Source organism: Vicia villosa, linkage group LG3 (genome assembly GCF_029867415.1).
Source record: "Vicia villosa cultivar HV-30 ecotype Madison, WI linkage group LG3, Vvil1.0, whole genome shotgun sequence".
In the NCBI taxonomy this organism is placed as follows: Eukaryota; Viridiplantae; Streptophyta; class Magnoliopsida; order Fabales; family Fabaceae; genus Vicia; species Vicia villosa.
Genome location: NC_081182.1, coordinates 17,973,881 through 18,033,986, shown reverse-complemented (window position 1 = coordinate 18,033,986; position 60,106 = coordinate 17,973,881). Strand labels below are relative to the sequence as shown.

Sequence of the window (60,106 nt, the reverse complement as noted above, 5' to 3'; positions counted from 1 at the left end):
TCTGGTCTGGGCCGAGCAGACCCAATAAGCACAATTCAGGGCCCAAGCCCAATTGAGCACATGCTCTCCTTTGACCGTTAGAGCTTCATCTCCACATGTTCCACAAAGAGCACGTGGTCACCCAGAAGCGGGAGATCCAATCAACCTCCTATCCAAACCCTACGGGTGGTTCAACTAGGACGTGAGTCACTTGCTGACTCTACCCTACAACGTGGCATCCTAGCAGTTTCCTTCGTTTTAGACCTCCAACGATCCTACCCAAAAAAGAGAAATCTTGACACCGCGCTAGGGGTTATAAATACCCTCTTTCACTAGAGGATCAGGTAACTCATTCATTCCAACCTAAATCTGTGTACTTGCTCTCCATACTCAAATTCTCACTTTGACATTGAAGTACCTTGCAGGTACACCCTCTATTCATTCGAAGCTCAACAGTTGCAGATCATTGACGATCCAGTATGATCTGGTACGATCAATAGTATTTGATGCGTCCAAAGTATTTTGAGATTTTTCAAAAGTGTCTGAGTTGTACAAAGAGTGCAATGAAAAGTTGACATATATTAACTTAAGCAAGTCCATAAATCTTAATAATCTTTTAAACCTCGTACATTAGATTGAAAAGCATATTACCTTCTAGCAACGCCTCATTGAATAGCTTTTGTAGTGACTCAAATGGCATAGTACAAAGAGTGCAATGAAAAGTTGCCATATACTAACTTAAGCAAGTCCATAAACCTTAATAATCTTTTGAACCTCGTACATTAAATTAAAAAGCATATTACCTTCTAGCAACGCTTCATTGAGTAGCTTTAGTAGTGACTCAAATGGCATATTGCTCCCCATAAAGTTGTTTTAGAAATTATGTATAATAAAATATAGATGTGTGCTATTCCTACACTACTTTTGCCATATACCGTATCTACAATGAAAAGTTGCCATTTATTAACTTAAGCAAGTCCATAAACCTTAATAATCTTTTGAACCTCTTACATTAAATTAAAAAGCATATTACCTTCTAGCAATGCTTCATTGAATAGCTTTAGTAGTGACTCAAATGGCATAATGCTCCCCATAAAATTGTTTTAGAAATTATGTATAATAAAAGATAGACGTGTGCTATTCCTACACTACTTTTGCTATATACCGTATCTACACCGTACATCATAACAAAACAAAATGATGATGACTCAAAAACTAAAGTTAGATAAATTAATAAAAAAAATAAAACTAATATATTTTAACTATACTTAGACAGTATATATGTAAAAACTAGTGTAAACATAGCTTTTCTCTATAAAAAAAAAAATAACTTTGAGAAATTTTACTAAGCTTCTTTCAAGAATCCATAAAATATTTTAGCATATGCATTTGACTCTTCATAATCACTAGTTATATGATGATGATGATCACACATTTCTCTGAATACATGTCATGAAGCATTGCATATGTTTGAGCATATCACTCGTTTCAAGATTGACATTAAAGTCATTCCCTTCCTCTCTAAAATCCCTATCATCATCATTAGACGAAAGTCGTTCCCTTCCTCTTTAAAATCTATCTAATTTTCTTCCATAAAACTCCCTTTTCAATAATTTGGTTGAAATCCCCGCCGTAAATGTTGTTTCACACACCTGCTTTGGTCTTGTTTTGACATTATTGCACTTATGAAAAGGGCATCTAATTATTACTGTAAGCTTGGGTCCAGAAAATGCAAATTGTCACCTCTAATGTTAAGATGTGACTCAATATTTTTATTATTAGATTTGTTAATTTTATCCCTATAATCCAATAGTTTAGTTATAGATTTCTCTCTAATCATCTCATTCAACTATAACATGTCTCGTATTTGTGTCAAAAAGTTGTGGATAAACTATATAACAAAGTCCCTCATGTCAGAACTAAGAGGAATATAATAACGAGACCAAGAATAAAATTTGAAATTATTTCTCTTCCCTTTGTCATCCTTACTTACATTATTTCTTACATAGTGATTACAAATTATTTGACTTACAAACAGAATAATAAAGCATTTAAAAAAACAAAAAGCAAAATTTCTAATTCCTATTTATTTACACATTCTAACGGTTAAAATTGAAAAAATAGCATCTTAAATTCCCTGCACCTTGAAAATATGGCAAACCGACTCCACTGCCTCCGTTGAAGAAAGCCTCCAAATTATTTTGAAGAAAAGATATGAAATGTTTCACAAGCTGCAACAGAGAATACTATGATTTATTTAGTATCTAGTCATATTTGTATAAATCAGAACAGATATAGATCCAACCATTCCTACTAACATAAGAGATCAACTCAACCAGTAGTCCTACAGACATAAGAGATCAACTCACCTGAACTATCGAGAAGGAGTTCATTATTTTAGAAGCGAGGGAAGGACGTGGAAAACATAGATAACAAGCCCCAGGAGCAAACTGTGATTTCTCTATTAACATCCACAGTTAGGTTGGTTAGTTGTAGAAACTCACGATAAATCAAAGGATCCCTGGCCTTCACTGATTGCATAGAGTAGCTTTTTGTACATAATTTCCTGTTTTATATTGGACATCAAAGATTAGTACTAGAGGTCACAATAGCAGAGAAAACCCTTGGAAATGAATCATAATTTAATCAACAATGGTGAGCTGCGACTATGTTATTTGGACACTATCTTTTTTTTACACATTCCGTTCCGAAACTTTTTTATGCCAAACAAGGAACCGAACAAGGAAATGTGTGAAGATATGTTTGCAAAAATCATTTCTTTTCAGGACAATTACAATACCTTGGTAGAATAAGGAGGAAGCTTCAGGTAATTAGCACATGTCATAACACTGGGCAAGTCATCATCGGCTGATTCTGAATGCACATTCCCATTAGATGAAGTATTTACTGCAGTTGACGACAGCTGCGCCCAGTGTAAAAAAATGTCATGAATAGAGGTGACAACAAATATTAACGTGGATAATGATATGCAAAAAGAAAAATAAATTATATGAAGTACAAAATTAAGTCGAGAATAAGCTATAATATAGATACCAGAGTTGTCAAAAACATGTCTATATACCTTCCTCACAATTGTTAGTTTCGGATTTAGAACTGCCAGCCCACCAGGTGGCAGCCTGGGCGCACCAGTAACAAACTGACAGAAGGCCCTCTGTTGTTCTGGAGTGAACTCTCCCATAATTGTAAGTAACTGAAAATAGCATCCAATATGAAATGTGAATCAAATACAACTGGCCAAAATTCCCACTAATATACAGCAGTACTTAAAAATAGGAAAATAATCATACATTAACAATGGCAGGGCTTTTAGCAGTGTATCCATGGTCGAACTTTATATGATCAGTAAGTGTCTCTGCCTGCAGAAAATTTTCAACAGAAAACTTACAAGCTTGATGGGAAGTTCTAGGATTCTAATTATTGTTAAAGCCATAATGAAACTTGGAAAATACTCACCTCCCACAACTCTCGGCGGCCGCAAAGCAAATTATCCAGTTCTTGGGGATTAAAAATTTGTAAAGATGAAATGTCAAAAACCTGCATTGAACAGCACACATGTGCAAGTGAAAGACCTTTAGTAATAAACCAAATGTCTCATCCTGAGGAAACTCATTTCACAAATAATATCTTCAAGATGTCAATATTAGATATCCAATAACTGAAAACTGCAAATTCATTTTGTGGCAGAAAAATAGGGTTCGTATCTTGGTGGTAGGGAGCAAACATAAGTAAGAAAACACCAAATCTATATTTAATAATCTCCCTATTGAAATATTCAAGTATGAGATGTTGGTCAAATAAGTACTCACCACTCTAAGATATCACCAAAAATGATCTCTAATGATACAAATTAGTAAAAACACACCTCTTAAAAATCATAATGACATTATATCAACTAATCCATGATCCAATAAAACTCAGAAGCTATAATTCAAAAGTTTAGAAGCAGAAGGATGTGTGCTCCATGTTACCAAATTAAAATTGTTAGGAAAGGAAAAAGGGCAATGGTAGCATAATAAACTATGGCGGTGCATATACGAGATATTTTCCACTAGAAAAGGGGAGGGAAGGAGAGCCTTATTTAAGAAAAACAACACACTACATGTGCACGCTGTTTAAGCTATACTGATACTAGCATACAACCTGGTTAAACCCTGCTCTGAATGCTTCCATTTGTCGTGTGATTCCATTCTTGACAGTTGCGTCAACCACCAAGGATACATACTCCTCCAAATTGTTGATATCAACCTGAGAATTTTACAAGTTAAAAGAGATTTAAATATCACAAACCAAAATTTATAGACTTTCTGAGGATTTAACTGCATACTATGTCATCTCCTGGTTTCAATATGTATTCTGGATAACCAGGAAGCGTAAAGTCCAAACAGAGATCTTCAATTTGGGTGCCACGAAAAACAAAGTCAGTGTCAGCATCATTAGAGTTATCACAAATGGATTTCATATGATGCTTGCGTCGAACAATTGCATTCAACTCTTGCAAAGTCTTCCCAAGCTCCGCATCAATGAAAACAATGTCATGCAAATCAAGATCCTAAAACAGAATGAAGGTTAGATATTTACATAGAATAAAAGTCCTTAAAGTTTACAATGCCTATGAAATTGGTCAGGACAAAATATTCAACAATAACATACTTGACCAAGAATAAGCTTATAAAATGCCACCGACAATGGAAGATCCAATAGGCGACCATCTTGAAGAGCTTTAGCCATCACACGGCCTAGCAGCCGAAAATATTCAACCACTTTTGTAAACTGGCTATCCACTGATGCATCAGCATTTGTAGGCCATGGCCGAGGAAACAACCCCATAGGAGCTTGCACTAGTTCCCCATCTCCAGGGACATTAGGCCCATAGCCTTCACAGCTTTTCATTTTCTTTTCATCTCCATCAACCTCCATTTGATGTTTCTCTGAAGAATAAGACCTCCACATTTGCAGTCTAACTTTTTGCAAGTCGTGACTTAGAATTGTATAAAACTCAAGGGTGGGTCCCAGACCAGTGCCAACTTCACCAAAATATTCCACTTCAAGCACAGCTTTTTGGCTAGAATACATCTCCATAACTTTTGCAGCAGAATCCAAAATCCGATTTCGAGATACACGGACCTTTTGGCGTTGCAATCTCCCTACCCTCGTCGCTCTTTCAGTTGTTGATCCTAGACCCTCAGCACCTTGTTGCTGCTGAAGTCGATTGAGTGCACGAGATAACCCAAACGCAGTTGAATAAAAGTACTGCTGTCGAGTCTCAAAAGGAAACAAGAAAGGGCAAGCTTTAGTCAACTGGTTACACCATGAGGGGAGACTGCCACTGCACAGTACAAGCGCATCCTGTATTTGCCTGGCCAATTTTGGAGTAATCTTGCTACTTACAAATTCCTCTGGGGACACCCTAGCACCGGCGGTAACACCTAGCTCGTCAAAATCAAAGATTTTTCCCTCAGCAAATTGATCATTAACCATTTGGGCCCTTAAACGAGGCGCAAGCTGGTTCAAACCTTCCAACACACGCAGTAGTGCCAGAATATTGTAGGTAGGATTAGATTTCTCTAGATCACAGGGCAATTCTCCCTGCAATATACTGTCGAGAACTGACGTCTGATGCAACTTAGCTTCTGAACTGAAATTAGAGGAAGACCCAGATTTGGCAGCCTTCGAAGTATTTGAACTTGATCCTCCAGTAGGATCTCTGTTTGTCTGGTTTTCAGCCCTCTGATAAGTGATGGTGCAAGTTTCACCCCACGGTCCACTTCCATCACTGGATATCAAATCACTTCTAGCAAACCTATCATCGTCGTCTTCATCTAGCACAAGCTGTCTTTGAACTGCCTGATATACAGTCAGATTTCTATTGAGCTGCTTCCCACCAGCAGTAAAAATCAATTTCGGAGGCTCATTTGAACTTCCAAACAGTCGTCCATGTCTATCTCTGCCACCCCTGAAACCTCTTGTATTAGCATATCCAAGTCCTGCCATGGCAGCGGCAAACGATGTTGCACCCCTTGAGCTAGATGAATGGCCACTCTTAAAATCAGCAGAGTCAGACTCCCTGGCTGTACCAGCTTTGCTGCTAGAACCTAAAGCTACATTAGTCAAGCTATCATTTGTTGCCGCGGCCAGGGTACTCTCCGCGGGGTCTCCCAATTTCACATCATGTACTTTGTCAGGAGAGCAAACAGGAAGAGAATCATCCCTCAGAACCTGTAAAAAAAAAAATATTAAAGCTAAGGTTACTTTATGAGGTGGTTATTGAAATATAAAATAAGAACAATAGTGGCAATTTGTGTTTGATGATTTCCAATTGCTAACAAAGATGCAGATTAGCTAAATCATAGTACCCAATTATTAACTATATGGTAATTATTTTATGTGAAAAATATAACCAAATAATAGTAACAGCAATTGAATTTGATAAAATTAGAAAATGGGGATGAATGCACTGACCTGAATGAGATGTCTCAATATTGGTACAAGTATGACTATTAAAATCCACATTTATCTTTGACAAAGTTTATAAAAAACGAAATACTCCCTAAGTTCCCGAACTATTGATGATTCGATTTTTGTTTTTGTTGTTACTTTGTTAGAAGACATCAGAATTCAAAGTATCTTATATCATCTTATTAGAGTAATATAACTGGCTATTTGTAAGTCACTAAGGCTAGGTAACCTGCTACTGCAGGTTACAGGATTGCTACTAAAAATGCAATCCTCTTTGTAACTATCTTTCAATCAATGAAAACTGAATTCAGTTACAACTGAATCATGAGCAATGCTTAACTGAGTTTCTAACATAGTATCAGTTTCTAACATAGTATCAGAGCCTATCGATCGGACCATGGGCCACGCACCAAGTCCAAAAGAGTGTTGGGCGTGAGGGAGTGTATTAGGAAGATCCTAAAGTCCCACATTGGTTGGAGATAGAGCATTGAAAGAGTATATATAAAAGGACACACCTCACCTTACCAACCGGTTTTGTAAGGATGAGTTAGGTCAAACTCTAATATGGTATTAGAGTATGATGCCTTAATGAAGAATCAGACTTGGACTCTTGTTCCTCTTCCAGCCCACAGAAAGGCTATTGACTGCAAGTGGGTATTTCGCATCAAGGAAAATCATGATGGTACTATTAACAAGTTTAAGGCTAGGTTGGTTGCTAAGGGTTTCCATCAAAGACGTGGTCTTGGTTTTCAGGAAACCTTCTCCCCTGTTGTGAAGCCTATCACCATCGGACTTATCCTCACTATTGCTCTAACTCATAAGTGGACTATTCAGCAGGTTGAAGTAAACAATGTCTTCCTCAATGGATCCTTAATTGAGGAAGTGTACATGGAGCAACCCCAAGGCTTTATTAGTTCCAACCCCTCTCATGTTTGTAAACTGAACAAAGCTCTTTATGGGCTTAAGCAAGTTCCCAGGCAATGGTTTGAGAAGCTGCAAACTGCCCAACTATACCTTAAATTTCAGGCCAGCAAGTGTGATCCTTCACTTTTCACCTACTCTTGTAACAATCATACTATCTACATCCTAGTGTATAGTGATGATATGGGAGCTCCAAGACCTTGGTTCTTGATATCATTCACAAACTAGATCAAGCCTTTTCTCTAAAACACTTCGGAGATCTAGATTACTTTCTTGGCATTGAGGTTAAATTTGCCTCCAATGGCAGTCTACTACTGAACCAATCCAAATAAATAGGAGATCTGTTGCAGAAAACTAACATGCTTGAATGTTCAGTTGTCGCCACTCCTATGCAGTCCACTTACAAGCTCACAAAAACTGGCTACATTCCTCTGCCTGATCCTTTCCTCTATAGATTTGTTGTTGGGGCATTGCAGTATGCCACTATCACTAGGCCTGACATTGCCTATGTTGTTAACAAGGTGTGCCAGTACATATCCATGCCTCTTGAAGCTCATTGGGTTGCAGTTAAGAGAATACTCAGATACCTAAAAGGGACTCTTCATCATGGCTTGCATCTCTCTCCCTTGTCTTCTCTCAATCCTCCATCTCTGCAGGTATATTGTGATGCTGACTGGGCCTCTGATGTGCACCCATCTTTTTTGGAGGAAACCTCATCTCTTGATGGTCTAAGAAGCAGACTGTGGTAGCCAGATCCAACACTAAAGTTGAATACAGAAGCTTGGCTCAGGCTACTGCAGACCTATTGTGGGTTCAGACTATTCTCAAGGAACTTTTTGTCTCCACCAAACCTCCTGTCACTCTTTGTGACAATCAATCAGCTATCCTCCTTGCTCATAAGCCTATTATGCACTCTAAAACCAAGCACATGGAGATTGATCTGTTCTTTGTCAGTGAGAAAGTCCTCTCCAAGCAGCTGGAAATTCTGCATATTCCTGGATATTATCTTAGAATATCTTGTGAATAAGGATTTGTTATTAGAATAAGGGTTGGTTCCTAGAATAAGGGAAACAAATCATAAAATGATTTGTTTTGATTAAATGTAATTATTTAGTGTAATTACCTGTATAGCCCTGTAATCTCTATATATACAAGAAATAATAATGAGAAAGGTATTAAGCCAAGAATTCTTGACATGGTATCAGGTGTTCGATCCAACCTGTGAACCCTAATTATCTTGGCTGAACAGCGACACCCCACTGGGTCGCTCTCGAAATCGTGTGCTTCTCTTTCGTGTTCGTTTCGAAACCTCTTACGCGTTTGTTTCAAATCCTCTTACGTTTGCGAAACCTCTTTCGTGTTCGTTTTGAAACCGTTTTCTGGTAATCAAAACCTCGTGGTTGCTTGCTATTCTGAGTTCTTGGTCGTCATCTCGTGATTTCGTCTTTATGATTTTGTGTTTATCGAAATCAATTCTTGTTCGGTAATTGCTGATTGTTGTTCGGCAATTGCTTTTCGGCACTGATTGCTTCTCGGCGATTCTTGTTCGGTGAAATTTGTTATCCTGCGAGCTGACAATCTTGTTCGGTGGTTTGTTTTAGGGCTTCGTATCAGGTTGCATACATCAGTCCTGTTGCAAGTTATTATTAAAAAAATAATAATAATAATATATTGAGAAGAGTTACTGTACGGTGGTTTCATAGCTTATTTGGTGCATAGTAATTTTTTTCTATTCTTCAGAGGAAAAGAGCTACGGTAATGGCCATGGAAGCTGAAAAGAATTTTTGTGTCCGTTTTACCGGTAAGAATTATTCTGCATGGGAATTTCAATTCAAAATGTATGTTAAAGGAAAGGGATTATGGAGTCACCTAGATGATGTTTCTAAGGCACCGACGGAGAAAACGGCTTTAGATACTTGGGAAACTAAAGATGCTCAAATTATCACTTGGATTCTCAATAGTATTGATCCTCAGATGATCAATAATTTGCGCTCCTTTTCAACTGCTCAAGAAATGTGGAATTATTTAAAGCGCATTTACAACCAGGACAATTCGGCAAAACGTTTTCAGTTGGAGCTAGACATAGCCAACTACAAACAAGGTGATTTGTCTATTCAAGAATACTATTCTGGTTTTCTAAATCTCTGGACAGAACACTCTGCTATTATACATGCTAAGGTTCCCAAGACCTCCCTCGCGGCTGTTCAAGAAGTTTACAACACCAGTGGGCGAGATCAATTTCTAATGAAACTTCGTCCAGAATTTGAGGTTGTTAGAGGTGCTTTACTAAATAGGAATCCCGTTCCTTCTTTGGATACTTGTGTTGGTGAACTTCTCAGGGAAGAACAACGTCTGCTTACTCAAGGAACTATGACTCATGATGCTGTCAGTTCCGAACCTGTGTCAATTGCATATGCTGCTCAGAGTAGAGGAAAGGGTCGTGATATGCGACAAGTCCAATGTTTTTCTTGCAAACAATTTGGACATATTGCTCGCAATTGCAGTAAGAAGTTTTGCAACTATTGCAAACAACAAGGTCATATCATCTCTGATTGTCCAACGCGTCCTCCCCGACCAGCACAACGACCAGCCCAGGCATTTCATGCCACTACCAACTCTGCCGTTGGTTCTCTCAATGCTGGTGCATCTAATGGTGGTGTTCTACAACCTGAAATAGTTCAACAAATGGTACTTTCTGCTCTTTCTGCCTTGGGAATTCAGGGTAAGTCTTCTAATGTTTCTCAGCCATGGTTTCTTGATTCTGGTGCATCCAATCACATGACTGGTTCCTCTGAATACTTGCACAATTTACATTCTTATAATGGTAATCGGCAAATTCAAATTGCTGATGGTAATAAACTTTCTATCACTGAAGTTGGTGACATAAACTCGAAATTTCGTGATGTGCTTGTATCACCCGGACTTGCTTCCAACTTATTGTCAGTCGGTCAATTGGTGGATAACAATTGTAATGTTAACTTCTCTCGTGTTGGTTGTGTTGTGCAGGAGCAGGTGTCGGGGAAGGTGATCGCGAAGGGGCCTAAAGTGGGCAGATTGTTTCCGCTCCAGTTTAGTTCTAGTCATTTATCTTTTGCTTGTAATAATGTTTTGAACTCGTATGAGGATTGCCATAGAAAATTGGGCCATCCGAATTCTGTTGTTTTGTCTCATTTATTTAAAACTGGTTTGTTGGGAAATAAAAATATTTGTACGACTTCTATTTCATGCTCTGTTTGCAAATTGGCTAAAAGTAAAACACTTCCTTTTCCGTCAGGTGCTCATCGTGCCTCCACATGTTTTGAGATGATTCATAGTGATGTGTGGGGAATGTCTCCTGCCGCATCTCATGCTCACTATAAATATTTTGTCACATTTATTGATGATTACAGTCGTTTTACTTGGATATATTTTCTTAGATCTAAGTCTGAAGTGTTTTCTATGTTTAAGAAATTTTTGACATATGTTGAAACTCAATTTCAAGGACGTGTTAAAATTTTTCGATCTGACTCTGGAGGTGAGTATATGTCTCATGCGTTTCAGGAGTACCTTCAACAAAAAGGAATAGTGTCTCAAAGATCTTGTCCAAATACTCCCCAACAAAATGGGATGGCAGAGCGAAAGAATCGTCATTTGCTAGATGTGACGCGTACCTTACTTCTTCAAGCTTCTGTGCCATCCCGATTTTGGGTAGAGGCTCTTTCCACTGCCGTATTCTTGATCAATCGTCTTCCTTCTACGGTTATTGCTTTTGATTCTCCCTTCTTTCGTCTTTTTAAAACTCAGCCTGATTATAATGATTTACATACTTTTGGCTGTGTGTGTTTTGTTCACTTACCTCCGTTTGAACGAAATAAACTTGGAGCCCAGTCTGTTCAATGTGCATTTATGGGGTATAGCAACTCTCATAAGGGTTTTGTGTGTTATGATGTCTCTAATCACCGCTTTCGAGTTTCTAGGAATGTTACATTTTTTGATAATCAATATCTGTTTTCTTCTCTTTCTCCTGCCACAGATGATTTTGCTATTCTTCCTAACTTTTCTATTATGCCTCAATCTATAAAACGTTACAAACCAGGAATTACATATGTCAGACAACGCAGAAAACAGGTTCCCACGGCCCCTCCCGACACTGATCCGCCACCTGATCCTGAACCGGTCGACCGACGACGGTCTGGTCGAATATCTAAAGCACCAGATAGATATTCACCAGACAGGTATGATTCCTCACATACTTCTCTGACTGCCTCATTATCTAGCATATCTATTCCTACTTGTTATGCACAGGCTATTAAAGATGTGCGTTGGATAAAAGCAATGAATGAGGAACTTCAGGCTCTTCAAGAGAATTTTACATGGGATATTGTCTCTTGTCCCCCTGATATCAAACCCATAGGCTGCAAATGGGTGTATTCTGTGAAACTGAATTCCGATGGATCTCTGAATCGTTTCAAGGCTCGATTGGTTGCCTTAGGAAACAAGCAGGAATATGGAATTGATTATGATGAGACATTTGCACCGGTTGCTAAAATGACTTCTGTTCGTACGGTACTCTCTATAGCTGCTTCAAACGGGTGGTCTCTTCATCAAATGGATGTGAAAAATGCTTTTCTTCATGGTGACCTGACGGAAGATATTTATATGACTCCTCCTCAAGGTTTATTCTCGTCAACTAAGTGCGTGTGCAAGCTCAAACGCTCATTATACGGTTTGAAACAAGCGCCTCGAGCATGGTATGAAAAATTCCGCTCCACTCTACTTGGGTTCTCCTTTACTCAGAGTCAGTATGATTCCTCTCTATTTATTCATAGAACATCTACAGGAATTGTCCTACTTCTTCTGTATGTTGATGATATGATTATTACTGGTTCTGATAATGCTTCCATTCAAAGCCTTAAAGAGCAGTTACAAGCATCGTTTCATATGAAAGATCTTGGTAATTTGCATTATTTTCTTGGTTTGGAGGTTCATTCTACATCTAAGGGCATCTTCCTCCATCAACACAAATATGCCACAGATTTAATTTCTATGGCTGGTCTCCAATCGGCTAATCCAGTGGATACTCCTCTTGAGGTTAATGTTAAATATCATCGTGATGATGGTGATCTCTTGCCTGATCCTTTATTGTATCGTCAACTTGTGGGTAGCCTGAATTACTTGACTATTACCCGCCCTGACATATCTTTTGCTGTTCAACAAGTAAGTCAATTCATGCACTCTCCTCGCCATCTTCACTTGGTAGCAGTTCGTCGCATAATTCGCTACTTGAAGGGAAGCTCTCACCGTGGTTTATTCTTTCCCATTGGAATTGCTCCAAAATTGAGTGCTTATAGTGATGCTGATTGGGCAGGGTGTCCTGATACTCGGCGATCTGTCACTGGCTGGTGCATGTTTCTTGGCTCTTCGTTGATCTCATGGAAGAGTAAGAAACAAGCGAGAGTCTCTAAATCTTCTACTGAATCTGAGTATCGTGCCATGTCTGCTGCTTGTTCTGAAATAATTTGGCTACGTGGTCTTCTGAATGAACTTGGATTTCCTCAAATAGAGCCAACCTCACTTTATGCTGACAATACAAGTGCCATCCAGATTGTTGCAAATCCTGTTTTTCACGAACGCACCAAACATATCAAAGTTGATTGTCATTCAATCCGTGACGCGTATGATGACCGACTAATATCACTTCCTCATGTCAGTACTCAGTTGCAAATTGCAGATATTCTTACCAAGGCTGTTCCGCGTCCACGTCATCAGTTTCTTGTTAGCAAATTGATGCTCATTGACCAGCCGCATCAATTTGAGGGGGGATGTGAATAAGGATTTGTTATTAGAATAAGGGTTGGTTCCTAGAATAAGGGAAACAAATCATAAAATGATTTGTTTTGATTAAATGTAATTATTTAGTGTAATTACCTGTATAGCCCTGTAATCTCTATATATACAAGAAATAATAATGAGAAAGGTATTAAGCCAAGAATTCTTGACATATCTGAGATAATCCACATGATTGGTTTATCCACATGATTAGTTTACTATCTTAAAATCAGAGAAAATTAATTTCCATATTATGCCAGTTACTAACTCTCAGAATGTGTGGCTTAGGCCTAACTCATCCCTACAAAACCGACTTGTAGGGTGAGGATTGCCCCCACTTATGAACACAACACAGGCCATATCTCTAAACAATGTGGGACTAAATCCACCCCTTCAAAGCTAACACAATGAAGGTGTTAGGGGCTACAATGAAGGCAAGCCAAAGAGCCGCAATTAAGGCGACTAGGGGCGGACCGCAATTAAGGTGGAAAGTCCAACGCTAACTATTACTATCGAGATTTTATCCCCCGTTTCATTAGTAATTGGAGTTTTGAATTATTATGCAATAGGTCTTTCTGTATCATAATCATCAACGATAATCATATTTTGAAGTCCGGTTGTCATCTTCCCGATGCGTCAGCCTCCCTCCTCTGTCATGTTCAAATTCTTTCCTTCAACATGTCATATCTTACATTTTCCTATTTAGCTACTGTATACTTCTGCAGAGTGTCCTGCATTTTCTGGTTCCGGCTGCAGAAGGAAAAAGTTCCAAACAAGTTTTCTGCAATAACCCGTCATTTAAAATTCCTAACCCCAATCTACTACTTATTGAAAATTTCAGGACAAGCCAATACCAAACACGCTCACATGTGGGCCGGAGTACCAATTTCCTGGCCTCCTTCCTCAAGTGTCACCTCTTTCTCCTCTACTTGAACATGCTCTCATTTGACTCCATTGTGACTCCGATATACGTCTTCCTCTTGTTACAGGCGCTGTTTGGTGCTCGTTTCTCTCTGTTTTCACCACTCAACCACGGTAATTAAAATCCATATTTGAATCGTAAAATCCCGCGATTTAACGATTATGCTTGCCCTCAGCAATTAAGAGTATACGCATAATTCTATTTTGATGTAATCAGGTGGAATCTCCCCCTATTAATCGTTGAATCATAAATCTACTATCTTTGAAATGTTATGTGATTATACTTATGAATGGATTTAATTTAGAAGTATTTGAAGTGTGATATATACATATACCTATGTACATATACATGTGTGTGTGTGTATACACACATCATTCATATTGAAAAATATATTTATAGCAAACTTAAGGCCTAGTAACCTTTAGTTTTGAGGGGAGTGTAAGAAGATATGTCAGCATCTTAGAATGTCTTAGATTCTCTCATATAAGTAGTTTTCTACATTAGAGTTCCTTCAAATATTAGTTTTACATATTCTAAAGTCTTCTGGTCTAACAATTGAATGAACTGTGTGTGCAGTATTTAAGCCACAAATATTTAACCAAGAGGACTAAAGTCTTCATGCCTAAGGCTATTGGTTTAGTGCATTAATAATGGGTAGCCCAATAATAAACCTAGGATAGGCTCCATTGGATTTAAAGTGGATTTTGATATGTTAAAACCCTTTTAAATATGGCAAACTATGAAGTAAACAGATTTGGTATATCAAAAGCCACAGTAAATCCGACAAAAGAAATAAACAAGTCGGAAAAGCATAGATGGTATTTACATAAATCTAATAGTTTAAGTGAGATACTCTCAGAAAGAATTTGGGTTGGGCCTAACTCATCCCTACAAAACCGCCTTGAAGGATGAGGATTGCCCCCACTTATAAACACAACACACGCCATATCTCTAAGCAATGTGGGACTAAATCCGCCCCTTCAAAGCCAACACAATGAAGGTGTTAGGGGCTGCAATGAAGGCAAGCCAAAGTGCCGCAATTAAGCCAACTAGGGGCGTACCGCAATTAAGGCGGAAAGTTCAACACACCCCCTCGCGCTTGGGCCTCAATGAACCCGAAGTGTGGACGATACGGGAAGCCCAACAATGGATCTAGGATAGGCTCTGATATACCATCTCAAGAAATGAGGTTACGCCTAACTCATCCCTACAAAACCGGCTTGTAGGGATGAGTTAGGCCCAACCCAAATTTTGAGATTGTATCAGATACTAATATAATAAAAATACTGATAGTAGGCTAAGATCTTAGCAGATGAAGAAGAAGAAGAAGAAACTTACCTCTTCATGGTCATCCTCATCATCATCTGAAATATCATCTTCAGAAATATCATCATCTTCAATCTCAACGGGAGATATATCCAATTCTTCATCCTAGCTCACAAAAGCATCCAAAAATAATGTCAAGGATCCACATAGAATAGAAAGGACTCAAACAGTCCAAGCCACTACTAATAATGAGATATAACAGGTACCTCATCAATTCAAAGCATCACTTTAATACATGCATGTAAAAGCTATCAACAATTAAAAGCATCTACTAAACTTGAGCATAAATTTTTCAACATAAACAGAATAAAGTAAATTATCAAAATGCAACTTAACAAAAATTCTCAAAATGTAGTGATTATATAATTTATAAGTAAATTATCAGCTAAGGGATGCATAAGTTAGGTAATTATAAGTCATATTGCAGGATCAAACAACAACTTCAGGAAAGAACATAATATTTATGGAAACTCTACTGCAGAAATCCTACTTAATGTGGTCATGCAAGATGAAATATAGCATCTTTTATTTGAAAGTTAAAACAAATAGTTTAGTAACTGTTCATTGAGGGTGCAAAATTTTCACTATAAATCCAATTTTATTTCAGCATGGTGCCAGGTCAAAATATTACTTCCTAAAATATATGCACAGATATATGAGATACAAGCAAACAGATGTGCAAAATTTATTTACGTCGATGCATAGTAAATAAATTCAAAAAAACAACTTGTTAATAGCTCCAAGATATTCCATTCAACATAAACAAAAACCAACTTGTTAATAGCTCCAAGATATTCCATTCAACATAAACAAAAACCAGCTCTCTGAAAAGCTGGCAAATGTTTTTTAAATATAATGTGCCATCTGACCCAAGAATAATTTGAGTTTAAAATGTAGGTTTTGAACATGTCTACTCAAACATGTATTGAAATTCACTTTCATAACAAAAAAGGGGGTGACAAGGATCAAACAGATGGCCAGTAGGCTATAGAAGCTCTAAATCCATATCAAGAACAAATCTCAGAAAAGCTTAAAATAATAGGTGAAGAAGACTTGTGAATGCTTTCTACATAAAACAAGAGGAGAAAAGGAGCATGAGCTGAGCATAAGCATAACATAATTCAACAAGAATTAAATGAACTTAATGCCACAAACTAATGCAGACTAGAACAATTTAATTATCATGAATCATTTCAAATATTAGCAGCACACCTCAGATGTTGACTCAGCATTTGTTGGTTTCATGAAAGCATCTTTGCTGAGATCTGCTCTTCTCCGTGCAGCATTCCTTGTTTGGGGTCCTCTAGCTTCTTCCGGTGCAGGCTTTAATACAGCTTTGCCCTTGACCTTAGATGAGCTTGTGCTTTTATTTTGAGATAGTTCTTTTCTAGGAGTATCTCCTATACTAACAGAAGTTCTAGATCTAGTAGAATGACGATGGACAATGGAGGGAGTTCGAGTGGAAGGAGATGAAGCACCTGCTCTTGTAGGAGTCGTTCTAGATGCCAAATTCCCAGCAGGTGCGGTAGACTTTTGAGCAGGTTCACCACGCTGGACACGGGGCCACAGAAACTCCTCGATGGCTGCTAAACTTGCTAAGGGATCAATCAATACAATGCTTGATGAATAATCCTTAAGTGACTTTTCACCCTGGGCTCGACAGAGACGCAACTTGTAGGGCTGAGACGACAGAGATATGGGACTCAGAAGAACAGAAAAATGCTCCAAGGAAGACAAAGCATTTTGAAGCTTCTGAACCAAGATAGTCATAGGAGCAGTAACCCTATTGTCAGTGTTAGTAGGTAGTGCAACAGCAACAAATGACTTAAACCTCATAAGTGCTAGTTGCCGAAGCTTGAGCATATTGGTTTCTGAGATTCGATGTTTAGAAGAATACCCACAAGAGAAGTAATTAAGCAAAGCTTCAACAACACCACTTCCAATAAATTCAAAAGTAGACACACCATCTCCTTTGCCAAGCTCCTTTAGCATGTCAGAAATCACCCCAATCAAATAATCTTCCAAATTAGCAGACTTTTTGTCCTGACCAAATCCAGAAGCTTTAGCTTTTCCCTTTACCTTAGTTCTTTGGTCATCAACACCAGTATTCAACTTGATGCAAAGATTTTTCAGGTGCAAAAGATCGTCACTAACACCCACTTCAACAGTCCCCGGAACAGAAGGAAAGTACCTGTCTTTAAAATTTTTAGCAGCTGAGCTAACTGATGAGCGAATGCTGGAGTTAACTGTTGGAGGTTCCACAGAACATGGTGGCACACTCACTTTTACTGGAACTGGACTCTTCAAATCGTCCAGGAGATTTTCATCGGGATTTAAGTTACCACTGCGTAGGTGATAGTGCTTACGGTGAAATGACGCTCCAGGTATGGAATCACCATCCTTCTCCCTGGAAGATGCTTGTGTAGTAGTGATATTGATTGACTCTCCAGCCACAATAAGTTGGTCAACTGCATGGACCACACCTTCTCTGACAAACATCTTAGATAATGTTTCAGGAAGCTTTTCCATCAGGATTTCTGCAATTTGCAAGGCATGAACCAAAATATGTGGATCTTTCCATGCTAGAACACCAGCTAAGAAACTGTATCATCAAAGCGACAATGCATAAGTTGTCTACAGAGAATATAGTGATTGCAATCCAATTAACATTCTAATACCTTGATATATTTGTCACACTCAACAAAGACTGGATCATCTCAGCTGTGCTGAAATACATCAATTTTACAATGACAGACAGACATTTGTTGCGAACAGAACCATTGACGCTGGAACCGTATATCTATTTGAAAAGCAAGTCAACATTACTGATCAGTCACCAACAAGGAGAAATCTTAAAAACAAAAGAGAAATATAAAAGCACATTTTTCTTTTTTTTTAAATGATCAATAACCTACAAAGGGAAAGTCAAATATTTTAACAAAAAACCAAATTCAAACATTGAACCTGCATCAAAACTGGGAGGAGATCCATCTCAAATTGCTGAAGCAGCTCAGGCTGATCATTTAGTATTTTCTCTCGAGCTGATATTTCATGAACAATTCCAGTTGGGTCTTGTGTCCCAGAACTGCTGGCAGGAGACCTTTTCACAACAGGCCCTTTCAAGAGCATGTTTGATATGACTGGAAGAGACATAGCTCCTTGAGGCAACGGAGGCAGAAGTTCATTTGCCAGGTTCACAATCTCAAATATCTATTTAATAGAAAAGAGGATTAGAATAACATCATTTCTCCGAAGAAGAGAATTAATTTTCTTCAAGATTAAATAGCGTGTTCAATTTCAGGATCAATTTAATGAGCCATAAAGAGAAAAGAGTAAATTTAATCGACCAAAAGGAACACCAAAGTACTCTATACCTGATCTGCTGGCCTATTCAATGCAGGTGAAACAGAGGCATTAGATGAAACTCCAGAACCAGATAGTATATCTTTAAGAGTGCCACTAATTCCAAGGAGAAACAAAGTTTTAGCTCCAAGAGAGGACCCACTTGCACATGTGGAAAGAAGTCGGATCAAGCCCTACACATGCCATTGAAATCAAGGGTACAACCCACCACAAGTAAAAACATTATATTTAATACTTCATAGCAAAGACTACACTTACAGTATATGTTGACGTGCTGAGAGAAGCCTGTCCACCACCAGAACTACTAGTAGAAATTAGGGAGGCAGCTTGTGCTACCAGTCCATGATTGCACAATTTATCTAATTTGTCCGGGGATGAAGAAAATGCCTCAGTTATTCGAGTCAAACATATGGAGGCGTGCTCAAGAACCTACAAATTTTAAAATTGAATATTGTGAACTAATGAAGTGTAGAACGTAGCGCAGTAGAGTAGAATTAGACTATCCAGACTCATCTATATTCTTCTGTCTAGTTGTCAGATAGACTTAAAACGATCCATAACAGATTAGTGGATTCTATAATCCCTAACTTCGCCTCTATATACATGAGGTGTGGTTCTTAATATGAATTGGATCATTCCTGATATGAATTGAGAACCCAAATTGACTAAAGACATGACCAAAGTAGTCTTTATAAGGCTTGGGTAATCCTCACCTCTTTAGCTAGCTTCAAGCCTTCTGCAGTTGAGTTAGTGGCTAGTGCCCAATCAATTCAGAGACAGTATCAAAGCATCTCATAGTTTTGCTATCGAGCCATTCGACTTTTTCTATGCTCAATGGTATTTAAAATCCCGATCTGAATCGTAAAATCCCTCAATTAAACGAATATGCTTGCCCTCAGCGATTAAGAGCATACACATAGTCCTATTTTGATGTAATCAGGTGGAATCTCCCCTAATAATTGCTGAATCATATAATCTCTTATCTTTAAAACATTTCAGCAATTATACTTATGAATGGATTTCAATTTATACAAGTATTTGAAGTGAGAAATTGAAATCCCAGTGACTAAAGATAAGACTAAAGTAGACTTTGCAAGGCTTGAGTAATCCTCACCTATTGAGCGACCTTCTACAGTTGAGCTACTGCCAAATCAATTCAGAGGTAGTATCAAGGCATATCATAGTTATGTTACGAGGCCATTTGATTTTTTTTCTATGGTCAAGATGTCCAGTGCATGGTAGTTAAAATCCCTATTTGAATCGTAAAATCCCACGATTTAATGTTTATGCTTGCCCTCCGAGATCAAGAGTATTCGCCTAATCCTATTTTGATGTAAGCTAGTATTTGTATTGAGTTAGATCAATCCAAAATTCTACGGAAAAACATTCATCAACTTTAGAAGGTCTTAACCAAATTATCATAGGAAACACATTCATCAACTTACACCTTTAGAAGGTCCTAACCAAATCATCATAGGAAACGGCTAGAGTGAGCCTATTCATTCCTTGATTTCGATGTATTTCTGTTCAACACTTGATCCTAATATCAGCTGAGTATATTAAGAGCATCTCCAATAGAAAGAACTTATTTCGATTGTTTGAGCTATTTGTGTGGGACCAAATTGCCACATTGCATTTAAGCAGCATCTAAGCAATCTAAACCAATTTTACTCCAATGGTAATTTTAATAAACAATATATATGACCCAATCAATTTATATTTGGCCCCACAAATTATCAAGATTAATATGATTTAATGATAAGCAAGACACTTTTTGAATTGCTTCATGAAGCAACTTACACAAATATTTAAGCAACAGGAACGCCACGTGTATCTACTCCAATAGTAAAAATGCTAAGTTCCGGAACTTATTAATCCTAGTGTGCATTAAGCAAGCTCCATTGGAGATGCTCTAAATAACTCCAAGTTCCTAACATCACTTGCCCCCTCTTCTTCCACATGGGAATTTGATTGGCTGGTAGTTGACCTTTGGAGTTAAGGAAAACACTAGTGGCATAATAAGTAAATACAAAGCTTACCTAGTAGCCAGGGATTCCACCAATATATAAGTCATCCCCCTAGATCTAAAGACGTTGATATTCACTTGTCTGCGAGCGTAATAAGGACGACAGCTATTGTCTAAATCAGGCACTATGGGATTGATTTGAGCATCTTGGTTCAACTCAACTTTGTTAGAATTAGGTTTTCAGGAGTAAATGTGTTCTCTTTCTTTACACTCAAGCTATTGTTGTTGCCTCTGTCCTTGCTTTTATAGTTATCATTGTTATCACAGGATTGAGCTCCTCTCATTCAGAAGCTAAGCACTCCAATTAATTCAATTTTTGCTTGGGAATTTTGAGATTCTTGACTACTTTCTAGGATTGAGTTCATGTCTCTCGGATGGATCACGATCACGGACACTCAATAAATGCATCTGCTATCTTCGAGCTATAACAAATTTTATAGGGGAAATATCCTATATCTTCTCGTGTGGCTGGGGGCTGAAAATTATTCAAAAGAGGTAGTAAATTACCTATATGATCCTACTATGAAGGACAGTGGACACCTGACATGACAATTCAATATACATAGGACACCGACACCAATTCATATACATTTATTTATTTCTTATGATTCTGACGCAGTCGGAAGCCGCCCAAAGGAATAGCAAGCGCTAAACCTTGAATGAAAACAGGGTTGCAAGCGCAAACCCTATAGATAAGCTCTGGAGTCCACCAGGAATAAAGAAAACTTTGGATTCTATTATAATAAAAGAGATAATCCTTATGGCCATGCCAAAGGTCTTTAAATACAGAAAACAAATAAACCCTATTGGGCCTTATGGGCCTTTAATCCAAAACAAAATTAAATAAAACAAATAAAATAGAAATTGCTTAAATATTAAAACTAAAATTGCTTAAATATTAAAATGCTTTCTGACGTGCGATTTCTTCTTTGATACGCACAATCCTCCTACATCAGTCTCCTTCACTTCTGAAGAACTCGACCCCGAGTTCTCTTCTTGATAAAAAACTTCATCTGGCAGCTTGCTATAATTGTAAGTACCAACTGAAAACCTCTCCTTACGCCGAAACGCCATCACATCTTCTCCCACATTGAAAACTTTAACTTCCACGTGTTTATCTCGCATAGGAGGCAAATCGTTTGCCAGCTCATCTGTGGTCAACTCCTTGAAATCCTTTAGGATCCCTAGCAGTTCTTCTGGGATTGTTTCCTCCTTTACAGCATTCATCAACCCTTTGATCACCACTGGACAGAAATATTCAGTTTCTTTTACAGCCTCATCAAGCTCCTTTTCACTATGCGTCATCATCAAGAATCTAGGATTCTTTCCTCCTGGATTCTTATCAAAGTGCAAAACAGGAGCCATAGCAATTTTATGTGTGCCCCATGTAAACATCATCACGTTATCCCGTCCTCGATAAGTGATATCATTATCAAACTGCCAAGGCCTACCAAGTAAAATATGACAAACATCCATATCAAGAACATCACAAAGTACCTCTTCTCTATAATGTTTTCCGATGGAGATAGGAACTCTGCAGGTTAGTGTTACTCGAACTTGGAAGCCCTTACTTACCCAACCGAGGTTGTATGGCTTCTCATGTGGTTTTGTGGACAACTTCAAATAATCTACCAATTTTTTCGACACCAGATTCTCCATGCTGCCACTATCCACAATTAGATTACACACTATGTTCTTGATAGAACAATGTGTCTTGAACAAATTCTTGCACTGCCCTTCGTCTTTGGATGCTAGTAACATTTGCTGCAACACAAAATTTACCCTCTCATCAGATTCTTCCACCGCAAACTCCACATTGGCATACTCATCGTTCTTAATTGTAGGATCTTTTCTTTCTTCATCTTCCTCCCTTTCTTCCACAACAGCAGCGACTCTCCTTGTTGGACAAACATTCGATTTGTGGCCTCTTCCGTTACAACGATAACATGTGTCTATAGCGGGTCTAGCATATGGATTATTCGGCCTCTGAATTGGTGCTTTACCCTGCTGCACACTGCTAGAGCTGCTAGCCCCCTTATTCCCAAGGTTGGAATCCCAGGGTGTTGCATTCTTTTCCTTGTCATCTGCTGATTCACAGTTACTTTGGGGTGAGTACCTTTCAATAGACGAGAAATTTCGAGGGAATTTCTCCATCAATTCTGCCTTCAAAGCCAAACTGGATGCTTCAGCTACGGTCCATACAGTCTGGAAACCCATCTTCTCCTGCAAGGATCCCTTTAGGACACTGATGTATCGAGCCACTTTTTGGCTTTCTGATTCTCCCAATTCATTGCGCTCGGAAAACCGCAGGAACTGAGCTGTGTATTCAGTCACGGTTCTCTTGCCCTGAACACACTCGATGTACATCTTATAAAGAATCTGCTCATAATCCTCCGGTAAAAACCGCTCCAGCATCAATTGTTTCATTCTTCTCCAAGTTCTGACTGGCCTCTTCCTTTGTCTCTGCCTTTGAACAACAAGTTTATCCCACCAGACAGCTGCAGTACTTTTAAGTCTGATCGCAACCATCTTGACTTGTTTGTTCTCAGGGACACCCATAACGTCGAAGAACCTGTCGACGTCGATCTGCCAATCAAGAAACTCCTCCACTCCCATAGTTCCGTAGAACAATGGAATATCAGCCTTCACTCGATAGTCATGGTTGTTCTGTAGATTCCTACGATTAACCTCTTCATCGTAAGTTTCTTCCTCATCAGAACTCGAATCTTCGACACAGTTTCCACCCGCAGAACCCTAATCGGTTCCTCTCTCCTGTCTCTTCGCCGATTCCCATTGTTGTTGGCGTTGTTCGCCTGATTTGCTAAATTCGCCATCTGTTCAGTCAAAGCAGTTAGAGCCGCGGTAAAAGCCGTGGTAATTCCCTCAAGATCTGCTTTGGTCACCGGTTGATCCGCCATAGTTGTCAAGCTATGAAAAGAACAGGAGAAAACCTGCTCTGATACCAACTGACGCAGTCGGAAGCCGCCCAAAGGAATAGCAAGCGCTAAACCTTGAATGAAAACAGGATTGCAAGCGCAAACCCTATAGATAAGCTCTGGAGTCCACCAGGAATAAAGAAAACTTTGGATTCTATTATAATAAAAGAGATAATCCTTATGGCCATGCCAAAGGTCTTTAAATACAGAAAATAAATAAACCCTATTGGGCCTTATGGGCCTTTAATCCAAAACAAAATTAAATAAAACAAATAAAATAGAAATTGCTTAAATATTAAAACTAAAATTGCTTAAATATTAAAATGCTTTCTGACGTGCGATTTCTTCTTTGATACGCACAGGGAGACACGCCAAATCTCAGAGGTCTCTGTGCTTCATAGATGTTTAGGTGTCTGTTGGGGTTTGACTACTACAAAATGCCATCAAACTGGACCTGAAATCAACTACTTGGTAAACAAAGTGTGCTAGTTTATGTAGAAACTTGAGTCTGATTAGACAGCTGTCAAATGAAACATGATTCCAGTGGCTATCATAAAATCACCAATCATAATCATATTTTTGAAGTCTTAAATCCTTTCATTCCATCTTTTTATCTAAAACCCCTTAGTTTCACAAAAACCAAGTACAGTGAATTAGAATTAGAATTACACTATCCAGATTCATCTAGACTCTACTATGTTTAACTGTGAGTTAGACTTTTCCCTAAATTTACTATCATTTAAACTTAAATGATAATAATTCTTTTTAATAGGAAAATTCTATTCTAACCCCTAACTCTTATCCTAAAAGTACTGAAATTCAAAGTTAAAAATTATGTTATACTAATAACTTATTTAAAGTAAATTAAACAATAAACCCTAATCATCATAATTAATCCTAATCAGCAAAATTAGAGGTCCATATCATCACTTTCCCTCTCGGCATTGAGCTTCTCCTCAAGCTCAAATTCAGGATATGTCTCGCGAAACTGATCCCAAGGTTCCCATGTTTCATTTTCTGGAGTATATCCTTCCGACCGGATTAACAATTCTCTAATTCCTCTATTTATTCTACTGCAAAGAGCTGCTTTGGGGATAGGTAAGGCCTTGGCATCGAACACTTGGGATAAATTGGCTTTTTAGTTGAAAATAGCAGAACCATTGCTGAAGTTTCTATTAATATTATAACCCCTTGCCGTAAGCATTCCTTGTGAGCACTTCACTTTGCGTTTGAATGCTCGAGCCATATGCATAGCAACTCCGAGATTTTCTGATTGTTGAAGTTCAATGTCTATTCTTAATTTATCGGTCAATCCAGCAATAAATAAGTTCACTTGTTGTCTAGGCTTAAGATCATGGGTTCTGGCAAGCAAGGATTGAGTTTACATTGATAATCTTCCACAGATCTAGTTTGCTTGAGGATGGCGAGTTCTCCCAATGGATTATTGCTCAAAGGAGGTCCGAATTGTATATGGCAAGCGTTCCCACACCATTTTGGGTTCTTCTTCCATTTGATCGAATCATAGATGTACTTCTCCTATTAAATGAAACCCTGCAAATCCCACCATGTCTCCTTCAGAAATTCTTTGATATAGAAAAAAACCAGTCACTGCGCCTCAGCCACCCCAATGGATCCTCTTGAATTCACAAGTATTTTTTATAATAATTATTGATAATCTTAATGCCTTTAAATAGGCATACAATAGAAGAAAAGTCCTAATTAAATTAGGTTAGTAACTACTTTTCCCTAAATTTACTATCATTTAAATTTAAATGATAATAATCCTTTTTAATAGGAAAACTCTGTTCTAACTCCTAAATCTTATGCTAAAAGTATTGAAATTCAAAGTTAAAAACTTAGTTATGCTAACTTATTAAAAGTAAATTAAATAATAAATCCTAATCATCATAATGAATCCTAATCATCATAATTAATCCTATTCAGCAAAATTAGATGTCCATATCACTATCCCCCTTTCTGTTGTAGATTTTCCCTCTACCATGTCATCTTAACATGAACACAGGATTAGATGATTGACAACATCATTTAAATCAATCACGTTTCACAAACTAAATTTCCTTAGAAACAAAAAAGTATCAAGGATATTTAGTGTCCATTTATGACAAGTATGATAACAAAATTGACCTTACCTTGGCATCATGATACTGAAGGAGGTTTGTCAAAAGAGGAACAGCTTCCATCACAAAGTCAGCCGCATCAGAAGGAAGCTTCTTGCACATATTAGCAGCAGTCGACAATGCCACCCTCTGAGGCATATAATAATTATGTCAGTGTAGATTTACTGAATAAGGTTAGTAGGTGCAAAATGGATTGTGGCAGCTGAAAATAATAACCATCCTCTAGATATAGGGATTTCATTGATGAGCTACCTGAACTCCCGTAGAGAAGAAGTCCAAATAAGAAAGTACAGCCATCAGAGCACCAGCTCGAAGACAAGCAGTCGGGTGTTCCTGAGAAATCTTCTTTAATGCTTGAAGAGACTGTAAATATCAATAATCACGTGGATTAGAGTCTAAGACCAAGCAAGCAGAAAAAACCATAAGGTCTGCCAAGTAATTAACTTTCAAGGAAGATTAATCATTATCAAACTCATTTACTAGCAAAACAAATGCACACTCGTTGACAACAAAAACCAACACAATAAAATAAAAAACAATTTAAGAACAAAAGTTGATTGATTGGGAAACAAACAACCTGCTCGGCCAAGTCCATATACTCTATAGTAAGCAATCTGGCACAGAAGATTGGCACCGCACCATAATGCAGAACAGCGGTACAAGACGAGGGAAGCACATCGCAGAGATGAGTTAATGCCCTGGCAGCTAGAAGCATGACATCAGGATTGCTCTCGTGGTTAAGCAACCCAACGAGCACAGGAACAAAGGAATCAACAGAGAATGAACTGAGTGAATCCTCAGAAGCAATAGAAAGCATTTCACATAGCTGCGTCAATGCCTCAACCTGAGGACCTTCTTCCCCATCAGCACGCAAACTAGTCAAAATCTTCTTAAACCTTCCATCCTGATACGCCGAAGATCCAGAACCACTCATCGGAATCAGATCATCAAATCCAATACCGAGTTTCCTAAGAAGCCCCTGAAGAGCACTACTAGCAGAGTTCAAATTCTCATGCATAATTCCATCATCACCATCACCATCACTCTCAACATCATCATCGTCGCCACCACCTCCACCTCCGTTAACAATATTTAAACCAACCAATCTCCGGTCCCGATCCCTAACCCTAACATCATGTTCTTTCTCTTTACCTTTATCAGAACTATTATCTCTATTGGAATTATTCCTACCGCGGCGATCACGGCGCGAACCGGAGGAGGATTCGTTAACAGGATGAGGCTCCATGGAAGAATCAGAATTATTGATGGATGAACGAGAGCGAGAACGAGTGTTAGCGGAAACAGAAGTAGCGGCGTGAGAGATCGAAGAGAGACGAGTGCGTTTGGTTGAAGCTGAACGAGTGGTGCGAGCAGTCGTTGTGGATGATGATGATGAAGGGGCAGTTGAGGAACCCTCCGCCCTCTTCCGGCTACGAGTTTCCATACAAAAACCCAACGCCGCCTCAATTTCTATCACCGATCTCGACTTTTTTCATTTTCTGTTCTTTCATTCGATTTTATTTTTTATTTTTTATTTTATTAACTTAGGTAAAGTAAATTATTCTTTCAATAAGGTGAGAGTGCGTGAATTGAGAATCTCGATAAGAATGAATTGTATGAACCCTAATGTTTGAGAATCAAATGCACGTCACAGAAATGATACGCGTTACTGTTACTATTACTGCAACGTGACACCATTTTATTTTGTTTTGTTTTTGTTTATTTACGTGTTACTTTCTTTGCTATATTAAAGGGTCTTCCTAACTAGTATCCTCAATAAAAAATTTAAGGTAAATTCTTTGGTACCCATGAATTCAAGTTGGGTACCGGTACCTTTAGTGTAAATTGTTATTAAATGTTAATTTATTTTAAATTAAATTAAAATAAATAAGTGACATGGCATGAAATTATAACATTTGATTGGTTGAGGGTACCGGTACCCACTTAAACTAAAGGGTACCGGAGTGTTCACCAAAATTTAATATTTCAATTTTTAAGACATTAAATATGCAGATTACTGAGATAAATTTATTATTTTTAAAATCTTAACCATTGTCCTAAGGGCATTTATTAGCATTTTCTAATAAATAAACTCATTAGTTTGGAGCATGCTTTGTTCTCATTCGAGGGGTGAAAATAGATCAGGTTAATTAAAAGGGGTCTACGGTCTAGCCTATATAGGTCTAGGTCAGATTTGTTTTCAAATAGAAAATTAAGACTAGGTCACGGCCCATACAAAAAGTCTTTTAAAGTTATTAGGTCGGCATATTTAAATATATTTTCTACTTTTATTTCTTATTTTCATTCATGATCCTTAATATATTTATTACTTTTATTTTAATTTAATATTTTAATTATTTTATTTTTTATTAGAGATTATCAATTTTGATTTTACATATATTTTAAACTATTTGTTTTAATTGTATTGTTTATCGATAATAATTTAGTTAAATCTATTCGTGTATCGCACGGGCAAACGTCTAGTTCATTATATGTTACATATTTAATAACTTTCTATAAGGATACTACTCTTTTATTACATGGTTTCAATGCAATGAAACACACATTAGAATACTACAAGCATGTGACTTTACTTCAATGGCACTAAATGCATATTAGAATTTATGGAATAAATAAATCAAACTACATGATAAAAATAATGTGATTCTGAAATTTCCAAATAAACCAAACTACATAACACGAAACATGACGAATTCACTACTAATCTCAAACCCTTCTCCCAAAAAGATAATGAGCAACCTTTATTCTATGTCGAGAAGTTGATCTCCTTAAAGGCATTTTGAGTTGATATTATACGCTTCTCTTTCATGTCTCTCGAGACAACCTGTATTATATTTGCAGCAATTGGTCTCCAATAAGGTGATTTAGTCTTGGGTTTTGAGAAAAACGGGAAATCAATTCAGTTTTTAATAGAAATATTAAATGACGGGACACCAGTATGCAATACGTCGGACTTTGGGGATTCAATAAACCATTGACATAGTTGTTAATTGTTAAAAACACTTTTCAGTAGAAAATATTGATTTGAAAGCCATTATCTCACACTCTCGTGTTTATTGACTCGGACTATATTCTTAAACCGAAATGCTTGCTCTCGCTGTCTCATTTGAATCTAAAAATACTTTTTTGGAAACCAATAAAATCTAATTAATCCTAAAGAGCTATCGTTGTATTTAAAATCGATGTTTGGTTAATATTATCCAATTAAAATCTCAAACTCTCACTTTGGTGATTTTAACCTTTGTTCGTCTTTTACTCTCGTAACAAGACTGTTTCAATATTGTAATTAAAAACCAAAACCAGAAAAGATATTTATGAATATTTATGCCAATTGATTACTGAACCCCTTCGGTTATATGACTCTTACATACCGGTATCAAAAGAATTAGTCGGACATGCTTATAAACATAAACACACAGTAACAGTAATGGATTATAGATCTAAGCATGATTACTAAAATAAAGACGATAAAATAACACTAAATTGAAACATGGAATTGCAAACAAAAACTAGAATTAACACTGAAACTTCAAGTCTGCAATCCTCCACAGATGTCAGCAGGATTTGCTTCTTTGAAAGTACAATTGGGTGCAAAATATAAATCTAAAACAAAGGTTGTAATAGCTCCTCGGTGTAGGAAACTATCACTGATTCAAGTAAGTATTTATGCCTAAAAGTCTAAACCAAATCTTTAAACAGAGAAAAAATTGAGGGACCCCTCTTGAATGCAGTTACTTCCTTTTTATAGCCCCTGTTGTAACTTCCGTAGAGAGGAATAAGGAGTCGTGGCTTCATGGAGAATTATTCAGGAAGTCTCAGCTGATTGGAGAGAATCTAGGGGACCCGGGCTTCGTGGACTTAACCTTGAACAAACTAGCATACGTGTAAAAACAGAATTCTGGAGAAATAAGGCGGTGGCGAGGGCCACAGTCTTCTGTGTGCAGTTTTTTCTTTTCTTCTTTGCAGAATCCAATTCTTTCTCATTTCTTCACCAATTCCTCTTCTTTTCTCATGTAGGCTTAGTGGAATGGAAATACTTGAAACACACTAGAAATACCAGCATAATATAGCATAAAGTACTAAAAACGGTAACATAATTCATGCGAGTCGGGTCGAATATGAAATGTAATTTCGTGTTATTATTCATGAAAGATCATAAAAGGGTGAAGATACAGTGAAATGGAATTTTTGTAAATATTAAACAGTATATGGTACTTTGTAATAAATTTATTTTCAACATTTTAATTATTATCTTCAATATATCAAATAACTATTTATCAGCAGAAATGAGATGGAATGAATGAATAAATGAATGAAAATTATAAATTGGAATAAATGAACGACCTTATGGTTCCTTGAACATGTGGGATCCCCAATAATTCTGCAAAAAGATTTGTAACTTCTTCAATGTCTTTAACGTCAAGTTTAAATGCATAAACTTGAGTTAAGCATTCTACTATTCATGTACTAATCAATGTGTGTCATTGAAACCTTACTTGTCCACCTTCTATAATAGAAACTATGTATAAATCGCAAGATAAAAGAGATGAAGATTCACCTCATAAGTAAAGTAAATATGACCACTATAGAGAGAAAAAAATCCTTAATATCCACATTGATAGATTAACGTTAAAAGTAAAATCCACGTGTATTTTACAGTGTAATAATTTTCATTTTATCGTTGATCTATCAATGTGGATTTTAAGGATTTTTTCTCTCTCTCTCTCTCTCTCTCTCTCTATAGTGGTCATGTGTATTTTACTTTTGAGATGAATCTTCATATCTTTTATCTTGCGATTTTTACATAGTTTTTATTACAGAAGTGAATAAGTAAGGTTTCAAGGACACACGTTGGTTAGTACAAGAGCAATAAAATGTTTAACACTTGAAGTCTGGCAGCACCAAGGTCCATCTGCCGGTACACAAGTAAAGCCGCGCGCCGGCCTTTTTTAGTTCAATAAACCAAATATACGGCTATAATTGATACAATTTATGATATTTCAGGTAAACTATATAATGTATTTTGTAATATTTTGCAATCACGCTGTTCTTGATAGTTGTTTTATTTTGATTCTTTGTTCTTATTATCTCGATTGTTCATGCAGAACACGTTCGAAATGGATTCATTTATTTGGACATTGGTAAGGTTTAAAAATTTTCGACAATTTATCGATGCTTATGTAGCGGGGAAAATCTGATATCAAAGCCATAGGATGACTCGAATCAATATTTCAGTGAAAGTCGCCACCGCGCTTTTATTATTTCCAAAGGAAAAGGGAAAAGAACGAAAAAAACCAAAGTTTGTTTTTTTTAAAACAAAAGGAAGAGATCTTAGGTACGGGTGTTGCTTATACAAGGGGAAGGTTTTAAGCACCCCTCATATCTGTGGTACTCCACAGGAACCTTTTTGAAAATCTGTGTTGTGTGTGTGTGCTAAAAAGGGTTTGTTTTATTTTTGAAATAAGCTCGGCAAAGCGTTAAGCTTCGGGCCTACATACCTCCTCGGTGCAATGGAGAAGTCAGAGCTAATGTAGTTCCGCTTTTGGGAAAAACGTTTTTTAAAACGGATAAACACTTTGTTGTCGTTAGAGAGAAATACTCAGCCATTGATCTTGAGCATGAGAACAAACAAGTTCTTTGCATCGCAAATGAAAGAAGGGCGCCAACTCGGATAAAATCAACGAGTATGCCACTAGCTCTCTCACGCGGAGAAGATCTCGTTATTATCAATCAATTTCAAAATCGTGGGGTATAACCACTCGTTTCGACAATTAACGGTGTCTAAACTTTTGAAGAAAAGCCACTAAGGGCGAAAGATATTTTTAAAAAAAAGTTTTCAAAAGATTTGCAAACATAAGAATATTTTGGAAAAAAAGGGAGAAGATTTTGAAAATTTAAGAATGGGAGGAGATGAAGAGGCTAACCTAATGCATAAAATAAAAGCTAAGGAAAGAAACGGTCTAACCGAATAAGAAGCCAACACTCGACATTAAGAGCCAAGGTAGTTTTCCATCCTTTGGATTTATCAATACCAACACATTAACACTTGGGGATCCAGATGAACTTATTGTCTTAGCACCATTTTTCATTAAGCACATTAAGATTCTGACGAAAATTGGGCAGAGTAACGGCTGTTTTCGGGTAAAATCCTTATATCAATGCCTTGGAATTAACCATCAAGGGCTTTCAAGGAAATACCTGCACACATAAACATACAACAGAACAATGCCAGACAGACAGAACAATCACAGGATAGCAATAGAATGAGTCCAGAGGTACTAGGTCCATAAGTCCGAATCTCCAAAGCGCTAGGGATAGTAACCGATAGTCCAAAGAGAGCCTTATGTATTTTTTAGATTTTGGTTATTTATTAGTGTTTTAGCGAAAAAATAAAGTATGGTCCAAGTGGACAAAAGAAAAATAACAGAAGCATAAACATATGTCCAAGTGGACAAAGAGAAAATGACGGAAAGTAAATATGATGAAATGATAAAGTAAAGCGATAAAGCGAGAAATATAAAGAGCGGTAATATAAAGAGCGGTATAGTAAAGGTGCGGAAATTAAAGTTAGTTGTTAAGTGTTAAAGATAACCATCTTGAAACTTGTCAAGTATGTTATCAAAGTTAGTAGGAAGATCTATGGTGAGTGAATGATGTACTCGGATTTAAATTCAATGGGATTTATCAAAAGCTTGATAAAATCATAGCGACTACACGATAAAAACCTCCACAAGTCTTAAATCAACCGCATACAATTCTCTTCCATATTTGATCTTTTTTATTCGGGACACGAAATATTGCGCTATGTTAAGCAGATCGCCAAGTGATTTATGTAGAAATCACCCTACAACGAGGCCGGTCAAAACTTTATGTGCTAATGCATGCGAGAAGAACGATATGTAGATCGCCTTCCGAAAGCAATACCGCACGAAAAGAAAATAGGTAACGATCTAGTCTTTACTAAGAATCCATAAGAATTCTCAAAGTATTAAGACTTTCATCGATCAAAAGAAAAAAAGGAGAAGGAGAAGATAAAATGCATAAAGATAATCAACTCACACTATCATTAATATCATTCATCTAATATTATGGATTTGGTTCTTTCAAACCTATCAACATCCTAGATCCAATGATATTAATGAAATGGAGGAAGAAGAATAAAATTCACAAAAGATAATCAACTCACACTATCATTAATATCATTCATCTAATATTATGGATTAGGTAATTTCAAACCTATCAACATCCTAGATCCAATGATATTAATGAAGTGGAGGAAGTAAGAAACCAAAACAAGCATAAAAAAGGCAAAAAAACCACATTCTGCCAGCAGGAAATCGATTTCATGCAGAGGGAAATCGATTTCCATAAGGCAGTTTTCAAAAAAAAACAAGTTACGTACAGCATGAAATCGATTTGAGCCTTAAGGAAATCGATTTGACCAGTGCAAATTTCAGCAAAAACAACATTTAAAGGCATAAAACTTGACTTAAGCAAACATACAAACACCTTATGATCACATATCAATTGGAGCACGAATTTTCCATCAAATCACCATCAAATAGCACCAATATAGCATCAAAGATGCATCACACACAAGCAACAAAGATCTACATCATGATATACAAAAAGGATGAAGAAAATTTACCAAATCTTGAACAAAACTTGGATCTACTTCAAGAATCACCAACACAAATCTTGATCTCTCAACAATTGAAGAAAAAAAAAATGAAATGGATGGTGGTTTAGCTCAAAGTTTGTGAGGTTCAAGATGTAACTCACAAACTTTATGAAAGAATGAAGAGCTTTGGTGAATTTGGTAGGAATGAGGAGAGAAATTGCAAGAGGTTTTTTGGCTCTCAAAAGCTTGAGAAATGAGAGAGTAGAGGGCTCTATTTATAGAATTGGAGCAAGAGTAGTGGCAATTTGGTCTTTTTGCATTTGGTAATTAGCTTGTGTTTAATTGGTGATTAAAGTGGCAATTAAATGGTAAAAATGGTAAAATGAGGTTAAAGTGGGTTTAATGAATGAGTTAATTTTGATGAGGTGGAAAATTGGTAAAATGATCAAAGAAAAAGGTGCCAAAATGATGTCAAGCTTCCCTCCTTATATTTTTTGAATTTTGCCTTAAGGAAATCGATTTCCCCAGGAGTGAAATCGATTTCACTCTGTTCCAGAAGAGAATTTGGCGCAAAATACACTAGGGAAATCGATTTACCCAGGAGGGAAATCGATTTCATGCTGTCCAGAATGTGATTTTGGTGAAGATTGCTGCAGGGAAATCGATTTACCCAGTAGGGAAATCGATTTCATCAGTCAGAAAAGTGAAAAATGCCTTGTTTATTGCATGTCTTGGCTTGGTACCTACAAAACAAAAGCCTACAAAGAAACAAACCAATATTTTTGGTATTTTGGTTAGTATAAAACAAATTAAAGAAAATTAGGTGCTTGATAGTTCCCCTCAAAGACGAAGCGAACATAACACCGAAAAATGAAATCTCAAGATTGTGATCTTGATTAATGATTGAGATGCAAATGATGTATGATCTTAGGGTCAAAAATTGGGGTATGACAGATGCCCCTATTTAAGTTTCTTCTTTCCGGAGATGTGAGGGTTAAAATCCTCAGCTCGACGTAATTGAAGAGACTTAAATATAAAACACACAATTTTTGAACCTAAGGTATAATGCGATGCTAATGGATGCGTCAAGTATGATTATGGAATAGAGAGGAGTATAACACCACTGGGGAGATAAGAAAGGATTCCACTGGGGGAAAAGGTATGTGTCATCCAGGGATAAAACTTGGATTCCACAGGAGAAAGAGACAGTCAACAGAAGCTTTCAAGATAAAACATGATTGCACTTCGAGAAGAGAATATTTGAGGCCTACATGAATGTGGCTACATCAAAATGAATATCAAGGTAAAACATGATTGGACAACATCAAATGACAACCAAGGTAAAACATGATTGGATATCGTCAAAGGATAATCAAGGTAAAACATGATTGGATAATCATCAACGGACAATCAAGGTAAAACGTGATTGGATAATCATCACAGGTCCATCAAGGTAAAACATGATTAGATAATCATCACAGGTCCATCAAGGTAAAACATGATTAGATAATCATCACAGGTCCATCAAGGTAAAACATGCTTGGATATCATTAAGGGATAATCAAGGTAAAACATGATTGGATAACATCAAATGACAATCAAGGTAAAACATGATTGAAAAATACCAAATGACAATCAAGGTAAAACATGATTAGGTAACCAAGGTAAAACATGGTCGAAAGTGATCAGGATAAAGCATGATTAGAGACAATCAAGATAAAACATGATTGAAGGGAACCAAGATAAAACATGGTGGCAGTGATCAGGATAAAGCATGATCAGAGACAATCAAGATAAAACATGATTAGAGGGAACCAAGATAAAACATGGTGGCAGTGATCAGGATAAAGCATGATCAGAGACAATCAAGATAAAACATGATTAGAGGGAACCAAGATAAAACATGGTGGCAGTGATCAGGATAAAGCATGATCAGAGACAATCAAGATAAAACATGATTGAAGGGAGCCAAGATAAAGCATGGTGTAAATCTTTCAGGAATGACACTAAAAGAAGAAAGGATACATCAAGGAACAACAATAGACGGACAAGACAAACAAGTATCTGTTTTGGATAGGTGCCAAGTAAGTTGTGAAGGATAGAAAAACACTTAGAAAGGGGGGGATTGAATAAGTGTGACTTTAAATCTTGGACGATAAAAATAAATGCACAAATATTTTTATCCTGGTTCGCTGTTAACGAAGCTACTCCAGTCCACCCCCGCAGAGATGATTTACCTCAACTGAGGATTTAATCCACTAATCGCACGGATTACAATGGTTTTCCACTTAGCCGCAACTAAGTCTTCCAGAGTCTTCTGATCACAACTTGATCACTCCAGGAACAACTGCTTAGTTCACTCCTAAGACTTTTCTAGAGTCTACTGATCAACACGATCACTCTAGGCTTAGTTCACTCCTAAGACTTTCTGCTCAGCCAACTGCCAAGACTTCCTGCTCAGCCAACTGCCAAGACTTCCTGCTCAGCCAACTGCTAAGACTTCCTAGAGTATACTGATCACACGATCACTCTAGTTCCTTACAACTTAATGTAATCAATTCTAAGAGTTTACAAATGCTTCTTAAAAGCGATAATCACAACTGTGATATTTCTCTTACAGTTTAAGCTTAATCTCACTAAAATATTACAACAGCAATGTAGTGAGTTGATGAAGATGAAGATTCTGAGTTTAGATTTGAACAGCGTTTCAGCAAGTTAATTTGAATTGTTTTGGAGCAGAATCGTTAACCTTGCTTCTCATCAGAACTTCATATTTATAGGCGTTGAGAAGATGACCGTTGAATGCATTTAATGCTTTGCGTGTTCCGTACAGCTTTGCATTTAATGTTATACGCTTTTGTCAACTACCTCGAGCCTTGTTCACGCTGTGTCTACTGACGTAGCCTTTAGTAGCTTTAACGTTCCTTTTGTCAGTCAGCGTAGTCTGCCACGTGTACTTCCTTCTGATCTGATGTTTGTGAATACGACGTTTGAATATCATCAGAGTCAAACAGCTTGGTGCAGAGCATCTTCTGATCTTCTGACCTTGAAGTGCTTCTGAGCGTGATACCATCTTCTGATCTTCAGTGCTTCTGATCTTATGTTCTTCTGATGCTTCCATAGACCCATGTTCTGATTCTGCTTCGACCATCTTCTGATGTCTTGCCAGACCATGTTCTGATGTTGCATGCTGAACCATTTGAGACACAACTTCTGAGCGCTGAATTATGCGTACTCTTTATATATTTCCTGAAAGGGAAATTGCATTGGATTAGAGTACCATATTATCTTAAGCAAAATTCATATTATTTGTTATCATCAAAACTAAGATAATTGATAAGAACAAATCTTGTTCTAACAATCTCCCCCTTTTTGATGATGACAAAAACATATATAAATGATATGAATTTGCGATCAGAAAGAGTAGACGGCAAAAGACAAATTACACAGCTATAGCATAAGCATATGAATATGTCTCCCCCTGAGATTAACAATCTCCCCCTGAGATAAATAATCTCCCCCTGAAATAAATACTCGAAGAACTTTGATAAAAGACTTCCCTGATTATTTCGGTAGAGACGATCATATAAGCTTCTGCCTTCAGAGAATTCATAGCTTCTGACTTCTGCTTCCATTGGACAGCTTCAGAACTTGAATTTCTTTAGATCCTTAGAACACTCACAGCTTCTGACTTCTGCTTCCATTCAGGACAGCTTCAGAACTTGAGTTTCTTTGATCTTCAGAACATTCACAGCTTCTGATTTCTGCTTCCATTCAGGACAGCTTCAGAACTTGAATTACTGGATCTTTTGGGACATTCACATCTTCTGATTTCTGCTTCCCTCGGATAGCTTCAGAACTTTGAATGTCTATCAACATCACTTCATGCTAGATTTGTATCAGAACATTGTTGAATGTACCAGAGCATCATCAGAGCATCTCTACATCCTGAAATGTTACAGAACAAAAACTAAACGACAAAAGTCAGCATGAACGAGTTAGAACATAAAATGTATATTCAAATACATGATATGTATCAGAGCCAAATGTATCAGAGCATTTAGGCTAAAAACGTGTATCAGAGCAAATAATGTATCAGAGCCATAACATTATATGTATCAGAGCAGATAGAATTTTGTCAGAACAGGATAGACATGATGTTCAAATTCTATTATCAGTGCTTCTGATTCATTCTTCTTTCTTGCTTCTGATCTCTGAAGCTTGACAGCACTCAGCTTGCTTCAGTTTCCATGGTTTTGCTTCTTGTGTTTGCTTCTTGAAGATTTTCTTCACTTCTCTGTACCTGCAAAACACTTAAACCATATAGAACTTGCAGTTCTTGTTAGTGAATGTGTGGGAGCCTTTACCAGCAACTGATAGATTTAATCAAATCATTTATCATTTATCTTTCTCCCCCTTTTTGTCATAACATCAAAAAGAATATTAAAAAAAAATTCAGATGAATAAGACAGAACACATGGAGGAAGAAGATGATTTCATTAAGGTTCAACCAATGTGTACAGAAGTACAAGATGAAAAAAAAATCAGATGCACAGAAACAAAACAGATGCAAAGAAAAGAAAGAAACAACATAGACTCAATCTAAGATGGCCCTAGTCTTGACAAGATCTTGGCCAGCATCTGTTTAACATCGTTGTTGTGTCCTTCTTGCCTCTCAATGAAAGCATCATACTTCTCATTGAGTGAGCTTTGCTCATCCTGTTTCCTCTGAATCGCTTCTAGAGTCCTTGCAAGACGAGAAGGTTCATCAGAAGAAGCTTCACCGCTTTCAACCACAGGAATGACAACATGATCTGCAGCTTCCATAGAAGTATCATTTGCTGGGATATCCTCAACAGGGTCTGATTTAGCAACATGATCTTCAGCATCTGCTTCTTGCATAGAAGCATCTCCATACTCTGCAGCAGGAATTTCAGAGTCTCCATTTTCTATTGCCTGAAGAATGGCAGTTAAATTCCTTGGAGCAGAGGGACCTTCAACTTCTGGTGGGTCAACAACTTCTGGAATGACCAAGCTAGGGTCTTTCTTAGAAGGGTTTTCCCTCAGATAGTCAAAGAGAGTCTTGAAATCTCCGAGCAGAACAGGATATTGAGGTATCCAAACCACAATCTCCCTGCAAGGATTTGCTTCCAATGCAGCAGCGAGTCTTAATTGTTCCATCTCATCCACAAAGGGCTTCTCTTCCAACAGATATCTGCCTCTGAGACGAGCAAACCAGAAGTCTTCATAGTTTCTCAGAATTCCACGAGGCCGTGGGGCAGCAGCTACACAGGCTTCCTGAAGTTCTAAAAACAGAGCATCTGATTCTCTGCGAAAGATCCTCCAGAAGTTCCGCATAGCAACATCATTCAATCCAGAACTTTCAGCGAGTCTGAGAGTATCAAAGGTACTTCTGAGAGTCCTCTTTATGTTTTCAAAAACTACACCAATAGGACATACGGGGCGGAATTTTATTTGGGTTTTTGAAAAGGCAGGTGTGGAAGTGAAGTACGGATGAGGTTCTCTATCCAACCTATAAGAAGATTCTGCTTCAGTATCAAAATCTATCACTACCACTTCAGCTTCAGGACGAGGCTTGGGAGTGTAGTTGCAATCACGGAGCAGCTGCTCATGTGATGCAGAGGTTGGAAAAGGAGAATCACAAGGATTGTTTTGAGAGGTGGAGGGAGTATGTTCAAGAGTGGCGTTGAGAGAAGGTTGAGATGGAAAGAGAGTTTGAAGGGGTTGTATATCCAGAACAGGATCTATGGTAGGTGGAGAGGAAGGAATGGTTAAAGGAGAAGATGGAGGTGTAAGAACATGGACATAAACAGGTGATTCTGATGAGGCTTTTTCTGGTTCAGGTGTAGGTACAGTCTCTATTGGTGCAGCTTCTGAACAACAAACAGGAACAGACTTTGGTTCAGAAATGCATATACCTTTGGAACCCCTCAGAAAAGCTTTGGCCACATCCTCAGTCTTTTTCTGCTTCTTACTCTTCGGCTCTTCAATAACCTTTGCTTTTCCGCTAGCAATTTCTTTCCTTCTGACATAAGCCAGAACTTCTGGTTGATTCTCAGCCTCTTGAGCAGCATTTTCTTCATCTGAGCTTTGAATAATCATCTTCCTTTTTCTGATTTTCTTCTTCTCAACAACTTCAACAACTTCAGCATTGTCATTTGACTTCTTCTTCTTTTTCTCAGCTTCCTTCTTTTTCTTCTCAAAATCAGCAGAGACAGCCTTGACAGCCTTAGCAATCACCTTCTTAGAAACCTCTTGTTTAGAGACAGCAGAAGGATAATCATGCTTTCTTTTAGTCCTTTCTTCCCTCTTGCGATTTACTTTGAAAGGAGCACCTTTGTCTTGATCTTTAAAACTCTTATTCTCTTCAAGAGATTTCAGATAATCAGTTTTGACTTCAGGTACCTCACTATTGAAGAAGGTTTCAAAGTCAGCCAGAATTGGTTCTCTTATGGTTCTTGTTCCAGCTAGAGGTTCAGGAACTTTGAGAAAAGTGTCAATGATTTTCATCTTCTTTAAAGAGAAGGCATTCAGACACGCTCCAGTGGTGACAGCAAGATCTTTGATGATACCTTCAGACTCCAGACTTTCAACAATCTTGGAATGTACCAGAAGGTTTGTAATAATCCTACCAAAAGGAATGGTTGTTCCAGCATTTTCCTTTCTGAAAGCATTCCTGGAATCCTTTACTGCTTTCCACATATGGTTGAAGATAATGTAAATCGCATCAACCTTCTTCTGAGTGGCAATGCAATAAAGAATATACCTTTGATCATTATTGATGAAGTCCGAGGCATGAGTTGATTTCCTATGGTAGAAACACCCGAGAAGGATCTTTGTCCAGATTCTGTAGATATCTTTCAAATTCTTGACATGTGTAGTTTTCTTGACATTTGAATAGAGAGTGGATAGAATATCTTCCACATCTTCTCTTTGATCAGATTCAAAAGCCCCTTCAGGATTTTTTAGATCAAACATCACTCTTAGGATGTTTTCAGTAACAACGACAGACTTTCCATGGACGAAGGAGAGTATAGCTTTTGGTGCAACCACAGCATGTACCCAGAACTCTTTGACAAGATCCGGATAAACAGGGCCAACGAACTCAGCAAACAACGAGGTCCATCCTTGAAAGATGATGTCTTCTTTAAGATGAAATTGATTTTCTTCAAGGTTATCAAAGTCGACCATGAGTTCACACAAAACTTCCAATTTATTTTTGGGGATGGAGCATGCAACAACAGGGGTGAGTTCCTGGTGTGTTTCTTCGTGCATATGAAGAAGAGTAGATGAACCAGCAAAATGAGATGAAGAAGCAGCCATTGAACAGAATGAACGAAAACGAGCAAGAGAAGCGAACTGGGTTTTCGATTAGGGTTTTTAGAAAACGGCTAAGAACTTTTCAAACGGGAGAATGCAAGAAGAGAGAGACAAGGGAGCGAAAAAGATGTAAGATATGATTTGAAAAGAATATATAGAGACGGAAAAAAAATTGAACAGTTCCAGAATCAAAGGAAATCAATTTTATTAAATGATGAGTGACGTGAGGAGAGAGAACGTGGTAAATGAAATGATTTAAAACAGTTACCTAGGTCGGCGTCTTTTCAACTGCACGCTTTGTACTAACCGTACAGATACGTGTTCACCATCAGATAATAGATGACAGCTGTAAATATCAGAGAGATTTTACGCCTTCAAATTCTGATTACTGCTTCTGAATGATCTAGTTTCTCTTCTGGAAATACTCCTTCTGAAGTGTGCTGAAATAAGTCTGAATGATCTTCTGATCCATTACTTCTGATGTACACAGCTTCTGAAGGTTCACTTCTTTGTTCTGCAGCTTCTGATAAGACAAAACTGTATCTGCAGAAATTCTTAGGCTCTCTGTTTCATCAGAAACAAGTTTATCATCAAAACAGATGTTTATTGATTTGTCCACAATCAGTGTTTCAATGTTGTATATTCTGTAGCATTTAGAGCATTCAGAATAATCAAGAGAGAAACATCAGGGCCTTAGAGATAAACATCAAGGACTATTCCGAGACTAATAAGCTTCTTTTCTGAATTCCTACAAACATAGTCTCTTCAACAGATTTAAGAACCAGAACTTGGAAGACAATCTTTCTTCCCTTCAAGTGTTGAGAGCAACTTGAGTCCAGGTGTCATGTCATGTTGAATGTTGTCTTCTTTGTTATCAAGAGAATCTGCAAAAGAAATAATCTTTTTCTTTGGTACCCACATCTTCTTGGGTCCTTTCTTGTTAGATTTTCTCAAGTTCTGATTGAACTTGGGTTTGACATTATAAGCAATAAGAGAAACAGCATGATAATTCTTAATGTGAGATTCATGATATTTCCTAGGTTGTGTCACATGCTTCTTAATGTGTGTAATGTGAAAACTTTGTGCATGTGAAGTGTGCCTAATATCATGTGAGTGGCCATACTTGAACTGATCATACAATGGCTTGTATGTGATTTTCATCTCATCAACAGGTTCAAGTTTGTATGGGATTTCACCCTCATAACCAATGCCAACTCTTTTGTTTCCAGACACAGCATATATCATAGAAGCTAGCTGACTTCTGCCAATACTTCTAGATAAGAACTTTCTGAAACTTAAATCATATTCTTTCAGAATATGGTTCAGACTGGGAGTGGATTTTTCTGAATCAGAAGGAGATCCAACATTATTGGATAATTTTAAAAGTTTTTCTTTTAATTCAGAATTCTCCAACTCAAGCTTCTTTGTTTCAAATTCAAATTGCTTTTTCAGCTTTTTGTATTTGAGACTGATCTGAGACTTGAGTTCCAGAAGTTCAGTTAGACCGGAAACTAACTCATCTCTAGTAAGTTCAGAAAATACCTCTTCAGAATCTGATTCTGATGTAGATTCTGATCCGTCATCTTCTGTCGCCATCAGCGCACAGTTGGCCTGCTCATCTTCTGAATCATCTTCTGACTCATCCCAGGTTGCCATAAGACCTTTCTTCTTATGAAACTTTTTCTTGGGACTTTCCTTCTGAAGATTTGGACATTCATTCTTGTAGTGTCCAGGCTCATTGCATTCATAGCACATGACCTTCTTCTTGTCAAATCTTCTTTCATCAGAAGATTCTCCACGTTCAAATTTCCTTGAACTTCTGAAGCCTCTGAACTTCCTTTGCTTGGTCTTCCAGAGTTGATTTAGCCTTCTGGAAATCATGGACAGTTCATCTTCTTCTTCAGATTCTGATTCTTCAGGATCTTCTTCTTTGGCCTGAAAAGCGTTAGTGCATTTCTTGATATTAGATTTTAATGCAATAGATTTACCTTTCTTTTGAGGCTCATTTGCGTCCAGCTCAATCTCATGACTTCTCAAGGCACTGATAAGCTCTTCCAGAGAAACTTCATTCAGATTCTTTGCAATCTTGAATGCAGTCACCATAGGACCCCATCTTCTGGGTAAGCTTCTGATGATCTTCTTCACATGATCAGCCTTGGTGTATCCTTTGTCAAGAACTCTCAATCCAGCAGTAAGAGTTTGAAATCTTGAAAACATCTTTTCAATGTCTTCATCATCCTCCATCTTGAAGGCTTCATACTTCTGGATTAAGGCTAGAGCTTTTGTCTCCTTGACTTGAGCATTTCCTTCATGAGTCATTTTCAAGGATTCATATATGTCATAGGCCGTTTCCCTGTTAGATATCTTCTCATACTCAGCATGAGAGATAGCATTCAGCAAAACAGTTCTGCATTTATGATGATTCCTGAAAAGCTTCTTTTGATCATCATTCATTTCTTGCCTTGACAGCTTAGCGCCTCTGGCATTTACTGGATGTTTGTAACCATCCATCAGAAGATCCCATAGATCACCATCTAGACCCAGAAAGTAACTTTCCAGTTTATCTTTCCAGTATTCAAAGTTTTCACCATCAAATACCGGCGGTCTAGTATAACCATTGTTACCGTTGTATTGCTCAGCAGAGCCAGATGTAGATGTAGTCTTTTCACTTTCATCAACCATCTTTTAAATGAAGCGTTTTTCTCTTCCTGAATCTTTTCTAAACACGGTTAAGTGCTTGCACCTTAGAACCGGCGCTCTGATGCCAATTGAAGGATAGAAAAACACTTAGAAAGGGGGGGATTGAATAAGTGTGACTTTAAATCTTGGACGATAAAAATAAATGCACAAATATTTTTATCCTGGTTCGCTGTTAACGAAGCTACTCCAGTCCACCCCCGCAGAGATGATTTACCTCAACTGAGGATTTAATCCACTAATCGCACGGATTACAATGGTTTTCCACTTAGCCGCAACTAAGTCTTCCAGAGTCTTCTGATCACAACTTGATCACTCCAGGAACAACTGCTTAGTTCACTCCTAAGACTTTTCTAGAGTCTACTGATCAACACGATCACTCTAGGCTTAGTTCACTCCTAAGACTTTCTGCTCAGCCAACTGCCAAGACTTCCTGCTCAGCCAACTGCCAAGACTTCCTGCTCAGCCAACTGCTAAGACTTCCTAGAGTATACTGATCACACGATCACTCTAGTTCCTTACAACTTAATGTAATCAATTCTAAGAGTTTACAAATGCTTCTTAAAAGCGATAATCACAACTGTGATATTTCTCTTACAGTTTAAGCTTAATCTCACTAAAATATTACAACAGCAATGTAGTGAGTTGATGAAGATGAAGATTCTGAGTTTAGATTTGAACAGCGTTTCAGCAAGTTAATTTGAATTGTTTTGGAGCAGAATCGTTAACCTTGCTTCTCATCAGAACTTCATATTTATAGGCGTTGAGAAGATGACCGTTGAATGCATTTAATGCTTTGCGTGTTCCGTACAGCTTTGCATTTAATGTTATACGCTTTTGTCAACTACCTCGAGCCTTGTTCACGCTGTGTCTACTGACGTAGCCTTTAGTAGCTTTAACGTTCCTTTTGTCAGTCAGCGTAGTCTGCCACGTGTACTTCCTTCTGATCTGATGTTTGTGAATACGACGTTTGAATATCATCAGAGTCAAACAGCTTGGTGCAGAGCATCTTCTGATCTTCTAACCTTGAAGTGCTTCTGAGCGTGATACCATCTTCTGATCTTCAGTGCTTCTGATCTTATGTTCTTCTGATGCTTCCATAGACCCATGTTCTGATTCTGCTTCGACCATCTTCTGATGTCTTGCCAGACCATGTTCTGATGTTGCATGCTGAACCATTTGAGACACAACTTCTGAGCGCTGAATTATGCGTACTCTTTATATATTTCCTGAAAGGGAAATTGCATTGGATTAGAGTACCATATTATCTTAAGCAAAATTCATATTATTTGTTATCATCAAAACTAAGATAATTGATAAGAACAAATCTTGTTCTAACAAGTTGGACTTTGATCTCAAGGTGAAGATGTTGATAGCAACAGAACCTCGAAAAATGCAAATGAGTATGAAATTTGTTTCAATGCATGATGTTGAATTTTTCTATGCATGATATATGATCAATGCAATGCAATTGTTTGTTACAACTGAGGGAGACTCTTTTGTGAGGCACGATAGGAACTCGATTCCTCAACACAGGAACTCTGCCAATTCTGCTTACGAAGAAGATGCTTGGACATACTTCTATTACACTGGTAACTGTATCAAAACGATGATCCTTTGAGAAGGGCTGATAAAACTGCTTGGGGATTGCTGAAGAAGATTGCCCCTGATTCACTAATTGTTGCAAGTTAACTGATCATGGCTTCAGTTCTTGAAATGCATGTTGGGATGGCTGGCCCCAGTATAAGTCTTGAAAGGATATTCTGATCAACAAATCTTGACTGAACATCTGAACAACAGGATCTTGAAATAACATGCCCCTGATAGGATCACTGATCAAGTTTCTCGATTGTTTGAACTTCCTGAAAAATGAGTGCTTACTTGCAAATAAAATGTTCATTCAAGAATGGTAATTTTAATGCAATGCTCAAAGAATATTTTTGAAATCAAAATCATTTTTGGAAAGATGTTATTAATGTAAAGCAAATGGAATCACAGGTCAAAACATAAAGGTTAAGACATTCAAGTGAAAGATAAAACAAGGATATGGTATCAAAACAAATGATTGGCAAATCTTATGGGAGTCAGCTTACGCAACCTTGTTGTAGTATGCTTTCAAACAAACCTTGCCTCAATTAGGTCTTTTAAAGGTTGTAACGTGGCCAGGTTCACGGTTTAAGAAACAAAGGATATAAGGCTCAAAATTTGATTGTTCCCACCCCCTTCGTGATGATCTCCAGTCCTAAAACTCAGTTAATTCAACTTATGCATTCAGGTTCCAAGAGACTTCTGGAATTGCACCTTTGATAATGATGATATTTCACAAGTAAAGAGAACTTTTGAGATTGCAGTCGCTTCTTTCTTTTTGTTGTCACAACATTGTGTTGTTTGGGGAATTTATTGACTTCTCTTTTTTCATCTTTTCCTTTTATATATCCCTAACTTTTGCCTGAACTGTTTATTTTTGAACTTACAGTCAGCGGGATGCCTTTATTTTTGCCTAAGTCGTTTTTGGTTTTGACTTAGCAGGCTTTTCTTTGTATACATTTTTTGATACATTTTTTTTTTTGAAAGATAGTGACTGCCTTGCTTAATGATTAAGATGAACCATCATTGGCTTTTAATTGACATCTCCAACATTTCTTTGATGTATGCGGAGGAAAGCTTGCGATTGAAGCACTTGTTGAAAGGTGTATTGAATGATTCTCTTAAAATAGAATGCATAACCAAATTAACTGAGAACTACCCTGCCCCAGGTTAAAAATGCGGGTTTTTTCATACAGAAAGAAACTCCAACTTCGAAGGCTCAGAGGGGTTGACAAGGGATTAACTTCCTTATTTCTCCAGTGTTTGGGAATTGAAACAATGCATGTACATCATCAGCAAAGTTTTATTCAAAAGCATACAGTTCAACAACTTGGGTATTTCGTTGTCATCATCCTCCCTCCAATCTTTGCATAAAACACAAATTTGATAGAGAAAGAAAAATGGAAGAAAAAGTTTTGTAAAAGAAAGCATAGACATAGTGTATGTGAATGAATTCAAAATATGCAATGCTCATTTCATTAAAATCACCATTCAGAAACAAACAAAGTCTAAAAGTAAACAACACAATAAAGGAAATACAAACAGCACAGAATCAAGGCCTAGTGACTAATCAGCGACAAAGATGAGCTATCTTGTCTGAAACACTTGGCTTTAGGAAAATCATCTGGCTTTCACTTGTCTTCAGCCACTTTGATCTGGCAAAGGATTAGTGACAACATTAGGACCCATATCCCTGAAAGATAGCTTCTTTGATCTTACCAACTCTTGGTCTTGTTGAAGTTCTTCCATACTCTTCAGATACATGCTTCTAGTTCAATGTGTCGAGGAATCAGCTTGACGGTAGACAACAACTCTGAAGATGGAGACAGACAAGGATAAGTTTTCTGGACAACCTGGATGTATGTATGCAAATGATGCAATTGCTGTTTTTTTTTTGGTTTTATTTGATTTTCAAAGAATTCAAGTTATTACTTTGTAAACATCAAAACATGAAGGAGGTAAATCCTATATTGGATCAAAACTTTGATCAAGTTATCATCAAGATCAATCATCCATTTTGGTGGATTAGAGTTTTCACCCCATCAACACCCAAGATCCATTGAGTTTGATGAAACTTATGATGTTTACAAAGAAAGACCTATGAGTTCCTTGGAAATCAAATGAATGCATGGATGCATGGTTTATGCATCAATCACAATCAAGATCACACATAGTCGCACGAACAAAGTTCAAAGGTTCGACGTCACGAGCATGGAGTCAAAGTTAAGAACCACCCACAAAGGTATGAACTAGGGAATTTTGTACCTGCCGAACGGGTTCTACAAAGGTTCCCTGTTGAATGTAGTATAGCGGCAAGCAACAAAAGAAAAGATTTGGAAATATTGATCCGGGAATTATCGTCCACAGAGATGGAGAGATGCCATTCAACAGTTTCTACGGTTTCGAGCTCGGGATTGAATGAGCAAAAAAAAGTAAACAAAGATATAGACAAGAAAAGAATAAACACATTCTTAGAAGAGAAATAACTTATCAGGAATGTAAATATATTCACTCTTCACAAACATACACTTACCAACCCGTTATACTCAACCTACGATACTCATCCATGTTATCACGTATCTCTCACATAAGCGTCCATCTCTGGAGCACAAACGAGATCATCTCACAACTAAGGTTATCTCTAACGCGAAGTCGCGAGAACATCCGTATTCTCGCGTCGGCGATCTCTCGCGCGCCGCTCAAACACGAAAGCATTAAGTACAGATACAATCGGTGAATGCTAGCTCTAAATCTATCTCTAGAGTTCAGAACCAACAGATAATCATCCTAGATAAGGATTCAAGAAGTTTATCTCTAAAGCACCCCAAATCCCCAGCATAGAGCAAAAATCCAGGATAACATCAACACAGATTTGTAAAGCAAGTTAAATATAACATTATAATCGGTAAATATACATAAGATTCAAGTAAATATACAAACAAACCCAACCAAAGAGAAATACACAAAGAAGAAGAGAAATGAACCGAAAATCTCCCGGTTTGTCAGCTCCGTTCGACGCTCAATCCACCCCCAATCATCCTTATGCAACCTCCGAAGTTGTTTTCTAAGTTAATTTTGATCTAAGAATGAAGTTGATGGTGTTGGGACTCAAAAATACCCAACCCATAACCTAGAAATGTACAAATGAAGAGAATATAAACACAAATCTGCACAGGTCCGCTCAGCGGACCCCCTCCGCTCAGCGGCCTCCACTTATTCCCCAAAATATCTACAACAGTATACGTAGCTCCGCTGAGCGGGCTACCTCCGCTGAGCGGACCCAAAAATGCTTCAAATCTCTGCCAAGCTCCGCTTGAACTCCGCTGAGCGGACCTTCTGCTACAAAACTTCCTTATTCAGGTCCAAAATTGCGCAATCGGAGTCGTGCCTTCGACACTTTATTCCTCGAGGCTCCAATAAGCATGAATACCTATAAAAACAAAGGAAAAACTATTAAACGGTATATAAAACATATGAAAACTAAATAATGTGAATATATACACAAAAGTGGGGATTTTATTACAAAAACGGAATGAATCGAATCAATAAGTGCCACAATTATATACTCAAAATAACAACATTTTGGCACTTATCATTCCCAGAGTTTTCAATCTTCTATCGGATACTACCGGCACGCACAATTGCTCATGGGCGCCAATAATATGCCTAAAAAGACCTCGTATGAGCGTAGTATCGCATGACAACAAGCTCAAATTGGTACTTGATCTTGTTTCTGCACTACATCCTAAAAAGGCTTAGATGGGTTAAAAGGGTTCTAGGCCATTCAGCTTCTACGGACACTCACTATTGAAAGTAATAGCGTTCTTACGATAGTTCGTAACAACATCTACTACCTTCCATGAGGCCTCCACTGATTGGGGTTCCACCATATGATGCTCATGTTAAGGATTGCTCCTGACATGCAACTATTGGTCTTGCCACCTCCTATCTCAAGTTACTCACCAAAGTTCGGGTTAGAACTTTATCTCATCACAGAGGAACCATCGAGCACCAAAAAGAAAATAAAAGAAAATAAAAAACAAAGCACACAATAATATATACAGATAAAAACACACAGATAAACAAAAATAGGCTTAACACACTTAAAACTGGTTCCCCAATGAAGTCGCCATATTTCTGTAGCGGGGAAAATCTGATATCAAAGCCATAGGATGACTCGAATCAATATTTCAGTGAAAGTCGCCACCGCGCTTTTATTATTTCCAAAGGAAAAGGGAAAAGAACGAAAAAAACCAAAGTTTGTTTTTTTTAAAACAAAAGGAAGAGATCTTAGGTACGGGTGTTGCTTATACAAGGGGAAGGTTTTAAGCACCCCTCATATCTGTGGTACTCCACAGGAACCTTTTTGAAAATCTGTGTTGTGTGTGTGTCGCACGCTCGCGAAAAATGAACAGAGTCGCCACCAATATATTTATCCCATAAGGGAAAGGAATATCAGAAAACCTAACAAAGGAAGGAACAGGGTCTTGCGACCAGAGAATCAAGGTACGGGAGTCGGTTACGCAAGGGGAAGGTGCTAGCACCCCTCACGCCCATCGTACTCGATGGTATCCACCTATGTTTGTTTCTATCTAAAGGGTGTATACTATGTCTATGTCTAAATGCGAAATGAATGCAAAATGTAGGGAAAATAAAGAATTGTACTCGCACGGGCCCTACCCCGCTGCCTACGTATCCTTTTCAGGAATCAGAGTTACCGTAGCTCGGCTCACGATTTTCTGTTTGTTTTTGTGTTTTTTAATTGGGCGGCGTTAACGCTCACGCTCTTGCATAAGGGGACAGCCTAGGATGCAATGGAGCGGAGATAACAATGCCCTTAGAAAGGAGAAAAAGAGATTGGTTTGTATCTTTTAAGGGTAATTCCATGATGACGAGAACCCACTACAAGGTCTCGCATCACTTCCTCACTTTTGTTTTAAGTCTGAACATTTATTAGGTTTTTTGAAGTGTTTTTGGTTGGTGTTTTTTATGGGGAATTTATTTGTGATTTAGATCATACCAAAAGAGTCTTTTGTTTGTTTTTGAATATTTAGAGAACGCACATCGAGGCCTACGCCACAATCGTTTCTCTAAATAACGGTTAAGAAATACCTCGAGGCTTCACACCTCAATCATTTCTTCTCCGCTAAATAGGAAATACAAAAAGGAGTTCTTTTGTGAATATTTAGAGAATGCACATCGAGGCCTACACCACGATCGTTTCTCTAAATAACGGTTAAGAAATACATCGAGGCTTCACACCTCAATCATTTCTTCTCCGCTAAGTAGGAAAGAACATACACCGAGGCCTACGCCTCAATCATTTCTTTCCTACCATGAACTAAAGCAACGGTATGATCTTCATCGATTTTTATTAAGTATTTTAAAGGTTGAAAAGGAAAAGAATGCAAAAAGGGGAACTAGTCCTATTTCTCTACATCTATGTTATCATGGTTTCTACCTAAGGTTAGGAATGAAAGACACATGAAAAATAAAGCAAAGAGTAGAATATATGAAAATAGCATAAGAGCATGAAAAGGAACAAGTAGAAATATAGCACAAAAGTGAATTAAAAGTACTATTATTTTTATGGGTTTTTGAGTGTCAACAATTACCTAAAAATCTAACAAATTTTAATGGTGACTATTTATTCTTTTATCAAAAACTAACGAAGAGAATTGATTTTTATATGTCATTTTTACTCCCTAAAATCTAACAAAAGTAAGTGATTTTTATCATGTTTTTATTATCTAAAGAATAGAACAAAACTATGTCAAAAATACTAAATTCTAAGAAGAAAAATATATGATCAGGGGGGGGTGAGAATGGAATATTGTGGCGCGGTTAACAATTGGGGCGCAGGGCCCAGGTGAACAGGCCCAAAGGGAATTTTTGTTGCTTACAGCATCATGGGCCAATAGGGGGTGTGAATAGCAACTTCGTGGAAGAGGCCCAAGAAGCTTGTGATCCATGGGTTCAGAATTGGGATCAGAACTCAATTAATCATAGTTTAAGCCCTATGTTAATATCCATTTACACTAATTAACTCAAATTAATTTGATTAACTACATTATTACATTCCTAATTAACTAAATTGAATCAAATAACGTAAAAGGGGTTAGGGTTAGTACTTGTGGCCTTTGGACTTTTTTCGTGAAGCTTCTTCTTCCCCTTCTTGCGAGCAGCGGCGGCAACCGGAAGTGGCTTCTTCTCCGTTCAGAAATTCATCGCGCCGCCATAGTGTCACTCTCACTACTTCGTCCCGCTCTAATTCTCTCTCTGATGCCACCGCGACTCCTACCAACCTCTCGTTCAATCTCTCTCGCGACCACACATCTTTCTCGATCTCATCGTCGCGTTTCAGCCGGAGAAACGCACAACGCTCTTCGGATCGAGACTCAGGTATGTATACGATTCACTTTTCTTCTCTTGCTTCTGTTTGCTGGGAATTTCTTCTCTTTTCCTTCGAATCTGATTACGTTTCATGTATGGCGATGAGACTGTGAGGCGGTTATTATCCGTGATTGATGAGTATCACCGTGTTATTGATTCCACAGGTATACCTTGAAGATGATGAAGATTGATTGAAGGGAGAGATTGCAGCGGTGATGACGATGTTGAATTCGGAAGATTGGAGAGTCGAAGGTGATGGAGGAGACGAATGGAGGAGAAGGTTGTAGAGATGGTGAGTGAGAGAGAGTGAGAAGAAGATGAAGATGGTCTTATATAGAGGTGATGGAGATCGATTTTGTTCAGGTTCAGGTTCTCAGGTGAGTTTCTCTTTGATTTCCCTCTGAATTTCTCTTAGCAATAATTCTGTTATGAGGTGGTTATCAGTTAGTTTTCTGTTGGTGAGTTGGGTGTGAAAAAAAAAATTAGTTTGGTTGTTGGAATTTGTTATGAAAGTTAGTTATGTTAGTTGGAGATTATACTAGGTTGTTAGAGGTTAGAAGTTCTGTTACAAAGTTGGTTAGAGGGTGGTTATGACAGTTAGCTGATTGGTAAATGCTGTTAGGAATCGGTTGTAGAGTGAAATGAAGAATGTGAATTTGGTTTATGTGACTGGTTTTTATTCTGATGTTTGAATGGACTGTGCTTTTGAACTCTTGTATGTTTGCAGGTTGTGATTTTGGTTTTCTTTTAGGAATTGCTGCTGACTGTGTGCATTTGGGAGCTGCTGTTTGCTGTTAGGTTAGAGTTGAATGGTGGTAGATTTTTGTTTATATGCAGGGTTGGAATTATGGTGCAGCAAGGTCCTTTATAGTTTATTGAAACTGGTTTACGTGGATGTGTTTAGGACTGGTTCAAAAACGGTGTGTTTGTTCAAGTGGCTTTTCATGGTTGAATCAACTTGGTTTTGAGGCTTGCTTATTTATCCTGTTTTTTTGTTTTGAACAGGTGTAGGGGTCAAGGGTGGACTTTTGTGTATGATGTTGGTTATCACGACTTGCCGTAAGCGAAGTTTTGAAGAGACAATGGAGCATTTGAAGAAGACTTGAAACATTTTCTTTTTTTGTAGCTCTTTTCGTAACAGTCTGATATATTCGCATCTTGTTGTAATAAAGCAGTATAGGATCTTGTAACTTTGTAATAAGCCGAATTTCTTTTGTACCCTTTGACTCATTGTAATGGATTGTGACTTTGGCTCGAAATGTAATGGATTTGAGTTGGAATTCTTTTACTTATACTTGAACTTTGAATGAAGCTTCACCTTTTGCTGTAATCTCTTGTAATATGCGGATCAAACGAAATTTGAAGCTTGGTATTGACTTGTAATTATGATACCAACTAACAAACATTTCCCTCCATTTTAAATTTGAATTTTTGAATTTTGTATTTTTGAGACTGGATGAATTGAATGCTTTGAATTTGGAAGCCTTGCGTTCATGTCTTATAATTTTGAATCATGATAAACTTTTGTCTCCTCTTTTAACCCGAGTTCCAAGAAATTATCATCTTAATCCAATCAGACTTGTACATTAAGAACTCGATGAATATTTCACAGTAGTGAATCCAATTTCAATTCGATTTTCAATTTTCACTTGTGTCAAAAACAACAATCAAACACCTCAATAACAATGAACCCACAACTCCATACTTTTGCACCATGACAACGTCTTTCCTCAGTTGATGTCCTTCATATAACCATAATGCCTTAGGATCCCTTTTTTATGAAGACAAGGATTGGAGCACAGGAGGACACCTTGACATAAGATCCAATTACCCTTTGCTGGTGAACCTTGTAATTTGATAAATAAAAACTCCATGAATCGAACCCTAATTCCATGATCCAAGCTCAAAGAACAACCAGGTGAATAACGTTTATCTCAAGCAGGAGCCTTAACCAATAGAACCCTAATCCACTAGGAGACCTCTGATCCATTGTCTCAAATTATTGGTTAGTTATGCATGAAGTGTTAGATGGCCTAATGGAGGTATGTACATGAGATTATGAAATGCATAAGCCTAAGCCAGATAAAAGTTAAAGGGGTAGGACAAATTTGGGGTATGACAGCTGCCCCTATTTAATCGTCTTAAACCTGAAGGTGAGATTGGCGTTAGCCTTTCGAACATTCGAGGTAGAAGAAGATTAAATATCAAGACCTGAAATTTGTCCTGAAAAGATGGTGTAAGTGTTATCCTTATTTTTCCTTTTGTTTTGATATCTGCTGGGGAAAGAGCATTTTGTTTTTGTTTTTTCTGGTGGAAATATTTACAGTGAACAATGGATTTGGATGGAGATAGCTTATAACGTGGTAGCGGTGCCGACACGGGGTTTTCAAAGAGAATGGTTGTATGAAACAATGACCGACAGGAAAAAGATCTCGTACGATCTATGACTCAACATCGACTCGACATCAGGAGAGGACCTAAGCACGATCTTCAGGACTGAAAGAATAAGATCTTTTACGATCTATGACTCAACATCGACTCGACATCGGGAGAAGACCTAAGCATGATCTTCAGGACTGAAAGAATAAGATCTTTTACGATTTATGACTCAACATCGACTCGACATCAGGAAAGGATCTCGTACAATCTTCAAGACTGAAAGAATAAGATCTTTTACGATCTATGACTCAACATCGACTCAACATCGGGAGAAGACCTAAGCATGATCTTCAGGACTGAAAGAATAAGATCTCTTACGATTTATGACTCAACATCGACTCAACATCAGGAGAAGACCTAAGCATGATCTTCAGGACTGAAAGAATAAGATCTCTTACGATCTATGACTCAACATCGACTCGACACCAGGAGAAGACCTAAGCATGATCTTCAGGACTGAAAGAATAAGATCTCTTACGATCTATGACTCAACATCGACTCAACATCGGGAGAAAAGAAAGACATTGTGTCAGACACTCATCAGAGATTGAAGATACCTCGCCTCGGCACCGTGGTTGGAAGAGATTTGAAATGTAGTAGCAGATATCAATCAGAATTTGTAAGGACAACTTTTCATGTGGGGGATGTATCATCGTCTTGATTGAGGGACGATTTGTATTATCTGGCTTATGCTTTGTATGCATGTTTGAATTTTTATGGCGTAATGATCCACTGTAATGGATATGCTACGCTTTCGAGAATGCAATGTTATATGCAGTGAATGCTATATGCAAAGTGCCAAATAAAGGCATTAATGAGGTAAACACCAGGGAGAATCCCCTTAGTGTTAAGGACCATGTGGAGGTGCCAATAGATATGGGACTTTGATTTGTAAGATGCACCTTCTTTGGCTTGAAGAATAATTTCTGACTTCTCACCATGAGCCACTGCTTGGAGTATTTTCAGCCTGAGGAGATTCCCTCGATTCACCATGTTGGGAATGAGAAATCCAGATAAGGAGCCTTGATTAGGGAAGTAGGACAACTCCTAGGAGAAATAAACTCCTATGCTTGAGGAATGGAACAAACTCTCGGGAGAAATAAACTCCATGCTTGGGGGGAGACCAAGATTCTAGGAGAAATAAACTCCTATGGTCATGGAGCGACAAAAACTCAGAATTGTGCCCCAAGCTTCGTGACTTATGGAGGAATTCGCCCCAAGGATCCTTGGAGAGATTTGTCGAATCTCGACGTAACTACCCCAGATTGGTTGAATTTGAGAGAGATTCCTCGACTTGATTGCCCCAGATTGATCAAAGCTTGAAGAGATTTATCGACATGATTGCCCCAGATATACTAAATTTGAGAGGTCCAATCTCGACTCAATTGCCCCTGATTAGGTACATCTTGTTAGAGTCCTCAAGCTTTCTTTGTTTTGAAGTCAAACAAACGTGGAAACAACTTTACCACGCTCAACGGAGTCTTCAAACTCTTCCCCTCAGAGTAATCAAAGAACACATCAACTGTTCATGCCCAACGAAGTTCTTTGGATAACTTGCCCCTTGATGGTCAATCATTTGAAAAGATTGGATTTTACTCCTCGGAGTTCTCAAGTCTCTTGTACCTTGACATGATCAAGTTACTCACTGATTCTCATCCTTGAAATTTCTTTGATGTTTAAGCAGATGTTTGTATGCAAAAGAATGTTAATTCTAGGAATGATGATTCTAATGCAAAGCCTATGTTAGTCTTGAAGTTGTAAAAGAAACTTTTTATTGAAATGAGGTAGCGACCTCTCGTGAATGGATCACTAGTTGACACAACCTCGATTTTTGCACGTGGAAGATAAAGCAAACATACGATACCAACATGGATATGAGTCTCGCTTCATTGGGAGTCAGTTAAACGCTATCTCATTGGAGTGCATCTTCAAAATAAACCCTACTTCAATTAGGACTTTTAAGGGTTGTAATTTGGCCGGGTTCACGGTTTTTAGAAAACAAAGGATTTTTAGGCTCAAAATTATTTGTACCCACCCCCTTCGTGATGTTCTCCATTCCTATGTTCAGTTAACTCAACACGAGTGTTCATCCCTCACAAGGAGTTTGAAATGGTTGAGGAATCAATGAGGTTCTTTGGACATGGCAGTCTCTCACCTTTTATTCTTTTGATTCATTGTCACACGACTTTGTTCTTGCTTGGCAATTTCATCATCTTTTTTTTTCTTGCTTCTTTTGTCATTTTTCTTTTCATCCTTTTCCCTTTTTTTTGCCATTTCTTTTTTTGCTATATATTTTTAACAAGTCGTGTGACCTCGCATTATCTTTGATTCGTTGGAGGTGATTGCGACCGCCTCACTCCTTTGATTTGATGAAGGATTACCACTGTAGTATCGTCATCTCTTGATCTCTTGATGAAACAAGGATAATCATTGCTGTTTTGACATTCCTCAACCTTTGGAAGGATAACCATTGTTGTATCCTTAGATGCACACCCTTTTGGTGAGTTTTGAACACTCAATCAAGTTAAATGAACATTACCTTGCCCCAAGGTTAAAATAAGGGTTTTTTATGATTAGAAAAGAAACTCCTTCTTCAAGGCTCAAAGGGGTTAACGAGGGTCTATCTCCCTTATATCTCCGGTGTTTGGGGATTTGAAATAATGCCTGTACATCCTCAGTAGGGTTTTTATTCAAAAACACATGATTAGAGATTTTGCATTTTTATTTTTCATCACTCTCCCTCAGCTTTTTGCATAAGCAAGCAATTAGTAAGGTTGGTATCGTAGTGCCAAAACATTTTATGAGTGATAACGAATGGATTACTTCAAGACAAACATAGACAATGTATTATGATTTTCATTCAGAAATTAACAAGTTTTTACCTGCTATTGATGCTTAAACACACAAATGAAAAATTACAATGAGAATGCAGTAAGAAACTAAATGGGTGTCGTTGTTGAGGAGACTTGACTCCGTCTGGACTTGTTGAGCTTGAATACTTTCTGCAGTTCCTTCCAAATACTTCAGATTACTTCAAAAGAGAACTCCAACGAAGTAAACTTCTGCCTTGCTTTAGGGATTCGAGCAATGCGAGTGATGCAATGCTCAAGATAAGAGTACGTCTTGCTTATCCCTCGTGCGGGAGCCCCAAGCATAGTTGCTAGAGTAGTAATCTCCATCATAAACAGGAAGAATCTTGTATGATCATCAACTCAAGGGAGCTACTTGTGGTGAAGAAGACCCAATACTAGAATCTTAACCAATTGTGATTCCAAGGAAACGAATGAGCACAAGGCAATAGAATCACATCAATTTGTTTCTCATGTTCTTCTTGTCTCTGTTAACTAGCAAGGCCACTGAGAAGGAGATCCTGAGAAAAGGCAACTGATATCTGAAGTAGAACCTTGAGAATGAGGATCATTGTGAAGAACAGTCTTGATTATCACACAGAAGAAGATTCTGACGGATTCACATGGGAATTTGTAATGCTTTTAGGGATTCGAGCAATGCAAATGGCGCAATGCTCAAGATAAGAGTACGTCTTGCTTATCCCTCGTGCGGGAGCCCCAAGCATATTCATTGAAGAAGTATTTGCCATCAACATGGAGGAACCTTGTGTGGTCACCAATCTTAGAGAAGCTACTTGTCGCAAGGAGAGCTCAAACACCAACTGAAGAACCAACCTCCATGGATACAACTGAGCACAAGAACCTTGAAAATGAGAGATGCTTCTAGAGAACATTCTTGATTTCTTTTTTTGGAAAAGATTATGACGAAGTTGCTCGAGAATTTGTGGTGCTTTTATTATTATCATACCAACCAACTCTGACAAGGAAGTAGTCTTCAACAAAAATAGGGAATATTGAAGTGAGAATACGGAAATGAAATGATGATTGCCAATGTTGAGGAGCCTTGACTCCATTTGGGCTTATTATTCTCTTTTTTTTTTTTGTGATACTTTCTGGAATACGGGAGTTCACTTATGCATGAACTCTTCGTTTTATGCACAGGCCATTTGGAGTGAATGATATTACTTCGGAGTCAATGAGATCTTGGACTTTGTGTTTCAAAATATTACAATCCTCAGTTGAATGTCCAGATGTCCCAGAATGGTACTCACACCTTACATTTAAGTCATATCCTTGAGGAATTGGTATTGGAGGGGGCTTAAACTCCCTTAGTTGGACCAAAGAATCCTTGAGAAAATGAGAAAGCAGCTGACTATAGGTCATAGGAATTGGGTCAATCCTTCTTAGTGGTCTCCTTGGCATTTGTGGACCCTGCTGATGGCAATGATTCCAGTACCCATTCTGTTCAGGTGTCTTCCTCTTTTGATCTGGCTGTGAAACAAATGGAGACTGATGAGGTGGGAAACCTGGAACCCAAGATGGTGCATTATGCTTCTGATTTGAAGTAGATCTGACATAGAAGTATGAGTCAACCTTTTCTTCTACCGCAGTTGGAACCCCATTTCCTTGGACAAACATACCCTCGGGGGTGAACAAAATCACTTTTGAATCAATGAGATCTTGAATTTGCTGCTTCAGCGCCCTACAATTCTCAATATCATGACCAGGTGCCCCAGAATGGAACTCACATCGAGCATTGGCATCAAAGGTGGGGGGAAGCTTTTCAGGCGTAGCCAATTCTCGTAGCTCAATCAACTGAAGTTCTAGCAGGCGAGGAAGTAACTGAGCATAAGGCATCGGGACCGGATTGATAAGCCTCTGAGGTATCTTGGGCTTTTTCCCACACATTTGGTCTCCTTGATTCATTCTAGGGGCATGAACATTTTGACGTGAAGGCAATGGCACTTGAAATTGAGGGAGAGCTCCCTGAGGCATCCCATGAGTGAAAAGAGATCCTATTGGGGAGAAGGAATCAACAACTTCTGTTGCAGCAACAGGAACAACATCACCTTCCTTCCTTAATACCGTCTTCAGAACTTCCATGACCAAGCTCAATTGAGTCTTCAACTGGCTATTTTCCTCCTTTAGTGCATCCTGATTATGGGCCAAGTCTTGCATCTCCAACATAAGATGACCCATTTGTTCCCTCATCTCATCCATTTCCTCAAGGAGTTGTTCCATAGTTGATCTTGGAGTTGTGGCGGTGAGAAGTCAAATATGTTGTTGATCTTGGAATCTGAATAGAAATGGTCCCATAAGTCTTTGAAAGAACCATGAAATGCATGATAGTATGAATGCATGTTTCATTTATGAGAGATCCTAAAGTCTTTTCCCACACTTTCATCTTTCTTTTTTGGAATCAAAGCTTCTCTTTTGTATAGAATATCTTTTCTTTTCTTTTTGCTTTTCTATTTCCTTTTCTTTTACATATCTTTTCTTTTCTTTTCTTTTCTCTTTTTTTTTGGAAATAGATTTTAGGATCTTTCATAAATGGAGTGGACAAAGCAATGATGTTATGTAATGCAAAAGCATGGGATCAACGGTCCATATAATCTTAGTAACCACTGTACAATCCTCTGAATAACTGATACAGGTCAAATGTCACAGGATCAAAGGTCCGACACCTTTTTGAATACCAGGAAGACCAATAGTCACCAACAGTACCTGTCATGTATATCCCTCCCCACTCACAGGTGAATCTAGGTCAGGGTAGGTCAAAAAAAGCCAACAGAGGATTGAAAGTAGGCGTAATCATACGATATTGCCTCTTTCAACCAAGCTCTGTCCGTGGATACATGATCGGATCAATCAGACATACGTCTTCTGTCCGTCATGGCCACTCTATTCCTAGTTCCTAAGGTATCACTCATGGCCTGGGTATTGGGCCTTTTACCTCATAGAACATCCCACCCAACCTGCAAAACAGAACAGAAGACCCCAAGGAACACAGAATATAATCCATATGCATGATGTGCAAACAGAAATAAACATGATATGCAGGCAGGAAAGTAAACATGCAAACATATATACAAGGTATAGACATAAAAACAAATAAACACCCAGTAAATAAACAAACAAACGCAGGCTAGGATCGACTCGCTATGGATGGACCAGCAACAGGTCTAGCAACATCCCCAGCAGAGTCGCCAGCTGTCGCACGCTCGCGAAAAATGAACAGAGTCGCCACCAATATATTTATCCC

At 37.9% G+C, this 60,106-nt stretch overlaps 1 protein-coding gene across 2 annotated transcripts; it reads right to left on the bottom strand.

Annotated features, from left to right (window-relative positions):
* Window positions 1-1,913: 1,913 nt before the first annotated feature.
* On the bottom strand, window positions 1,914-27,523 carry LOC131660486 (E3 ubiquitin-protein ligase UPL3-like). 2 transcript variants are annotated; one of them, XM_058929729.1, is made up of 18 exons: window positions 26,474-27,523; window positions 26,149-26,259; window positions 25,909-26,025; window positions 19,055-19,225; window positions 18,808-18,969; window positions 18,398-18,643; window positions 18,112-18,233; window positions 16,646-18,035; window positions 15,446-15,538; window positions 4,651-6,216; window positions 4,325-4,549; window positions 4,141-4,245; window positions 3,454-3,534; window positions 3,288-3,356; window positions 3,062-3,190; window positions 2,780-2,902; window positions 2,349-2,545; window positions 1,914-2,225 (listed from the first exon to the last, which is right to left on the bottom strand). In XM_058929729.1, the coding sequence occupies exons 1-17, from the start codon at window positions 27,338-27,340 to the stop codon at window positions 2,480-2,482; spliced, it is 5,643 nt and encodes a 1,880-aa protein (XP_058785712.1). In that variant the 5' UTR covers window positions 27,341-27,523; the 3' UTR covers window positions 1,914-2,225; window positions 2,349-2,479. The 2 variants fall into 2 exon arrangements, with proteins under 2 accessions (XP_058785712.1, XP_058785711.1); XM_058929728.1 differs by having other exon boundaries at window positions 1,914-2,210.
* Between the last annotated feature and the right edge of the window lie 32,583 nt (window positions 27,524-60,106).

Bases quoted from the DNA above. Each gene is read 5' to 3' on its own strand.
- LOC131660486 (XM_058929729.1), bottom strand. From the start codon at position 27,340: ATGGAAACTCGTAGCCGGAAGAGGGCGGAGGGTTCCTCAACTGCCCCT. The intron at 18,644-18,807 runs GTATAGAGTACT...TCTATTAAATAG, and splicing joins TGAATAGGCCAGCAGATCAG to ATATTTGAGATTGTGAACCT. The intron at 4,550-4,650 runs GTATGTTATTGT...ATTCTGTTTTAG, and splicing joins ATAAGCTTATTCTTGGTCAA to GATCTTGATTTGCATGACAT.